Genomic DNA, 72,089 nt, shown 5'->3' with positions numbered 1-72,089 from the left:
GAAGTTGTAGATATGCAAGGGTATGGTCATGAGAAAAATCGTGCCCCCTAAATACCTGTGGGAGGGAATTTCAGACCTAGCTCATGAAGGTCACTTGGGGTGCAGCCCCGGCCAATCCAAAGTGGGGGCTATGAACTGGTTCCCTGGTATGGACAGGTTGGTGGAGGATAAGGTGAAGGAGGGTCTCACATGTTCTATGAGTGATAAAAGTGAACATATCAGGAAAGCACCTTTGTCCCCGGGAAATGCTCCAACTGCACCCTTACACCATGGAACAAGGACATTGGCTGCGAAGCAAAATCGAAGAAGGCAAAGGATAAAGATGTTCATATTGCAGAAAGAAGGGTCAAAGACAAAGTCGACATCCACGGCTGATAAGGACGTAGCCCCTTGTATCCAACGAGGGTGGACGGCTTTTGCATTAGGTACGCTGGCTTTTGTATCCATGGAAAGTATTAGGATTAGCGTTGACAGCCGGGAAAGTGACCCATAAATAAGAGAATTTAAATCAGAACGCTGCGTCCGCTTCAATAACAAAATCACAGTAGTGCCTGCATTAGCATTTCCGTGTTGCATTAAATGCTAAGTTACTGCCTGGGAACAACAGCAACAGCTACAGGTTGAGCCAAAGCAAACTAAAAACAGATTCAACGTGTAGCACAATCAGGGTATAAAAAACCTTTTAATATTGAAGCTTGGAAAACCAACATATCTAGGTGCTGCCTAATAACTGCGGAGGAGAAATCCCAGCACCGTGAACGTCTCTGGGAAAACGTGCTAGGGTATTGTGGACAAGCAAAAGCACTACTCAGGGGTCCCGCAAGTAAGTATCAGACCAAACATTGGTGGCGCCATTTGCAGAGATTCTGCTCTGGAACAGAACTCTGCTTGGAACCATAGAACATCAGTATGTAGGGACCGAGTCACCGACCACCTCAATGTCCATGAGTCCGAGTCCAACCAGCGGTAGTGCCTCACCTGCACTCCTAACCATACCAGAGAAACAAGTGAATTGGCACCCCCAGAACACAACACTCTTGACCCTTTCAAGGATTGCAGTAACAGGACACACCTTTCCGCTCACTCGTGCTCATCCGCAATAAGATAACCAGGAGACACAAAGGCAGTTTCAGATATTTATTTAAACTATCATGCTCTGAAGTGCAGTATACGTGTCACAATTAGAAAACAAATGCATACTAAACTTAATGGTTATTAATCCATATATCATGCAAAGGCTTGTTATTTTATAGGACAGAGTGACCTAAACTCCCCTCTCTTGCTAATGAAGCAAAATGATTATATATCAAAGATAGCTGGGATTACTGGAAGACCCCGTACACAGATGGACGCTCTGCATCTCAGCAGACGCAGTGCTCTTGTCTTAAAACTCTTGTTCCTTGTGACTGTTTTCTGCTCATCTATGTGATAGGACATGTGTGCACATAAACAAAAGCTACGTTCTTGTCTTGTCTAGGTGCTAGTGCCTGAACAAATAACAAGGGACATTATTCTTTGACCATGACTATGGTGTTCAGACTACATCCCAGGAAAAGAAGAGAAAGCAAAAACATGCAGGTTCCGTGTGAAAATAAAATGTGGCACAAAAGCAAAATGTGTTTATATATTAATGTGTGCAAAGGAAAAATTAGGCCTACTGTGAGTACAGTTAGGCTAAGATAGGAAGAACTAGAATGGGCCTTGAAGGAAACACACAACAGTGTTACAGAAGCTGCCTCTGGTCTATCACAGTCATTACTTCTCTCTTATTACAGAAGCTGCCCCTGGCCTGTCACAGCCATTACCGCTCTCTTGTTACAGAAGCTGCCATTGGTCTATCACAGCTAATTCTCCTCTCTTGTTACAGAAGCTGCCTCTAGTCTGTCACAGTCATTACCGCTCTCTTGTTACAGAAGCTGCCCTGGTCTGTCACAGCTATTACTACTCTCTTGTTACAGAAGCTGCCTCTGGTCTGTCACAGTCATTAGTTCTCTCTTGTTACAGAAGCTGCCCTGGTCTGTCACAGCTAATACTCCTCTCTTGTTACAGAAGCTGCCCTGGTCAGTCACAGCTATTACTACTTCTCTTTTTACAGAAGCTGCCCCTGGTCTTTCACAGTCATTACTACTCTCTTGTTACAGAAGCTGCCCTGGTCAGTCACAGCCACTACTTCTCTCTTGTTACAGAAGGTGCCCTGGTCTGTCACAGCTATTACTACTTCTCTTTTTACAGAAGCTACCCCTGGTCTTTCACAGTCATTACTACTCTCTTGTTACAGAAGCTGCCCTGGTCAGTCACAGCCACTACTTCTGTCTTGTTACAGACGGTGCCCTGGTCTGTCACAGCTATTACTACTTCTCTTTTTACAGAAGCTGCCCTGGTCTTTCACAGTCATTACTACTCTCTTGTTACAGAAGCTGCCTCTGGTCTGTCACAGCTATTACTACTCTCTTGTTACAGAAGCTGCCCTGGTCTGTCACAGCTATTACTACTCTCTTGTTACAGAAGCTGCCCTGGCCTGTCACAGCTATTACTACTCTCTTGTTACAGAAGCTGCCTCTGGTCTGTCACAGCTATTACTTATCTCTTGTTACAGTAGCTGCCCCTGGTCTGTCACAGTCATTTCTTCTCTCTTGTTACAGAAGCTGCCCTAGTCTTTCACAGTCATTACTACGCTCTTGTTACAGAAGCTGCCTCTGGTCTGTCACAGCTATTACTACTCTCTTGTTACAGAAGCTGCCCTGGTCTGTCACAGCTATTACTACTCTCTTGTTACAGAAGCTGCCCTGGCCTGTCACAGCTATTACTACTCTCTTGTTACAGAAGCTGCCTCTGGTCAGTCACAGCCACTACTTCTCTCTTGTTACAGAAGCTGCCCTGGTCTGTCACAGCCACTACTCTTTTCTTTACAGAAGCTGCCCTGGTCTTTCACAGTCATTACTACTCTCTTGTTACAGAAGCTGCCCCGGTCGGTCACATCTATTACTTCTCTCTTGTTACAGAAACTGTCCTGGTCAGTCCTCGGAAGCTTGTTTCCAGTCCAGGGAGGACCTGGCTTGGCAGTTCGGGCTGGACTGTTCCCATGAGGCACAGGGTCACACTCATTTGCATATGGCTGGGTTCAAACTGGAATGGCATGGTGAGCAAAAAAATGATGGCTTTAGGCCCAGATCTCTGTACTGGGGTGAATGTTTGACATTGTTCTGCATTCTGTCCATCAACTGTTGTTCTTGCAACTGAATACAAGATGGCGGCTCCTCTTGGTTCAATCCAGTGGTCCATGAAAGAAGCCTCCTGCATTGCTCATCTGCTCTGTCCCTTCTGGGTTTAGTGATGGTCGTCTCCATCCACAGCCCCCGGGGGTCGAGTATCGCCTACCCACTCACCGGCCTTTCTGATGCAATCACCCCCTCCCCCCCTCCTGCATCACTTCCGCTCTTGGGGGTCAGGAGCTGAGCGCAGGCTGCCTTCCATGTCACACACACCTTCTCACACATGGTTACTTGTTTGTGCCACTGTGGGCAATTTACAGACACCACTCGCCATCGACTAGAATCACCCTATGTTGGGGTGACCCTCACAGTCCGTTCGATCACCCCTCAGCGTGACCTCCACGTTGTGTCGCTGGACCCGCACCTGCCGGGCTCTGCCCTCCACGCTGAAGGGGGCGCCATGGGTGTACACAGCAAGCAACCCCTCACGAAAGAATACACGTCATACATTCATTGATAATAAGGAATGTCCCACAGAAGAAGAGTTCATTTCTTTTATTATCAAAAGCTCTTTATTATCTTTTTTATATAAATAAATATACACATAACTTGCCCCATACAATCATTTCAACACATACAATATTCTTTGTAATTCATATCAGATAAGAGAGCCACCATATAATCGAAAGAAAACCCTAATTCCGGTACATGTCTCCACATAGAATCCAAAAAAAGAAAAACTTTCTTTCTTTCTTTCTTTGTGTTCTGTGTGGGGGTTGATTGTTGATTGTTGTATATTCTGTTGTTTTCTTTCCTGGTTCTCCCCTTACTTATTCACTTTACAGGGACCCTCTTATGGATATTGTGGGGGCGCCATGGGTGGCATGTTTCAGAGCCCAGGCTGCCACCCAGGGGTCTGATGGTGCCAGGCTTGGTGCCTACCTGTCCTGCAGGGCACGCTCCTGTTCTGATGCCACCCAGAGGGTCGTGGCCACGAAACTCTGACCTGCACTTTACACCCCTCTTCCCCACCCCCCCACCCACCCTCTCTTCCGGGAAACATCCTTTACAACGCAACTTTTACCACGCAGTGCCTTTACGACGCAACTTTTACAACGCAAACCATTACAACGCATTGCGCTGGGGGGCGCTCTAGGATAGGGAATAGGTTTAATTTACTGTCCAACATCTTCCTTACTATCCACGGGGACTGGAGTTGGAATAGTAAATTAAACTATTCACTATCCAGCGCCCCAAAGCACTATGCGTTGTAACAGCATGCGTTGTAAAAACCGCGTTGTAAAAGCATGCGATGTAAAAGTATGTGTTGTAATGTCATACATCCCTCTCTTCCTGCCCACTGGTCTCATTGCTTCCCAACACAGGCCCCATGTCACAGACTGCAGGAGAGAGGGCACCTGGGGAGCTGAGCATGGATGCAGGACCAGAGGAGCAGAGAGAGGCAGGAACTCTGACCTGCACTTTACACCCCCCTCACTCCTGCTGCACTGGTCTCACTGCCTCTCAGCACAGGCTCCATGTCACAGGCTGCAGGAGAGAAGGCACCTGAGAGGTGGCCATGTCTAGGGCAGAGAGAGAGAGGGGCAGGAACTCTGAAATCAAAGTAGACTAAGAAGAAAGTCATACATGTTCTCTTTTGTACCAAACTTGCTGTCGTTGGCAGCAATAAAACTGCAAACATTGCATTACCGGGCCCATTAAAGGACAGCCCTAGGAACGTTAATTTACATTTGTTTAAAATATAAAAGTGTAATTAATTATACGTTTCATTCTCATTAATTAGACTTACCTTGCTTTGAAGATGGCCACGGGGGAGGCCAGCCCTGCGGGCAGGGAAGAGAGCTGCAGGGGGGAGAGAGAGAGGTGGGGGCCCAGGGAAGAGAAGGGGAGGAGGGAGACAGAGAGCAGAGGGCAGCATCAGATGTGTTGGTGCTAGAGAGGAGAGACAGGTAAGAGAGAGAAGGAAGTGGCAGAGGAGCCCAGGGGGCTGGCAGAGATGAGGGGGCATCGGACAAGAGAGGCCACAGAACTGAAGGGGCAGAGGACCACGGGAGGCTGGCACAGATGAGGGGGCATCGGACAAGAGAGGCCACAGCACTGAAGGGGCAGAGGACCCCAGGAGGCTGGCACAGATGAGGGGGCATCGCGCCAGGGGCATCGGACAAGAGAGGCCACAGCTCTGAAGGGGCAGAGGAACCCAGAGGGCTGGCACAGATGAGGAGGCATCGCGCCAGGGGCATCGGACAAGAGAGGCCACAGCACTGAAGGGGCAGAGGACCCTATGAGGCTGGCAGGGATGAGGGCCACAGGAGGCTGGCACAGATGAGGGCATCGCAAGAGTCGTGGTGCAGAAGAGAGGACAGAGAGCGGGAACATTGATAAAGATCAATTTACAATGGTCAGGCAATTTCAGTAGTTGTTTCCTAAGTTAGATTTGCCCGGCGTAAAAACGCCTCTGATACCATATGAAGTTATTCAATAAAGAGGCAGGCGCTGGAGACTGGAAGACAGGAAACAAGTTTTATTCCGGCAGAGTAGAACACGTCAGATCGGACAACAAGGTATCGTCTCGAGGTGCTCTCTCAACCTCTCTGAGACCTGGTCTTTTATACACTGGCTCAAGACATGTGAACGTCCTTTATTACAACAGGGACATTGTAGAGCATGAGAATGACATCAGAACGATATCCCTGTCACCCCCCAGTTCCAGCCCATTCCAACACATGACAACAGTAGAGACCCTTTCCCCTCATATGATTGGGAGGGGCTATCACGCAGCTGAGTGTTCTGCCGATCTCTCTGGAATGTGTGCGCCTGATCGAATCTCTGGGGGTGGAGGGTCGTGATCAATAGTGTCTTCTTTCAGGAAAGGCGAGTGCATACAGTAATGGGCAATAAACTGTATCCTCAGGCTAGAGGATGACCAGCGGTCCGTGCTGACGTTCAGGCTCAGAGGAAGGGGTCATCAAAGGAGGGGTATTCATGGACGGAGAGGAGGTGTTGGTCAGGCGCGGGGTGCGATTCCCTGGGACAGAGTCATGGGAGGGGAGGGCTCATGACTTGTGCATGAGAGAGCGGGGGTAGTCAGGGTGCATGGGGGACGCTTGCAGGGTCAGGGAAGTGCGCTGATGAGTGATCGTGAACAGGGAGACCATGGTACCTAAAATGGCTGCCGTGTATGCTCGTACGTGGGTCTGCAAGATGGCGTAGATGATGTTCAATACACGAACTAAAATTCCACAGTCCTCCCTTTAACATGTCTCGCCAGCTTGTCAGTTCGGATCAATCCCCATGAGACCACGCACCTCTACCTCGTATAGGGGACTCATGTGCTCAGGTTTAAAGTTCAAAGTCTTTGGGCACATACAGTTGGAAATGAGTGCACATAAAGATGGTAAACATTGAATACCTAAACAACACCCACATAGTATCATGATTGGTATTAGCAAAAACGTGAACAGTCTCCATCCCCAGTTCTTTAAAGTGTCCCAGAACCAGACTCCAAGCGACCATCCTTCCTGTTCCTGGTGAACCTCCGAGGACAGTCTGTGGAGGTGTTTGATTGCTTTGTAGACTGAAGGTGAGTTATCTGGCACGTAGGTGCAACAGCTGGAGCCGATGAGGCGGCATGCACCTCCACGGTCGGCCAGAACCATATCTAGGACAAGACGGTTTTGAAGAGCCACCAGGCGGACTGCCTGAAGCTCAGCCGTGTTGTTGGCGAGGACGCCAGCGGTGATGTTAATAGTTGTTTCTAATGCCTGAGTCAGGTGTCGGATAGCGCGGCTATTTGCCATTGGTCCCCACAGAGGAACAAGTCCCTTTGCTGCATCCAGGAACTGTGCTCCGGTGGAGTCGGCTTGTTCAACATCTCCAGCGCGCTTTTGCCGGTGGTGGTTGGCTGGAGCCACATACGTGGGAGGAAGAATGAAGGCGATGTAGCACGTACCCTTCCAGCCTTTTGGGAGCCACGTGTAAGCTTTGGTGCCACAAACAAAGTACATATTCGGGGAAGCAACAAAGGAGGGGGGGTCAGCTGAGGCCAATGCTTTGGTGATGCGGCAAGAACTGTGACCCACCAGTTGCGTTCCTTGTCCTTCGAGGCATACGAATCCTGTGACATTGATGACAGACAGGGCCGCAGTCAGAGTGGCAGCCGTTTGTTTGCGCAGGTGGGAGAAGGTGGATCTGGCTGGATTGTGGAGCACCTGCATTTCAACCCTTTCTTTGGCAGGGATGTTCGCAAGGAAGGTTGAACCTGAAATTGCGGGACAAAAGGGCTTTCCTGTGTTGTTCGGCCAGAACCCATAGTAGAAGTGCGACACTGTCTGACCAGAAGTGGCGTTGTCCTTGTTGCTTTCTTGCATGAGGATCAACCAGGCGAGGCAAGAGCCGTGAACTGAGAAAGGTGAAGGAATAAAGGGGATGGAGTGTCCAGTAGCATGTGGGAGCAACCCACAGATCCAGCAGTTGGTGGCATTTGCAGCAAGGTTGTGTTGGTGCAACAGTTGTACAAAGGAATTGTTCCAGAATTCCCTACGCCTATCTCGGAGCTGAGGTGAAAGGGTGATCAGGTGGTGCTCTTTCACGGTGGTTGGCTGGACAGTGGTTGGCAACATTTGGTGAGCGGGTGTGCTTTCCTCCAGGATCCAGAAGGAAGTCATGAGGAGGAGGCAAAAGAGGAAGACAATGAAGAAAGCGATTGTCTTTGGTTTGTGCAAATTGTCAGTTTTTGGATTCCTATAGTGGGTATTTCCTGTTGCTTTCGACGTCTTCTTATCTGGCGCTTCCATCATCTTCATCTTCAAGGTGCTCGGTAGTGGGCAGAACCACAGACTTAGTTTAGCTTCTCTCCAGGTAACCCTTGGTTGCTTTGGGTCACCGTGCTGAGATTTTTAACTTAGTCAGTGGCCTACTTAGCCGAAGCTCCCTCCTTTCGACGCAGGAAATACCCTTCTCGAGATGGCACAGTAGGATCAGAGTGTTTTGCAAGTTCAAGTGCCTCGGTATCAGGATGATTCAGAAAAGGGGGGGGGTGGTGATGGTGATGAACAGAGTGTCTGAATTAAGCAGACCACTCTTACCCAGTCCAAAGATCAGGGCTTGATCCATCACCGTTATTTATCTCACTGCCCCATCCCAGCTCAGAACCTGGCTATATGCAAATTAGTCCATCCCTGGCCCAGTGCATCATGGGAACAGGGCAGACCAAACTACCAAGCCAATTCTTCACCAGAAAGGAGACAAGCTACCGGGGACCGGTTTCTGGCATTTCAGCCTCTTCGGCCCGGCTTGCTTGAATCCTGATGGAGCAGTGAGAAAGGGACTCATGTCTGAGTATACCCTGCCACACCTATAGTGGCCAAAAACGATTCAGAAAAGGGGGTTGTTGTAAATAATTTTGTCCACCCTAAGCGTAGAAGGGTATACTCAGATGTGAGTCCCTTGCTCATTGCACCATCAGGATTCAAGCAAGCCGGGCCGAAGACGCCTGAAATGGCAGAAACCGGTCCCCGGAAGCTTGTTTCCTTCCCAGTGTAAGAATTGGCTTTTGTAGTCTGGTCTGCCCTGTTCCCATGATGCACTGGGCCAGGGACAGACTAATTTGCATACAGCCAGGTTCTGAAACTGGGATGGTGCAATGAGCTAAAAAACAGTGTTGGATCGAGCCCTGATCTCTTGACTGGGTGAGAGTACTCTGCTTAATTCAGAGACTCTGTCCATCACCACCCCTTGTTGTAAATAATTTTGTCCACCCTAAGCGTGGAAGGGTATACTCAGATGTGAGTCCCTTGCTCATTGCACCATCAGGATTCAAGCAAGCCGGGCCGAAGACGCCTGAAATGGCAGAAACCGGTCCCCGGAAGCTTGTTTCCTTCCCAGTGTAAGAATTGGCTTTTGTAGTCTGGTCTGCCCTGTTCCCATGATGCACTGGGCCAGGGACAGACTAATTTGCATACAGCCAGGTTCTGAAACTGGGATGGTGCAATGAGCTAAAAAACGGTGTTGGATCTAGCCCTGATCTCTTGACTGGGTGAGAGTACTCTGCTTAATTCAGAGACTCTGTCCATCACCACCCCTTGTTGTAAATAATTTTGTCCACCCTAAGCGTGGAAGGGTATACTCAGATGTGAGTCCCTTGGTCATTGCACCATCAGGATTCAAGCAAGCCGGGCCGAAGACGCCTGAAATGGCAGAAACCGGTCCCCGGAAGCTTGTTTCCTTCCCAGTGTAAGAATTGGCTTTTGTAGTCTGGTCTGCCCTGTTCCCATGATGCACTGGGCCAGGGACAGACTAATTTGCATACAGCCAGGTTCTAAAACTGGGATGGTGCAATGAGCTAAAACACGGTGTTGGATCTAGCCCTGATCTCTTGACTGGGTGAGAGTACTCTGCTTAATTCAGAGACTCTGTCCATCACCACCCCTTGTTGTAAATAATTTTGTCCACCCTAAGCGTGGAAGGGTATACTCAGATGTGAGTCCCTTGCTCATTGCACCATCAGGATTCAAGCAAGCCGGGCCGAAGACGCCTGAAATGGCAGAAACCGGTCCCCGGAAGCTTGTTTCCTTCCCAGTGTAAGAATTGGCTTTTGTAGTCTGGTCTGCCCTGTTCCCATGATGCACTGGGCCAGGGACAGACTAATTTGCATACAGCCAGGTTCTGAAACTGGGATGGTGCAATGAGCTAAAAAACGGTGTTGGATCTAGCCCTGATCTCTTGACTGGGTGAGAGTACTCTGCTTAATTCAGAGACTCTGTCCATCACCACCCCTTGTTGTAAATAATCGGTATCAGGATAGCAGTTCAGTGAAGGTCGGTCTTTGTTCAGGAGCTCTTCTTGGGTGCTGACGTTGTCTGTCGTGGCCAGGGTCGAGGAAATCTTTTTGCAGTGATGGGCGTGCAGCCAGTGCTTCTTCCCCTCCACTCGAAGAGCCGTCCGAGTGGTGATCAGTACTTGGCAGGGGCCCGTCCACCGGGGTTCCAGACTCTTTGCTCGTTGAAAGTTCCGGATCAAAATATAGTCGCCCGGTTGGATATCGTGACCGGGACCCCTGGAAGCATCGGGGATGGCCTGCTGCACCTGTTGATGAATTACAGACAACGTTTTAGTTAACTTGTACAAATAATCTGACAGCAGGACGTCGGGGACGTCATGAATGGAGGTTGGTTTGGGGGCAGTCCAGAGGTTCATAGGCCGCCCAAACACAACTTCGTAGGGGGTCAAGTGGTGCTTAGTGGGGGTGGAGCGCATCGATAGTAATGCCAGTGGAAGGGCACCTGGCCACTTAAGTCCTGTGGTGGCCACTATTTTTGACAGTTTCAGTTTCAGTGTGGCGTTGTGTCGTTCAACCAGGCCAGCGGATTGGGGGTGGAAGACCGCATGGAACCTTTGTTTGACCCCCAACCCCTTCAGGATAAGTTGGATAACTTCAGCTATGAAGTGGGGGCCATTGTCGCTCCATAAAATTCGACAAAGGCCATAGCGAGGGAAAAACTCCTTCAATAGTACTTTGGCAGTAGTCATGGCAGTGTTATCACGGGTCGGATAGGCTTCCACCCATTTGCTGAAGGCACATACAATGACTAATACGTACTTCAAGCCTTGGCACCTCTCTAGTTGGATGTAATCCATCTGGAGGACCTCAAAGGGGTGGTCGGGGATCCCAAACCCTCCCCGGGGTACCACAGTTCCTTTCCCGGGGTTGTGTTGCAAGCAGATAAGGCACTGTTGGACTAGGCGTTTGGCTGAGTCGGGGATCTTGCCGTTATGCCAGACTTTGGAAATGAGTTCGATCATGGGGGCAGAACCTATGTGAGCAGGGGAATGTGCCATTGTCAGTATGGGAATCAAGTATGCATCAGTCAGCAACCATTTGTTTGTGTCCTTTGTTCGCCAGCAGCCTTCATCGTCCCTTAGACCCACCCGTGCCCACTCAGTCAGTTCGTGTGGTGTGCTGGTCGATTGGATATCCCTGATCGTTTCCCTAGCGTTCGTCCATTTTTCTGCTTGTGACCTGGTCACATACATGCGTGACGTGGCCCTATTCTCGGCTGTGGTTCGGGCAGTGATGTCGGATAGTGCATTTCCCTGTCCAACTAAATCTGTCACCTTCTTGTGTGCCTGACATTTGATCACTGCTAATCGTGTGGGGAGAAGGACTGCTTCAATCAGGGCGGAGACTAAATCTCCGTGAAGGATGGGTGTACCATGGGACGTCAGGAATCCCCTTTCCCTCCACAGGATCCCAAAATGATGAACTACCCCGAAGGCGTACTGGCTGTCTGTGTAAATGTTCGCCGTGGTTCCTGCTGCCATGATACATGCTCGTGTGAGGGCAATTAGTTCTGCTGCCTGTGCGGATCGTTGTGTGATGCAAGCTGTTTCAACTACTGTTCGAGCAGTCGTTACCGCATAGGCAGCAGAAGTGGTGCCGTCTGGGAGTTTGATGCAAGAGCCATCTACCCATAGTTCTCCGTCAGGATCTGTGAAAGCAATGTCTCGGAGGTCAATTCTACTCCTAGTCTGCTCGTCCGTGAGGGTCACACAGTCGTGTATAGGGGGCACATCGGGGTCATTTTCGGGCAAGGGTAACAGTGTAGCAGGATTCAATGTCGTGCATCTCTTCAGGGTGATGTGGGGCGCAAGTAAAGTCAATTCGTATCCTGTCAGTCGTGCACTAGTCAGGTGTTGAGTCTTTGTCTGGTTCAAAAGCGTGTCAACTGCATGGGGTACTAATACTGTGAGAGTGTTCGAAAGTACAATTCCCTCACTCTGTCGGATAGAGACAGCAGCAGCAGCTACTGCTCGAAGGCAGGCTGGTAGAGCTCTGGCGACTGGATCAAGAGTGGCAGAGAAGTAGGCACAAGGGCGCTGCTTGGCGCCGATGGGCTGAGTTAGAACAGACAATGCGCATCCCTCCCTTTCGTGAGTGAAGAGGGAGAAGGGCTTGGAGTAATCTGGTGTTCCTAGAACGGGTGCCGAGCAAAGGGCATCTCGCAACTCCTTAAAGGATGCTTGGCATTCGGGGGTCCACGGGAGTGGGAACGGAACATCTTTGGCCAACAGGGAAAGTAGGGGTTTTATAATGAGACTGAAATTTGGTAGCCATTGTCGGCAGAAAGAAGTAAGGCCTACTAATGAACGGACTTGCTTCTGTGTTTTTGGAATAGGGGTGTCTAGGATGGTTTGGATTCTGTCGGGTGTAAGTTTTCTCCCTTCTTTGGACAGGAGATGACCTAGATATGTTACTTGGGACTGACAGAACTGTAGTTTCTTTTTGGAGACTTTGTGGCCATTTTCCGCGAGAAAGTGCAAGAGTTGGATAGTGGCTGTGATTGCAAGTGGAGTGGTGTCGGCAGCCAAAAGGATATCGTCGACATATTGGATCAACACTACTCCATCTGGTAGCTGGACAGCGTCCAGCTGCCTTTTCAGGGCTTGGCTGTAAATGCTGGGACTTTCAGTGTAGCCCTGGGGAGCTCTACAAAATCGGTATGAACGGTTTTTTAAAGTGAAGCCGAAGAGATAACGGCTGTCTGGATGGATGGGGATAGAGAAAAATGCATTTTTAAGATCTATAACGGTGAAGATGGTGGCAGTGGACGGGATGAGGGTCAGAATGGTGGCGATGTCTGAGACTACGGGGTACTGTGGCACCACCACTTTGTTGACTTCTCGTAGGTCGATGATGAAGCGGTACGCTTTCTCATCCCCCTCACCTTGCTTCTTAACAATGGGTAGGATAGGACTATTGCAGACATTACTAACCACTTCCTCTACCACTCCTGCATCTACCAAGGACTGAATAATCGCTACCAATGCCTTCTCGCCTTCGGGCGATATCCGGTACTGTGGGAGTTTCGGGAGTATTGCATCTGGTCGAACAGTTATGTGTACAGGATCGATCATCATTCGTCCTACATCCGAGTCGTTTCTGGCCCATAGGTGCAGGGGTAGCGAATCGAGCAAGGATAGGTCAGCATCGGCTATGGCGTACATATGTCGTGCGGGGTAGGGTCTGGACATGCTCGGGTTGTCGTACAGGATGACTCGGACTCCATCCGGGGAACACCTAATAGTAGCTCGGAAATGTTTCAGTAAATCAATACCCATAATAGCGTCAGGGGAGTTGGAGGAGAGCAGAAACGTTGTGTCAGTGGGATTGTTTCCTAGGTCAAAGGAGATAGGTACAGACAGGGGATTAGTGGAGGGCGTCCCATCGAAACCTATCGAGGTGATGTGTGAGCCAGACAAGGGTGCCCTTGGAATCAGTCGTTTTGATAACACACTACGTGTCGCTCCAGTGTCTACCAAAAATGGAGACTTTGTACCCAGGACCTTAGCAGTGACATAAGGACCTTGCTGGTCAACACAGAGCTCGACTGGATCCCTCCCTTGCCCCTGGCAGTCCTATGCAGAGTCGTGATCATTGTAGCCATCGGACTGTTGGCACTGATTCTGTCGGGGGCGGTCAAATGTGTTTGATCTACCAGATCGGTCATTGGTGGTGTCGTGAGTCTGTCCTCGTCCCTGCCCTCCAGTTTTGGGGCCATTTGTCATGTCCCTTGTCTCTTTATTTTTAATCAGTTCCCGAAGGGCTAGGCATTGAGACTTCCAATGTCCAAATTCTTTACAAAATGCACATTGGTTCTCATCAAGGTCGGTTCGTGGAGCGCCAGGGGTGGGGTTGCGGTCTCTAGGGGCCGAATTCCTAGGGGCATTTGACTGGTAGTTCCCCCTATACCGTTCCCTCCCTGTGGTCACTCCCTGTAGTTGTGCAATCATTACTCGTTCCTTTAGGTCCTTTTTCTTTTTCTCAGTTGCCCTTTCGTTCTCATTCTTTTGGTGTTCGTAATACTGAGCCATCTGAAGGATAGCTGCAGGTTTAGAGGCTCCCCAACTACTTTCGCTAGTCTGTAACTTTTGGGAGACCTCTTGCGATAGCCCCTTTACGTAGTTCTGCACGAATAGGTGTTGTCTGGTTGCGGTGGTCATGTCTTGGCCACTGTAGTCGGAGAACACTGTTTCAAATCGTGAGAAGTATTCTGATACGTCCTCCTGAGGTTTCTGGCGGCAGGCCGTGACTATCGACCAGTCTACCTTCTTTTCTGGGATCAACGTTTTCAGCTTCTGCACTGTTTTGTCAGGGAGTTCCAATATGTCTTTTACAGGTTTCTGTCCGGGCTCTCGCTGCCTATCTAGTTCATCGAGTTTTGTCCAGGTGTGTCCGAACAGATCTGTGTGGTCGGCTCTCCGGATTTGCTTCCACACATCAGCCGGCAGACACAACCCGAAAAACAAATCCATGTCCGCTAGAGTCATTATGGTTGAGCCCAAGGCTGTGCCTAATTCGGTATAGAATGCTGTAGGGTTCTTTCTTAAGTCGGGCAGGGTTTGTCTAAAAGTTAAAATATCTTGCTGATCCCATGGTTGGTAAACCCAGTTGTACACAACCCTCCCTTTGGCATCTGCATGGTTGATATCATCGTTTGTTCCCTGACCTCTTGGGGGAACCCAATAGGGGGCGGCTTCTCTGATAGGCATCATGGTGTTGGCTGCTTCTAGTGAGGGCTCAATCGTCTCAGGGACTGTGAGCTTGACTTCTGGTTTCTGTTCCGCGAGGTGGCGGAAGACCTCAAGCGTTTGCATGAAGAGGTCCGTCACATCGCTTTCAGCCCCATCTCCGACATCGACCCTTCTATATAGAGCCGTCACTTTAGCAGGACCCTTAGTCTGGTACTTATCCTCATACGCGTTCAGGGTGTGGTAGCTGAACCGTAAAATAAAATGCCGTCTGTGACTACCGGCATGTGAGTTGTGCATATTCATCGTATATTCTTCGCTCTCCTTCCGTTCTACCAGGGTTTTTGCTATCTGGTCGATTCCATCCCGCTCATCTTTGCTCAACCTATTTGGTCTGGTTGTTAACTGTTTGCCAGTCTCATGTTCATCTGCTGTTGTTACCAATGCGGCTGGTGCGAAGGCCGTAAGAGCCGGGGCACTAGCGCTAGGGTCACCCTCGCCTGCATTTTGAACTGGTGAGCGTTGTGGTAGAGGCTGGCTGGGAGCATAAGGAGGAGGCATGTAGATAATTGGAGGACCGAGCAGTAACTCGTCATTTGCCCGCTGTTTGGAAGGCATCTCCGGGTAGAGCGTAGAGGGGGTCCTAACAGGGCATTGGCCTGCCAGTCCTGATTCTTGCGTTTGTTTAACTTCCTCTTTTCTTCTTATTTCTTCATCTAGTTCTTTTGCGGCCAGATGGGCTGCTTTTCGTAATTCTTTCACTGTTTTTGCTTCCTCTTTTTTCCTGCGATGCTCTGCTTCTTTGCGCCACATGCCGATACTATCGAGCATAGTGGATGTTACCTTATTTATTTTTACAGCTGCTTCTAGTGTTTTTATATTATTTTCATCAAAAGAACCTATCAGTGGCCACTGGTTTTTAGGATCCCTTTTTGTATATTTATGCCATAACTTACTATAAGCTATAGCGACTAGTCCTTGCTTAGTAAACATGTCCTTATTAGGGGTGCCTTCCAGTGGAGCTGGATGGTCCATCTCTAATAAGCGGTCCGGGTTGACCCAACTATGAGCCAATGGGGAGAAGATAGGCATGACGGATTACAATGGGGGGCAAAAGCCTGCACTACCTATCCTTTCCCTATTTGCAAAGACTGGACAGAATATTCTATTCTACGCTATTTGCAAACAGGGAATGCCTCCAGAAAGAACTAATTCCCAAAACAGTCAATGTTTGGGCAAACAATCAATCAATGAAGGAACGAAATAGGTACGACGTGTTAAAGTTTTGCGTTACCTACCCTTCACTATCGGCAAAGGGAGAGAGAATATTCCTATTCTTCCCGTTTGCAGGCAGAGAAGATTCCTAAGAGAACCAACTTCGAACAATTCAATGCTCGATTCAATCAATCAATCAATGGGGAGGAAAAAAATAGGCACGACGTGTTAAAGTTTTGCGTTGCCTACCCTTCACTATCTGCAAAGACTAAACAGAGTATGGCGATTCTGTGTTTGTTTGCAAATAGAGAATCTCCCAGAAACAATCAATAGGAAATACTAGTATTATCAAACAATCAATCAATCAATCAATTTCGCAATTTGTCGTGTGTCACGACCTTACCCGGACCGCATGGACAGTTTCTCGTCTTCCGCTTCCAGCGCCCGATCGTCCTCTACTCTCTGTTGCTATCGCGGCACTCCTGGTGGTTCCCAGTCAGGACCGTAGATCACTCGGGAGAGGTCTGCTCGGAATCAGTGAAGTTCAGATGATCGGCTGTCAGACGAGGGTCTATTGGACAGGAGCTCTTCCGATCGTTGCAGTCGTTCACTCTGTCGTTGGGACCTCTCCCACTGGATCCACGTGTCGCTGATGGGCCCCACGTGGGGCGCCAATTGATAAAGATCAATTTACAATGGTCAGGCAATTTCAGTAGTTGTTTCCTAAGTTAGATTTGCCCGGCATAAAAACGCCTCTGATACCATATGAAGTTATTCAATAAAGAGGCAGGCGCTGGAGACTGGAAGACAGGAAACAAGTTTTATTCCGGCGGAGTAGAACACGTCAGATCGGACAACAAGGTATCGTCTCGAGGTGCTCTCTCAACCTCTCTGAGACCTGGTCTTTTATACACTGGTTCAAGACATGTGAACGTCCTTTATTACAACAGGGACATTGTAGAGCATGAGAATGACATCAGAACGATATCCCTGTCACCCCCCAGTTCCAGCCCATTCCAACACATGACAACAGTAGAGACCCTTTCCCCTCATATGATTGGGAGGGGCTATCACGCAGCTGAGTGTTCTGCCGATCTCTCTGGAATGTGTGCGCCTGATCGAATCTCTGGGGGTGGAGGGTCGTGATCAATAGTGGCTTCTTTCAGGAAAGGCGAGTGCATACAGTAATGGGCAATAAACTGTATCCTCGGGCTAGAGGATGACCAGCGGTCCGTGCTGACGTTCAGGCTCAGAGGAAGGGGTCATCAAAGGAGGGGTATTCATGGACGGAGAGGAGGTGTTGGTCAGGCGCGGGGTGCGATTCCCTGGGACAGAGTCATGGGAGGGGAGGGCTCATGACTTGTGCATGAGAGAGCGGGGGTAGTCAGGGTGCATGGGGGACGCTTGCAGGGTCAGGGAAGTGCGCTGATGAGTGATCGTGAACAGGGAGACCATGGTACCTAAAATGGCTGCCGTGTATGCTCGTACGTGGGTCTGCAAGATGGCGTAGATGATGTTCAATACACGAACTAAAATTCCACAACTTGCAGACAGGAGATATCATGAAAAGAGCAGAGAGTGTCACAGTACTATGAGAGGCCACAACACTGAAGGGGACCCAGGCAGACGGGGAGTCACAACAAGGACAGGAAGCCCAATGACACCAGGTATCAGTCCCGCCCCTTCGGCTGCAGCGGGTTCACCCAGTGCCAACCACAGGGTCTTGGCCAGGCCTGGAAAAGTCTTCAACAGAACCTTTTATTTACAGAAAACGAGTTTCAAACATGCTCAGGGGGCAGCATTCGGTGTTTTCAGTGGACCCAGAAGAAACAAATCACAGCTTAAATAAAAGCGCCGGGACACTCTTTTTGAGTAGCCGTGCGCTCTACAAAAACCAATTTAACATAACATAACATAACATAACATAACAGCTCTGAGAGACGGTCAGCGCCTTGAGACCTTAGAGCTGTGACTAGCCAACTGCAATTGGTGCCCCGGATGAACCAGCAGCTGGTGTCCCGGATGAACCAGCAGCTGGTGTCCCGGATGAACCAGCAGCTGGTGCCCCGGATGAACCAGCAACTAGTGTCCCAGATGAACCAGCAGCTGGTGTCCCAGATGAACCAGCAGCTAATGTCCCAGATGACCCAGCAGCTAGTGTCCCAGATGAACCAGCAGCTAGTGTCCCAGATGAACCAGCAACTAGTGTCCCAGATGAACCAGGCAACCTGTGTCCCAGATGAACCAGCAACTAGTGTCCCTGATGAACCAGCAACTAGTGTCCCAGATGAACCAGCAACTAGTGTCCCAGATGAACCAGCAACTAGTGTGCCAGATGAACCAGCAACTAGTGTCCCAGATGAACCAGCAGCTAGTGTCCCAGATGAACCAGCAGCTAGTGTCCCAGATGAACCAGCAGCTAGTGTCCCAGATGAACCAGCAGCTAGTGTCCCTGATGAACCAGCAACTTGTGTCCCAGATGAACCAGCAACTAGTGTCCCAGATGAACCAGCAACTAGTGCCCCAGATGAACCAGCAGCTAGTGTCCCAGATGAACCAGCAGCTAGTGTCCCAGATGAACCAGCAACTAGTATCCCAGATGAACCAGCAGCTAGTGTCCCAGATGAACCAGCAACTAGTGTCCCAGATAAACCAGGCAACCTGTGTCCCAGATGAACCAGCAGCTAGTGTCCCAGATGAACCAGTAACTTGTGTCCCTGATGAACCAGCAATTAGAGTCCCAGATGAACCAGCAACTAGTGTCCCAGATGAACCAGCAACTAGTGCCTCAGATGAACCAGCAGCTAGTGTCCCAGATGAACCAGCAGCTAGTGTCCCAGATGAACCAGCAACTAGTGTCCCAGATGAACCAGCAGCTAGTGTCCCAGAAGAACCAGCAACTAGTGTCCCAGATGAACCAGGCAACTGGTGCCCCAGATGAACCAGCATCTGGAGTCCCAGATGAACCAACAGCTGGAGTCCCAGATGAACCAGCAGCTGGTGTCCCAGATGAACCAGCAGCTGGTGTCCCAGATGAACCAGCAATTGGTGCCCCAGATGAACCAGCAACTAGTGTCCCAGATGAACCAGCAGCTGGTGTCCCAGATGAACCAGCAGCTAGTGCCCCAGATGAGCCAGCAGCTGGAGTCCCAGATGAACCAGCAGCTGGGGTCCCAGATGAACTGGCAGCTGGGGTCCCAGATGAACCAGCAGCTGGTGCCCCAAATGAACCAGCAGCTGGTGTCCCAGATGAGCCAGCAGCTGGTGCCCTGGATGAACCAGCAGACGGAGTCCCAGATGAACCAGCAGCTAGTGTCCCAGATGAACCAGCAACTAGTATCCCAGATGAACCAGCAGTTAGTGTCCCAGATGAACCAGCAACTAGTGTCCCAGATGAACCAGGCAACTGGTGCCCCAGATGAACGAGCATCTGGAGTCCCAGATGAACCAGCAGCTGGAGTCCCAGATGAACCAGCAGCTGGTGTCTCAGATGAACCAGCAGCTGGAGTCCCAGATGAACCAGCAACTGGTGTCCCAGACGAACCAGCAGCTAGCGCCCCAGATGAACCAGCAACTAGTGTCCCAGATGAACCAGCAACTAGTGCCCCAGATGAACCAGCAGCTAGTGTCCCAGATGAACCAGCAGCTAGTGTCCCAGATGAACCAGCAACTAGTATCCCAGATGAACCAGCAGCTAGTGTCCCAGATGAACCAGCAACTAGTGTCCCAGATAAACCAGGCAACCTGTGTCCCAGATGAACCAGCAGCTAGTGTCCCAGATGAACCAGTAACTGGTGTCCCTGATGAACCAGCAATTAGAGTCCCAGATGAACCAGCAACTAGTGTCCCAGATGAACCAGCAACTAGTGCCTCAGATGAACCAGCAGCTAGTGTCCCAGATGAACCAGCAGCTAGTGTCCCAGATGAACCAGCAACTAGTGTCCCAGATGAACCAGCAGCTAGTGTCCCAGAAGAACCAGCAACTAGTGTCCCAGATGAACCAGGCAACTGGTGCCCCAGATGAACCAGCATCTGGAGTCCCAGATGAACCAACAGCTGGAGTCCCAGATGAACCAGCAGCTGGTGTCCCAGATGAACCAGCAGCTGGTGTCCCAGATGAACCAGCAATTGGTGCCCCAGATGAACCAGCAACTAGTGTCCCAGATGAACCAGCAGCTGGTGTCCCAGATGAACCAGCAGCTAGTGCCCCAGATGAGCCAGCAGCTGGAGTCCCAGATGAACCAGCAGCTGGGGTCCCAGATGAACTGGCAGCTGGGGTCCCAGATGAACCAGCAGCTGGTGCCCCAAATGAACCAGCAGCTGGTGTCCCAGATGAGCCAGCAGCTGGTGCCCTGGATGAACCAGCAGACGGAGTCCCAGATGAACCAGCAGCTAGTGTCCCAGATGAACCAGCAACTAGTGTCCCAGATGAACCAGCAGTTAGTGTCCCAGATGAACCAGCAACTAGTGTCCCAGATGAACCAGGCAACTGGTGCCCCAGATGAACGAGCATCTGGAGTCCCAGATGAACCAGCAGCTGGAGTCCCAGATGAACCAGCAGCTGGTGTCTCAGATGAACCAGCAGCTGGAGTCCCAGATGAACCAGCAACTGGTGTCCCAGACGAACCAGCAGCTAGCGCCCCAGATGAGCCAGCAGCTGGAGTCCCAGATGAACCAGCAGCTGGGGTCCCAGATGAACCAGCAGCTGGGGTCCCAGATGAACCAGCGGCTGGTGCCCCTGATGAACCAGCAGCTAGTGCCCCAGATTAGCAAGCAGCTGGAGTCCCAGATGAACCAGCAGCTGGGGCCCTAGATGAACCAGCAGCTGGGGTCCCAGATGAACCAGCAGCTGGAGCCCCAGATGAACCAGCAGCTGGTGCCCCAGATGAGCCAGCAGCTGGTGCCCAGGATGAACCAGCAGCTGGATTCCCAGATGAACCAGCAGCTGGTGCCCCAGATGAACCAGCAGCTGGGGTCCCAGATGAACCAGCAGCTGGGGTCCCAGATGAACCAGCATCTGGAGTCCCAGATGAACCAACAGCTGGAGTCCCAGATGAACCAGCAGCTGGTGCCCCAGATGATCAAGCATCTGGAGTCCCAGATGAACCAGCAGCTGGTGTCCCAGATGAACCAGCAACTAGTGTCCCAGATGAACCAGGCAACTGGTGCCCCGGATGAACCAGCAACTAGTGTCCCGAATGAACCAGCAGCTGGTGTCCCAGATGAACCAGCAGCTAGTGCCCCAGATGAGCCAGCAGCTGGTGCCCAGGATGATCCAGCAGCTGGTGTCCCAGATGCACCAGCAGCTGGTGTCCCAGATGAGCCAGCAGCTGGTGCCCCAGATGAGCCAGCAGCTGGTGCCCAGGATGAACCAGCAGCTGGTGTCCCAGATGAACCAGCAGCTGGGGTCCCAGATGAACCAGCAGCTAGTGCCCCAGATGAGCCAGCAGCTGGTGCCCAGGATGAACCAGCAGCTGGTGTCCCAGATGAACCAGCAGCTGGTGTCCCAGATGAGCCAGCAGCTGGTGCCCCAGATGAGCCAGCAGCTAGAGTCCCAGATGAACCAGCAACTAGTGTCCCGGATGAACCAGCAACTAGTGTCCCAGATGAGCCAGCAGCTAGTGTCCCAGATGAACCAGCAGCTAGTGTCCCAGATGAACCAGCAACTAGTGTCCCAGATGAGCCAGCAGCTGGTGTCCCAGATGAACCAGCAGCTGGAGTCCCAGATGAACCAGCAGCTGGGGTCCCAGATGAACCAGCAGCTGGTGCCCCCGATGAACCAGGCAACCTGTGTCCCAGATGAACGAGCAGCTAGTGTCCCAGATGAACCAGCAACTAGTGTCCCTGATGAACCAGCAACTAGTGTCCCAGATGAACCAGCAACTACAGCTAGTGTCCCTGATGAACCAGCAACTAGTGTCCCAGATGAACCAGCAACTAGTGTCCCAGATGAATCAGCAACTAGCGCCCCAGATGAACCAACAGCTAGTGTCCCAGATGAACCAGCAGCTAGTGTCCCAGATGAACCAGCAACTAGTGGCCCAGATGAACCAGCAGCTAGTGTCCCAGATGAACCAGCAACTGGTGTCCCAGATGAACCAGGCAACTGGTGCCCCAGATGAACGAGCAGCTAGTGTCCCAGATGAACTAGCAGCTAGTGCCCCAGATGAACCAGCAGCTAGTGTCCCAGATGAACCAGCAACTAGTGTCCCTGATGAACCAGCAACTAGTGTCCCAGATGAACCAGCAACTAGTGTCCCAGAGGAACCAGCAGCTAGTGTCCCAGATGAACCAGCAGCTAGTGTCCCAGATGAACCAGCAACTAGTGTCCCTGGTGAACCAGCAACTAGTGTCCCTGATGAACCAGCAACTAGAGTCCCAGATGAAACAGCAGCTAGTGCCCCAGATAAACCAGCAGCTAGTGCCCCAGATGAAACAGGACACCAGCAGCTAGTGTCCCAGATGAACCAACAGCTAGTGTCCCAGATGAAGCAGCAACTAGTGTCCCAGATGAACCAGGCAACCTGTGTCCCAGATGAACCAGCAGCTAGTGTCCCAGATGAACCAGCAACTAGTGTCCCTGATGAACCAGCAACTAGTGTCCCAGATGAACCAGCAACTAGTGTCCCAGATGAACCAGCAACTAGTGTCCCAGATGAACCAGCAGCTAGTGTCCCAGATGAACCAGCAGCTAGTGTCCCAGATGAACCAGCAACTAGTGTCCCAGATGAACCAGCAGCTAGTGTCCCAGATGAACCAGCAACTAGTGCCCCAGATGAACCAGCAGCTAGTGTCCCAGGAGAACCAGCAACTAGTGTCCCAGATGAACCAGCAGCTGGTGTCCCAGATGAACCAGCAACTGGTGTCCCAGATGAACCAGGCAACTGGTGCCCCAGATGAACCAGCAGCTAGTGTCCCAGATGAACCAGCAGCTAGTGTCCCAGATGAACCAGCAGCTAGTGTCCCAGATGAACCAGCAACTAGTGTCCCAGATGAACCAGCAGCTAGTGTCCCAGATGAACCAGCAGCTAGTGTCCCAGATGAACCAGCAGCTAGTGTCCCAGATGAACCAGCAGCTAGTGTCCCAGATGAACCAGCAGCTAGTGTCCCAGATGAACCAGCAACTAGTGTCCCTGATGAACCAGCAACTAGTGGCCCAGATGAACCAGCAGCTAGTGTCCCAGATGAACCAGCAACTGGTGTCCCAGATGAACCAGGCAACTGGTGCCCCAGATGAACCAGCAGCTAGTGTCCCAGATGAACTAGCAGCTAGTGCCCCAGATGAACCAGCAGCTAGTGTCCCAGATGAACCAGCAACTAGTGTCCCTGATGAACCAGCAACTAGTGTCCCAGATGAACCAGCAACTAGTGTCCCAGATGAACCAGCAGCTAGTGTCCCAGATGAACCAGCAGCTAGTGTCCCAGATGAACCAGCAACTAGTGTCCCTGGTGAACCAGCAACTAGTGTCCCTGATGAACCAGCAACTAGTGTCCCAGATGCAACAGCAGCTAGTGCCCCAGATAAACCAGCAGCTAGTGCCCCAGATGAACCAGGCAACTGGTGCCCCAGATGAACCAGCATCTGGAGTCCCAGATGAACCAGCAGCTGGAGTCCCAGATGAACCAGCAGCTGGTGTCTCAGATGAACCAGCAGCTGGAGTCCCAGATGAACCAGCAACTGGTGTCCCAGACGAACCAGCAGCTAGCGCCCCAGATGAGCCAGCAGCTGGAGTCCCAGATGAACCAGCAGCTGGGGTCCCAGATGAACCAGCAGCTGGGGTCCCAGATGAACCAGCGGCTGGTGCCCCTGATGAACCAGCAGCTAGTGCCCCAGATTAGCAAGCAGCTGGAGTCCCAGATGAACCAGCAGCTGGGGTCCTAGATGAACCAGCAGCTGGGGTCCCAGATGAACCAGCAGCTGGAGCCCCAGATGAACCAGCAGCTGGTGCCCCAGATGAGCCAGCAGCTGGTGCCCAGGATGAACCAGCAGCTGGAGTCCCAGATGAACCAGCAGCTGGTGCCCCAGATGAACCAGCAGCTGGGGTCCCAGATGAACCAGCAGCTGGGGTCCCAGATGAACCAGCATCTGGAGTCCCAGATGAACCAACAGCTGGAGTCCCAGATGAACCAGCAGCTGGTGCCCCAGATGATCAAGCATCTGGAGTCCCAGATGAACCAGCAGCTGGTGTCCCAGATGAACCAGCAACTAGTGTCCCAGATGAACCAGGCAACTGGTGCCCCAGATGAACCAGCAACTGGTGTCCCAAACGAACCAGCAGCTGGTGTCCCAGATGAACCAGCAGCTAGTGCCCCAGATGAGCCAGCAGCTGGTGCCCAGGATGAACCAGCAGCTGGTGTCCCAGATGCACCAGCAGCTGGTGTCCCAGATGAGCCAGCAGCTGGTGCCCCAGATGAGCCAGCAGCTGGTGCCCAGGATGAACCAGCAGCTGGTGTCCCAGATGAACCAGCAGCTGGGGTCCCAGATGAACCAGCAGCTAGTGCCCCAGATGAGCCAGCAGCTGGTGCCCAGGATGAACCAGCAGCTGGTGTCCCAGATGAACCAGCAGCTGGTGTCCCAGATGAGCCAGCAGCTGGTGCCCCAGATGAGCCAGCAGCTAGTGTCCCAGATGAACCAGCAACTAGTGTCCCGTATGAACCAGCAACTAGTGTCCCAGATGAACCAGCAGCTAGTGTCCCAGATGAACCAGCAGCTAGTGTCCCAGATGAACCAGCAACTAGTGTCCCAGATGAGCCAGCAGCTGGTGTCCCAGATGAACCAGCAGCTGGAGTCCCAGATGAACCAGCAGCTGGGGTCCCAGATGAACCAGCAGCTGGTGCCCCCGATGAACCAGGCAACCTGTGTCCCAGATGAACGAGCAGCTAGTGTCCCAGATGAACCAGCAACCAGTGTCCCTGATGAACCAGCAACTAGTGTCCCAGATGAACCAGCAACTACAGCTAGTGTCCCAGATGAACCAGCAACTAGTGTCCCTGATGAACCAGCAACTAGTGTCCCAGATGAACCAGCAACTAGTGTCCCAGATGAACAAGCAACTAGTGCCCCAGATGAACCAACAGCTAGTGTCCCAGATGAACCAGCAGCTAGTGTCCCAGATGAACCAGCAACTAGTGGCCCAGATGAACCAGCAGCTAGTGTCCCAGATGAACCAGCAACTGGTGTCCCAGATGAACCAGGCAACTGGTGCCCCAGATGAACGAGCAGCTAGTGTCCCATATGAACCAGCAACTAGTGTCCCTGGTGAACCAGCAACTAGTGTCCCTGATGAACCAGCAACTAGAGTCCCAGATGAAACAGCAGCCAGTGCCCCAGATAAACCAGCAGCTAGTGCCCCAGATGAAACAGGACACCAGCAGCTAGTGTCCCAGATGAACCAACAGCTAGTGTCCCAGATGAAGCAGCAACTAGTGTCCCAGATGAACCAGGCAACCTGTGTCCCAGATGAACCAGCAGCTAGTGTCCCAGATGAACCAGCAACTAGTGTCCCTGATGAACCAGCAACTAGTGTCCCAGATGAACCAGCAACTAGTGTCCCAGATGAACCAGCAACTAGTGTCCCAGATGAACCAGCAGCTAGTGTCCCAGATGAACCAGCAGCTAGTGTCCCAGATGAACCAGCAACTAGTGTCCCAGATGAACCAGCAGCTAGTGCCCAGATGAACCAGCAACTAGTGCCCCAGATGAACCAGCAGCTAGTGTCCCAGATGAACCAGCAACTAGTGTCCCAGATGAACCAGCAGCTGGTGTCCCAGATGAACCAGCAACTGGTGTCCCAGATGAACCAGGCAACTGGTGCCCCAGATGAACCAGCAGCTAGTGTCCCAGATGAACCAGCAGCTAGTGTCCCAGATGAACCAGCAGCTAGTGTCCCAGATGAATCAGCAACTAGTGTCCCAGATGAACCAGCAGCTAGTGTCCCAGATGAACCAGCAGCTAGTGTCCCAGATGAACCAGCAGCTAGTGTCCCAGATGAACCAGCAGCTAGTGTCCCAGATGAACCAGCAGCTAGTGTCCCAGATGAACCAGCAACTAGTGTCCCTGATGAACCAGCAACTAGTGTCCCAGATGAACCAGCAACTAGTGTCCCAGATGAACCAGCAGCTAGTGTCCCAGATGAACCAGCAACTAGTGTCCCTGGTGAACCAGCAACTAGTGTCCCTGATGAACCAGCAACTAGTGTCCCAGATGAAACAGCAGCTAGTGCCCCAGATAAACCAGCAGCTAGTGCCCCAGATGAAACAGGACACCAGCAGCTAGTGTCCCAGATGAACCAACAGCTAGTGTCCCAGATGAAGCAGCAACTAGTGTCCCAGATGAACCGGGCAACCTGTGTCCCAGATGAACCAGCAGCTAGTGTCCCAGATGAACCAGCAACTAGTGTCCCTGATGAACCAGCAACTAGTGTCCCAGATGAACCAGCAACTAGTGTCCCAGATGAACCAGCAACTAGTGTCCCAGATGAACCAGCAGCTAGTGTCCCAGATGAACCAGCAGCTAGTGTCCCAGATGAACCAGCAACTAGTGTCCCAGATGAACCAGCAGCTAGTGTCCCAGATGAACCAGCAACTAGTGCCCCAGATGAACCAGCAGCTAGTGTCCCAGATGAACCAGCAATTAGTGTCCCAGATGAACCAGCAGCTGGTGTCCCAGATGAACCAGCAACTGGTGTCCCAGATGAACCAGGCAACTGGTGCCCCAGATGAACCAGCAGCTAGTGTCCCAGATGAACCAGCAGCTAGTGTCCCAGATGAACCAGCAGCTAGTGTCCCAGATGAACCAGCAACTTGTGTCCCAGATGAACCAGCAGCTAGTGTCCCAGATGAACCAGCAGCTAGCGTCCCAGATGAACCAGCAGCTAGTGTCCCAGATGAACCAGCAGCTAGTGTCCCAGATGAACCAGCAGCTAGTGTCCCAGATGAACCAGCAACTAGTGTCCCAGATGAACCAGCAACTAGTGTCCCAGATGAACCAGCAACTAGTCTCCCAGATGAACCAGCAACTAGTGTGCCAGATGAACCAGCAGCTAGTGTCCCAGATGAACCAGCAGCTAGTGTCCCAGATGAACCAGCAGCTAGTGTCCCAGATGAACCAGCAGCTAGTGTCCCAGATGAACCAGCAACTAGTGTCCCAGATGAACCAGCAACTAGTGTCCCAGATAAACCAGGCAACCTGTGTCCCAGATGAACCAGCAGCTAGAGTCCCAGATGAACCAGCAACTAGTGTCCCAGATGAACCAGCAACTAGTGCCTCAGATGAACCAGCAGCTAGTGTCCCAGATGAACCAGCAGCTAGTGTCCCAGATGAACCAGCAAGTAGTGTCCCAGATGAACCAGCAGCTAGTGTCCCAGATGAACCAGCAACTAGTGTCCCAGATGAACCAGGCAACTGGTGCCCCAGATGAACCAGCATCTGGAGTCTCAGATGAACCAACAGCTGGAGTCCCAGATGAACCAGCAGCTCGTGTCCCAGATGAACCAGCAGCTGGTGTCCCAGATGAACCAGCAATTGGTGCCCCAGATGAACCAGCAACTAGTGTCTCAGATGAACCAGCAGCTGGTGTCCCAGATGAACCAGCAGCTAGTGCCCCAGATGAGCCAGCAGCTGGAGTCCCAGATGAACCAGCAGCTGGGGTCCCAGATGAACTAGCAGCTGGGGTCCCAGATGAACCAGCAGCTGGTGCCCCAAATGAACCAGCAGCTGGTGTCCCAGATGAGCCAGCAGCTAGTGTCCCAGATGAACCAGCAGAGAGTCCCAGATGAACCAGCAGCTAGTGTCCCAGATGAACCAACAACTAGTGTCCCAGATGAACCAGCAGTTAGTGTCCCAGATGAACCAGCAACTAGTGTCCCAGATGAACCAGGCAACTGGTGCCCCAGATGAACCAGCATCTGGAGTCCCAGATGAACCAGCAGCTGGAGTCCCAGATGAACCAGCAGCTGGTGTCTCAGATGAACCAGCAGCTGGAGTCCCAGATGAATCAGCAACTGGAGTTCCAGATGAACCAGCAGCTAGTGCCCCAGATGAGCCAGCAGCTGGAGTCCCAGATGAACCAGCAGCTGGGGTCCCAGACGAACCAGCAGCGGGGGTCCCAGATGAACTAGCAGCTGGTGCCCCAGAGGAACCAGCAGCTAGTGCCCCAGATGAGCAAGCAGCTGGAGTCCCAGATGAACCAGTAGCTGGGGTCCTAGATGAACCAGCAGCTGGGGTCCCAGATGAACCAGCAGCTGGAGCCCCAGATGAACCAGCAGCTGGTGCCCCAGATGAGCCAGCAGCTGGTTCCCAGGATGAACCAGCAGCTGGAGTCCCAGATGAACCAGCAGCTGGTGCCCCAGATAAACCAGCAGCTGGGGTCCCAGATGAACCAGCAGCTGGGGTCCCAGATGAACCAGCATCTGGAGTCCCAGATGAACCAACAGCTGGAGTCCCAGATGAACCAGCAGCTGGTGCCCCAGATGATCAAGCATCTGGAGTCCCAGATGAACCAGCAGCTAGTGTCCCAGATGAACCAGCAACTAGTGCCTCAGATGAACCAGCAGCTAGTGTTCTAGATGAACCAGCAGCTAGTGTCCCAGATGAACCAGCAAGTAGTGTCCCAGATGAACCAGCAGCTAGTGTCCCAGATGAACCAGCAACTAGTGTCCCAGATGAACCAGCAGCTAGTGTCCCAGATGAACCAGCAACTAGTGTCCCAGATGAACCAGCAGCTAGTGTCCCAGATGAACCAGCAGCTAGTGTCCCAGATGAACCAGCAACTAGTGTCCCTGGTGAACCAGCAACTAGTGTCCCTGATGAACCAGCAACTAGTGTCCCAGATGAAACAGCAGCTAGTGCCCCAGATAAACCAGCAGCTAGTGCCCCAGATGAAACAGGACACCAGCAGCTAGTGTCCCAGATGAACCAACAGCTAGTGTCCCAGATGAAGCAGCAACTAGTGTCCCAGATGAACCAGGCAACCTGTGTCTCAGATGAACCAGCAGCTAGTGTCCCAGATGAACCAGCAACTAGTGTCCCTGATGAACCAGCAACTAGTGTCCCAGATGAACCAGCAACTAGTGTCCCAGATGCCCCAGCAACTAGTGTCCCAGATGAACCAGCAGCTAGTGTCCCAGATGAACCAGCAGCTAGTGTCCCAGATGAACCAGCAACTAGTGTCCCAGATGAACCAGCAGCTAGTGTCCCAGATGAACCAGCAACTAGTGCCCCAGATGAACCAGCAGCTAGTGTCCCAGATGAACCAGCAACTAGTGTCCCAGATGAACCAGCAGCTGGTGTCCCAGATGAACCAGCAACTGGTGTCCCAGATGAACCAGGCAACTGGTGCCCCAGATGAACCAGCAGCTAGTGTCCCAGATGAACCAGCAGCTAGTGTCCCAGATGAACCAGCAGCTAGTGTCCCAGATGAACCAGCAACTAGTGTCCCAGATGAACCAGCAGCTAGTGTCCCAGATGAACCAGCAGCTAGTGTCCCAGATGAACCAGCAGCTAGTGTCCCAGATGAACCAGCAGCTAGTGTCCCAGATGAACCAGCAGCTAGTGTCCCAGATGAACCAGCAACTAGTGTCCCAGATGAACCAGCAACTAGTGTCCCAGATGAACCAGCAACTAGTGTCCCAGATGAACCAGCAACTAGTGTGCCAGATGAACCAGCAGCTAGTGTCCCAGATGAACCAGCAGCTAGTGTCCCAGATGAACCAGCAGCTAGTGTCCCAGATGAACCAGCAGCTAGTGTCCCAGATGAACCAGCAACTAGTGTCCCAGATGAACCAGCAACTAGTGTCCCAGATAAACCAGGCAACCTGTGTCCCAGATGAACCAGCAGCTAGAGTCCCAGATGAACCAGCAACTAGTGTCCCAGATGAACCAGCAACTAGTGCCTCAGATGAACCAGCAGCTAGTGTCCCAGATGAACCAGCAGCTAGTGTCCCAGATGAACCAGCAAGTAGTGTCCCAGATGAACCAGCAGCTAGTGTCCCAGATGAACCAGCAACTAGTGTCCCAGATGAACCAGGCAACTGGTGCCCCAGATGAACCAGCATCTGGAGTCTCAGATGAACCAACAGCTGGAGTCCCAGATGAACCAGCAGCTGGTGTCCCAGATGAACCAGCAGCTGGTGTCCCAGATGAACCAGCAATTGGTGCCCCAGATGAACCAGCAACTAGTGTCTCAGATGAACCAGCAGCTGGTGTCCCAGATGAACCAGCAGCTAGTGCCCCAGATGAGCCAGCAGCTGGAGTCCCAGATGAACCAGCAGCTGGGGTCCCAGATGAACTAGCAGCTGGGGTCCCAGATGAACCAGCAGCTGGTGCCCCAAATGAACCAGCAGCTGGTGTCCCAGATGAGCCAGCAGCTAGTGTCCCAGATGAACCAGCAGAGGGAGTCCCAGATGAACCAGCAGTTAGTGTCCCAGATGAACCAACAACTAGTGTCCCAGATGAACCAGCAGTTAGTGTCCCAGATGAACCAGCAACTAGTGTCCCAGATGAACCAGGCAACTGGTGCCCCAGATGAACCAGCATCTGGAGTCCCAGATGAACCAGCAGCTGGAGTCCCAGATGAACTAGCAGCTGGTGTCTCAGATGAACCAGCAGCTGGAGTCCCAGATGAATCAGCAACTGGTGTCCCAGATGAACCAGCAGCTAGTGCCCCAGATGAGCCAGCAGCTGGAGTCCCAGATGAACCAGCAGCTGGGGTCCCAGATGAACCAGCAGCTGGGGTCCCAGATGAACCAGCAGCTGGTGCCCCAGAGGAACCAGCAGCTAGTGCCCCAGATGAGCAAGCAGCTGGAGTCCCAGATGAACCAGCAGCTGGGGTCCTAGATGAACCAGCAGCTGGGGTCCCAGATGAACCAGCAGCTGGAGCCCCAGATGAACCAGCAGCTGGTGCCCCAGATGAGCCAGCAGCTGGTGCCCAGGATGAACCAGCAGCTGGAGTCCCAGATGAATCAGCAGCTGGTGCCCCAGATAAACCAGCAGCTGGGGTCCCAGATGAACCAGCAGCTGGGGTCCCAGATGAACCAGCATCTGGAGTCCCAGATGAACCAACAGCTGGAGTCCCAGATGAACCAGCAGCTGGTGCCCCAGATGATCAAGCATCTGGAGTCCCAGATGAACCAGCAGCTGGAGTCCCAGATGAACCAGCAGCTGGTGTCCCAGATGAACCAGCAACTAGTGTCCCAGATGAACCAGGCAACTGGTGCCCCAGATGAACCAGCAACTAGTGCCCCAGATGAACCAGCAGCTGGTGTCCCAGATGAACCAGCAGCTAGTGCCCCAGATGAGCCAGCAGTTGGTGCCCAGGATGAACCAGCAGCTGGTGTCCCAGATGCACCAGCAGCTGGTGTCCCAGATGAGCCAGCAGCTGGTGCCCCAGATGAGCCAGCAACTGGTGCCCAGGAGGAACCAGCAGCTGGTGTCCCAGATGAACCAGCAGCTGGGGTCCAAGATGAACCAGCAGCTAGTGCCCCAGATGAGCCAGCAGCTGGTGCCCAGGATGAACCAGCAGCTGGTGTCCCAGATGAACCAGCAGCTGGTGTCCCAGATGAGCCAGCAGCTGGTGCCCCAGATGAGCCAGCAGCTAGTGTTCCAGATGAACCAGCAGCCAGTGTCCCGGATGAACCAGCGGCTAGTGTCCCAGATGAACCAGCAGCTAGTGTCCCAGATGAACCAGCAACTAGTGTCCCTGATGAACCAGCAACTAGTGTCCCAGATGAACCAGCGTCTAGTGTCCCAGATGAACCAGCAACTAGTGTCCCATATGAACCAGCAGCTAGTGTCCCAGATGAACAAGCAGCTGGTGCCCCAGATGAACCCGGCAACCTGTGTCCCAGATGAACCAGCAGCTAGTGTCCCAGATGAACCAGCAGCTAGTGTCCCAGATGAACCAGAAACTAGTGTCCCAGATGAACCAGCAACTACTGTCCCAGATTAACCAGCAGCTAGTGTCCCAGATGAACCAGCAGCTAGTTTCCCAGATGAACCAGCAGCTAGTGTCCCAGATGAACCAGCAACTAGTGTCCCGGATGAACCAGCAACTAGTGTCCAGATGAACCAGCAACTAGTGTCCCAGATGAGCCAGCAGCTGGTGTCACAGATGAACCAGCAGCTGGAGTCCCAGATGAACCAGCAGCTGGGGTCCCAGATGAACCAGCAGCTAGTGCCCCAGATGAGCCAGCAGCTGGTGCCCAGGATGAAGCAGCAGCTGGTGTCCCAGATGAACCAGCAACTATTGTCCCAGATATGCCAGCAGCTGGAGTCCCAGATGAACCAGCAGCTGGGGTCCCAGATGAACCAGCAGCTGGTGCCCCAGATGAACCAGCAGCTGGTGCCCCAAATGAACCAGCAGCTGGTGTCCCAGATGAACCAGCAACTGGTGCCCCGGATGAACCAGCAGCTGGTGCCCCGGGTGAACCAGCAACTAGTGTCCCAGATGAACCAGCAACTAGTGTCCCTGATGAACCAGCAACTAGTGTCCCAGATGAACCAGCAACTAGTGTCCCAGATGAACCAGCAACTAGTGCCCCAGATGAACCAGCAGCTAGTGTCCCAGATGAACCAGCAACTGGTGTCCCAGATGAACCAGGCAACTGGTGCCCCAGATGAACCAGCAGCTAGTGTCCCAGATGAACCAGCAGCTAGTGTCCCAGATGAACCAGCAGCTAGTGTCCCAGATGAACCAGCAACTAGTGTCCCAGATGAACCAGCAGCTAGTGTCCCAGATGAACCAGCAGCTAGTGTCCCAGATGAACCAGCAGCTAGTGTCCCAGATGAACCAGCAGCTAGTGTCCCAGATGAACCAGCAGCTAGTGTCCCAGATGAACCAGCAACTAGTGTCCCAGATGAACCAGCAACTAGTGTCCCAGATGAACCAGCAACTAGTGTCCCAGATGAACCAGCAACTAGTGTGCCAGATGAACCAGCAGCTAGTGTCCCAGATGAACCAGCAGCTAGTGTCCCAGATGAACCAGCAGCTAGTGTCCCAGATGAACCAGCAGCTAGTGTCCCAGATGAACCAGCAACTAGTGTCCCAGATGAACCAGCAACTAGTGTCCCAGATAAACCAGGCAACCTGTGTCCCAGATGAACCAGCAGCTAGAGTCCCAGATGAACCAGCAACTAGTGTCCCAGATGAACCAGCAACTAGTGCCTCAGATGAACCAGCAGCTAGTGTCCCAGATGAACCAGCAGCTAGTGTCCCAGATGAACCAGCAAGTAGTGTCCCAGATGAACCAGCAGCTAGTGTCCCAGATGAACCAGCAACTAGTGTCCCAGATGAACCAGGCAACTGGTGCCCCAGATGAACCAGCATCTGGAGTCTCAGATGAACCAACAGCTGGAGTCCCAGATGAACCAGCAGCTGGTGTCCCAGATGAACCAGCAGCTGGTGTCCCAGATGAACCAGCAATTGGTGCCCCAGATGAACCAGCAACTAGTGTCTCAGATGAACCAGCAGCTGGTGTCCCAGATGAACCAGCAGCTAGTGCCCCAGATGAGCCAGCAGCTGGAGTCCCAGATGAACCAGCAGCTGGGGTCCCAGATGAACTAGCAGCTGGGGTCCCAGATGAACCAGCAGCTGGTGCCCCAAATGAACCAGCAGCTGGTGTCCCAGATGAGCCAGCAGCTAGTGTCCCAGATGAACCAGCAGAGGGAGTCCCAGATGAACCAGCAGTTAGTGTCCCAGATGAACCAACAACTAGTGTCCCAGATGAACCAGCAGTTAGTGTCCCAGATGAACCAGCAACTAGTGTCCCAGATGAACCAGGCAACTGGTGCCCCAGATGAACCAGCATCTGGAGTCCCAGATGAACCAGCAGCTGGAGTCCCAGATGAACTAGCAGCTGGTGTCTCAGATGAACCAGCAGCTGGAGTCCCAGATGAATCAGCAACTGGTGTCCCAGATGAACCAGCAGCTAGTGCCCCAGATGAGCCAGCAGCTGGAGTCCCAGATGAACCAGCAGCTGGGGTCCCAGATGAACCAGCAGCTGGGGTCCCAGATGAACCAGCAGCTGGTGCCCCAGAGGAACCAGCAGCTAGTGCCCCAGATGAGCAAGCAGCTGGAGTCCCAGATGAACCAGCAGCTGGGGTCCTAGATGAACCAGCAGCTGGGGTCCCAGATGAACCAGCAGCTGGAGCCCCAGATGAACCAGCAGCTGGTGCCCCAGATGAGCCAGCAGCTGGTGCCCAGGATGAACCAGCAGCTGGAGTCCCAGATGAATCAGCAGCTGGTGCCCCAGATAAACCAGCAGCTGGGGTCCCAGATGAACCAGCAGCTGGGGTCCCAGATGAACCAGCATCTGGAGTCCCAGATGAACCAACAGCTGGAGTCCCAGATGAACCAGCAGCTGGTGCCCCAGATGATCAAGCATCTGGAGTCCCAGATGAACCAGCAGCTGGAGTCCCAGATGAACCAGCAGCTGGTGTCCCAGATGAACCAGCAACTAGTGTCCCAGATGAACCAGGCAACTGGTGCCCCAGATGAACCAGCAACTAGTGCCCCAGATGAACCAGCAGCTGGTGTCCCAGATGAACCAGCAGCTAGTGCCCCAGATGAGCCAGCAGTTGGTGCCCAGGATGAACCAGCAGCTGGTGTCCCAGATGCACCAGCAGCTGGTGTCCCAGATGAGCCAGCAGCTGGTGCCCCAGATGAGCCAGCAACTGGTGCCCAGGAGGAACCAGCAGCTGGTGTCCCAGATGAACCAGCAGCTGGGGTCCAAGATGAACCAGCAGCTAGTGCCCCAGATGAGCCAGCAGCTGGTGCCCAGGATGAACCAGCAGCTGGTGTCCCAGATGAACCAGCAGCTGGTGTCCCAGATGAGCCAGCAGCTGGTGCCCCAGATGAGCCAGCAGCTAGTGTTCCAGATGAACCAGCAGCCAGTGTCCCGGATGAACCAGCGGCTAGTGTCCCAGATGAACCAGCAGCTAGTGTCCCAGATGAACCAGCAACTAGTGTCCCTGATGAACCAGCAACTAGTGTCCCAGATGAACCAGCGTCTAGTGTCCCAGATGAACCAGCAACTAGTGTCCCATATGAACCAGCAGCTAGTGTCCCAGATGAACAAGCAGCTGGTGCCCCAGATGAACCCGGCAACCTGTGTCCCAGATGAACCAGCAGCTAGTGTCCCAGATGAACCAGCAGCTAGTGTCCCAGATGAACCAGAAACTAGTGTCCCAGATGAACCAGCAACTACTGTCCCAGATTAACCAGCAGCTAGTGTCCCAGATGAACCAGCAGCTAGTTTCCCAGATGAACCAGCAGCTAGTGTCCCAGATGAACCAGCAACTAGTGTCCCGGATGAACCAGCAACTAGTGTCCAGATGAACCAGCAACTAGTGTCCCAGATGAGCCAGCAGCTGGTGTCACAGATGAACCAGCAGCTGGAGTCCCAGATGAACCAGCAGCTGGGGTCCCAGATGAACCAGCAGCTAGTGCCCCAGATGAGCCAGCAGCTGGTGCCCAGGATGAAGCAGCAGCTGGTGTCCCAGATGAACCAGCAACTATTGTCCCAGATATGCCAGCAGCTGGAGTCCCAGATGAACCAGCAGCTGGGGTCCCAGATGAACCAGCAGCTGGTGCCCCAGATGAACCAGCAGCTGGTGCCCCAAATGAACCAGCAGCTGGTGTCCCAGATGAACCAGCAACTGGTGCCCCGGATGAACCAGCAGCTGGTGCCCCGGGTGAACCAGCAACTAGTGTCCCAGATGAACCAGCAACTAGTGTCCCTGATGAACCAGCAACTAGTGTCCCAGATGAACCAGCAACTAGTGTCCCAGATGAACCAGCAACTAGTGCCCCAGATGAACCAGCAGCTAGTGTCCCAGATGAACCAGCAACTGGTGTCCCAGATGAACCAGGCAACTGGTGCCCCAGATGAACCAGCAGCTAGTGTCCCAGATGAACTAGCAGCTAGTGCCCCAGATGAACGAGCAGCTAGTGTCCCAGATGAACCAGCAACTAGTGTCCCTGATGAACCAGCAACTAGTGTCCCAGATGAACCAGCAACTAGTGTCCCAGATGAACCAGCAACTAGTGTCCCTGGTGAACCAGCAACTAGTGTCCCTGATGAACCAGCAACTAGTGTCCCAGATAAAACAGGACACCAGCAGCTAGTGTCCCAGATGAACCAGCAGCTAGTGTCCCAGATGAACCAGCAACTAGTGTCCCAGATGAACCAGGCAACCTGTGTCCCAGATGAACCAGCAGCTAGTGTCCCAGATGAACCAGCAGCTAGTGTCCCTGATGAACCAGCAACTAGTGTCCCAGATGAACCAGCAACTAGTGTCCCAGAGGAACCAGCAACTAGTGTCCCAGATGAACCAGCAGCTAGTGTCCCTGATGAACCAGCAACTAGTGTCCCAGATGAACCAGCAACTAGTGTCCCAGATGAACCAGCAGCTAGTGTCCCAGATGAACCAGCAGCTAGTGTCCCAGATGAACCAGCAGCTAGTGTCCCAGATGAACCAGCAACTAGTGTCCCAGATGAACCAGCAGCTAGTGTCCCAGATGAACCAGCAACTAGTGCCCCAGATGAACCAGCAGCTAGTGTCCCAGATGAACCAGCAGCTAGTGTCCCAGATGAACCAGCAACTAGTGTCCCAGATGAACCAGCAACCTGTGTCCCAGATGAACCAGCAGCTAGTGTTCCAGATGAACCAGCAACTAGTGTCCCTGATGAACCAGAAACTAGTGTCCCAGATGAACCAGCAACTAGTGTCCCAGATGAACCAGCAACTAGTGCCTCAGATGAACCAGCAGCTAGCGTCCCAGATGAACCAGCAGCTAGTGTCCCAGATGAACCAGCAACTAGTGTCCCAGATGAACCAGCAGCTAGTGTCCCAGATGAACCAGCAACTAGTGTCCCAGATGAACCAGGCAACTGGTGCACCAGATGAACCAGCATCTGGAGTCCTAGATGAACCAGCAGCTGGGGTCCCAGATGAACCAGCAGCTGGTGTCCCAGATGAACCAGCAACTAGTGTCCCAGATGAACCAGCAGCTAGTGTCCCAGATGAACCAGCAACTGGTGTCCCAGATGAACCAGGCAACTGGTGCCCCAGATGAACCAGCAGCTAGTGTCCCAGATGAACTAGCAGCTAGTGCCCCAGATGAACGAGCAGCTAGTGTCCCAGATGAACCAGCAACTAGTGTCCCTGATGAACCAGCAACTAGTGTCCCAGATGAACCAGCAACTAGTGTCCCAGATGAACCAGCAACTAGTGTCCCTGGTGAACCAGCAACTAGTGTCCCTGATGAACCAGCAACTAGTGTCCCAGATAAAACAGGACACCAGCAGCTAGTGTCCCAGATGAACCAGCAGCTAGGGTCCCAGATGAACCAGCAACTAGTGTCCCAGATGAACCAGGCAACCTGTGTCCCAGATGAACCAGCAGCTAGTGTCCCAGATGAACCAGCAGCTAGTGTCCCTGATGAACCAGCAACTAGTGTCCCAGATGAACCAGCAACTAGTGTCCCAGAGTAACCAGCAACTAGTGTCCCAGATGAACCAGCAGCTAGTGTCCCTGATGAACCAGCAACTAGTGTCCCAGATGAACCAGCAACTAGTGTCCCAGAGGAACCAGCAACTAGTGTCCCAGATGAACCAGCAGCTAGTGTCCCAGATGAACCAGCAGCTAGTGTCCCAGATGAACCAGCAACTAGTGTCACAGATGAACCAGCAACTAGTGTCCCAGATGAACCAGCAGCTAGTGTCCCAGATGAACCAGCAACTAGTGCCCCAGATGAACCAGCAGCTAGTGTCCCAGATGAACCAGCAGCTAGTGTCCCAGATGAACCAGCAACTAGTGTCCCAGATTAACCAGCAACCTGTGTCCCAGATGAACCAGCAGCTAGTGTTCCAGATGAACCAGCAACTAGTGTCCCTGATGAACCAGAAACTAGTGTCCCAGATGAACCAGCAACTAGTGTCCCAGATGAACCAGCAACTAGTGCCTCAGATGAACCAGCAGCTAGCGTCCCAGATGAACCAGCAGCTAGTGTCCCAGATGAACCAGCAACTAGTGTCCCAGATGAACCAGCAGCTAGTGTCCCAGATGAACCAGCAACTAGTGTCCCAGATGAACCAGGCAACTGGTGCACCAGATGAACCAGCATCTGGAGTCCTAGATGAACCAGCAGCTGGAGTCCCAGATGAACCAGCAGCTGGTGTCCCAGATGAACTAGCAGCTGGTGTCCCAGATGAACCAGCAGCTGGTGCCCCCGATGAACCAGGCAAACTGTGTCCCAGATGAACCAGCAGCTAGTGTCCCAGATGAACCAGCAACTAGTGTCCCTGATGAACCAGCAACTAGTGTCCCAGATGAACCAGCAACTAGTGTCCCAGATGAACCCGCATCTAGTGCCCCAGATGAACCAGCAGCTAGTGTCCCAGATGAACCAGCAGCTAGTGTCCCAGATGAACCAGCAACTAGTGTCCCAGATGAACCAGCAGCTAGTGTCCCAGATGAACCAGCAACTAGTGTCCCAGATGAACCAGGCAACTGGTGCCCCAGATGAACCAGCAGCTAGTGTCCCAGATGAACTAGCAGCTACTGCCCCAGATGAACGAGCAGCTAGTGTCCCAGATGAACCAGCAACTAGTGTCCCTGATGAACCAGCAACTAGTGTCCCAGATGAACCAGCAACTAGTGTCCCAGATGAACCAGCAACTAGTGTCCCAGGTGAACCAGCAACTAGTGTCCCTGATGAACCAGCAACTAGTGTCCCAGATGAAACAGGACACCAGCAGCTAGTGTCCCAGATGAACCAGCAGCTAGTGTCCCAGATGAACCAGCAACTAGTGTCCCAGATGAACCAGGCAACATGTGTCCCAGATGAACCAGCAGCTAGTGTCCCAGATGAACCAGCAACTAGTGTCCCAGATGAACCAGCAACTAGTGTCCCAGAGGAACCAGCAACCAGTGTCCCAGATGAACCAGCAGCTAGTGTCCCAGATGAACCAGCAGCTAGTGTCCCAGATGAACCAGCAACTAGTGTCCCAGATGAACCAGCAGCTAGTGTCCCAGATGAACCAGCAACTAGTGTCCCAGATGAACCAGCAACTAGTGTGCCAGATGAACCAGCAGCTAGTGTCCCAGATGAACCAGCAGCTATTGTCCCAGATGAACCAGCAGCTAGTGTCCCAGATGAACCAGCAACTAGTGTCCCAGATGAACCAGCAACTAGTGTCCCAGATAAACCAGGCAACCTGTGTCCCAGATGAATCAGCAGCTAGAGTCCCAGATGAACCAGCAACTAGTGTCCCAGATGAATCAGCAGCTAGAGTCCCAGATGAACCAGCAACTAGTGTCCCAGATGAACCAGCAGCTAGTGTCCCAGATGAACCAGCAAGTAGTGTCCCAGATGAACCAGCAGCTAGTGTCCCAGATGAACCAGCAACTAGTGTCCCAGATGAACCAGGCAACTGGTGCCCCAGATGAACCAGCATCTGGAGTCTCAGATGAACCAACAGCTGGAGTCCCAGATGAACCAGCAGCTGGTGTCCCAGATGAACCAGCAGCTGGTGTCCCAGATGAACCAGCAATTGGTGCCCCAGATGAACCAGCAACTAGTGTCCCAGATGAACCAGCAGCTGGTGTCCCAGATGAACCAGCAGCTAGTGCCCCAGATGAGCCAGCAGCTGGAGTCCCAGATGAACCAGCAGCTGGGGTCCCAGATGAACTAGCAGCTGCGGTCCCAGATGAACCAGCAGCTGGTGCCCCAAATGAACCAGCAGCTGGTGTCCCAGATGAGCCAGCAACTAGTGCCCCAGATGAACCAGCAACTAGTGCCTCAGATGAAACGGGACACCAGCAGCTAGTGTCCCAGATGAACCAGCAGCTAGTGTCCCAGATGAACCAGCAACTAGTGTCCCAGATGAACCAGGCAACATGTGTCCCAGATGAACCAGCAGCTAGTGTCCCAGATGAACCAGCAACTAGTGTCCCAGATGAACCAGCAATTAGTGTCCCAGAGGAACCAGCAACTAGTGTCCCAGATGAACCAGCAGCTAGTGTCCCAGATGAACCAGCAGCTAGTGTCCCAGATGAACCAGCAACTAGTGTCCCAGATGAACCAGCAACTAGTGTCCCAGATGAACCAGCAGCTAGTGTCCCAGATGAACCAGCAACTAGTGCCCCAGATACACCAGCAGCTAGTGTCCCAGATGAACCAGCAGCTAGTGTTCCAGATGAACCAGCAACTAGTGTCCCAGATGAACCAGCAGCTAGTGTCCCAGATGAACCAGCAACTAGTGTCCCAGATGAACCAGCAACCTGTGTCCCAGATGAACCAGCAGCTAGTGTTCCAGATGAACCAGCAACTAGTGTCCCTGATGAACCAGAAACTAGTGTCCCAGATGAACCAGCAACTAGTGTCCCAGATGAACCAGCAACTAGTGCCTCAGATGAACCAGCAGCTAGCATCCCAGATGAACCAGCAGCTAGTGTCCCAGATGAACCAGCAACTAGTGTCCCAGATGAACCAGCAGCTAGTGTCCCAGATGAACCAGCAACCAGTGTCCCAGATGAACCAGGCAACTGGTGCCCCAGATAAACCAGCATCTGGAGTCCTAGATGAACCAGCAGCTGGAGTCCCAGATGAACCAGCAGCTGGTGTCCCAGATGAACCAGCAACTAGTGCCTCAGATGAACCAGCAGCTAGCATCCCAGATGAACCAGCAGCTAGTGTCCCAGATGAACCAGCAACTAGTGTCCCAGATGAACCAGCAGCTAGTGTCCCAGATGAACCAGCAACTAGTGTCCCAGATGAACCAGGCAACTGGTGCCCCAGATGAACCAGCATCTGGAGTCCTAGATGAACCAGCAGCTGGAGTCCCAGATGAACCAGCAGCTGGTGTCCCAGATGAACCAGCAGCTGGTGTCCCTGATGAACCAGCAACTGGTGCCCCAGATGAACCAGCAACTGGTGCCCCAGATGAACCAGCAACTAGTGTCCCAGATGAACCAGCAGCTGGTGTCCCAGATGAACCAGCAGCTGGTGTTCCAGATGAACCAGCAACTGGTGTCTCAGATGAACCAGCAGCTAGTGTCCCAGATGAACCAGCAACTAGTGTCCCTGATGAACCAGCAACTAGTGTCCCAGATGAACCAGCAACTAGTGTCCCAGATGAACCAGCAACTAGTGCCCCAGATGAACCAGCAGCTAGTGTCCCAGATGAACCAGCAGCTAGTGTCCCAGATGAACCAGCAACTAGTGTCCCAGATGAACCAGCAGCTAGTGTCCCAGATGAACCAGCAACATGTGTCCCAGATGAACCAGGCAACTGGTGCCCCAGATGAACCAGCAGCTAGTGTCCCAGATGAACTAGCAGCTAGTGCCCCAGATGAACGAGCAGCTAGTGTCCCAGATGAACCAGCAACTAGTGTCCCTGATGAACCAGCAACTAGTGTCCCAGATGAACCAGCAACTAGTGTCCCAGATGAACCAGCAACTAGTGTCCCTGGTGAACCAGCAACTAGTGTCCCTGATGAACCAGCACCTAGTGTCCCAGATGAAACAGGACACCAGCAGCTAGTGTCCCAGATGAACCAGCAGCTAGTGTCCCAGATGAACCAGCAACTAGTGTCCCAGATGAACCAGGCAACCTGTGTCCCAGATGAACCAGCAGCTAGTGTCCCAGATGAACCAGCAGCTAGTGTCCCTGATGAACCAGCAACTAGTGTCCCAGATGAACCAGCAACTAGTGTCCCAGTGGAACCAGAAACTAGTGTCCCAGATGAACCAGCAACTAGTGCCCCAGATGAACCAGCAGCTAGTGTCCCAGATGAACCAGCAGCTAGTGTCCCAGATGAACCAGCAACTAGTGTCCCAGATGAACCAGCAGCTAGTGTCCCAGATGAACCAGCAACATGTGTCCCAGATGAACCAGGCAACTGGTGCCCCAGATGAACCAGCAGCTAGTGTCCCAGATGAACTAGCAGCTAGTGCCCCAGATGAACGAGCAGCTAGTGTCCCAGATGAACCAGCAGCTAGTGTCCCAGATGAACCAGCAACTAGTGTCCCAGATGAACCAGCAGCTAGTGTCCCAGATGAACCAGCAACTAGTGTCCCAGATGAACCAGCAACTAGTGTCCCAGTGGAACCAGCAACTAGTGTCCCAGATGAACCAGCAGCTAGTGTCCCAGATAAGCCAGCAGCTGGAGTCCCAGATGAACCAGCAGCTGGGGTCCCAGATGAACCAGCAGCTGGTGCCCCAGATGAACCAGCAGCTGGTGCCCCAAATGAACCAGCAGCTGGTGTCCCAGATGAACCAGCAACTGGTGCCCCGGATGAACCAGCAGCTGGTGCCCCGGATGAACCAGCAACTAGTGTCCCAGATGAACCAGCAGCTGGTGCCCCCGATGAACCAGGCAACCTGTGTCACAGATGAACCAACAGCTAGTGTCCCAGATGAACCAGCAACTAGTGTCCCAGATGAACCAGCAACTAGTGTCCCAGATGAACCAGCAACTAGTGTCCCTGATGAACAAGCAACTAGTGTCCCAGATGAACCAGCAACTAGTGTCCCAGATGAACCAGCAACTAGTGCCCCAGATGAACCAGCATCTAGTGTCCCAGATGAACCAGCAGCTAGTGTCCCAGATGAACCAGCAACTAGTGTCCCAGATGAACCAGCAGCTAGTGTCCCAGATGAACCAGCAACTGGTGTCCCAGATGAACCAGGCAACTGGTGCCCCAGATGAACCAGCAGCTAGTGTCCCTGATGAACCAGCAGCTAGTGTCCCAGATGAACCATCAGCTAGTGTCCCAGATGAACCAGCAACTAGTGTCACAGATGAACCAGCAGCTGGTGTCCCAGATGAACCAGCAGCTAGTGTCCCAGATGAACCAGCAGCTGGTGTCCCAGATGAACCAGCAGCTAGTGCCCCAGATGAGCCAGCAGCTGGAGTCCCAGATGAACCAGCAGCTGGGGTCCCAGATGAACTAGCAGCTGGGGTCCCAGATGAACCAGCAGCTGGTGCCCCAAATGAACCAGCAGCTGGTGTCCCAGATGAGCCAGCAACTAGTGCCCCAGATAAGCCAGCAGACGGAGTCCCAGATGAACCAGCAGCTAGTGTCCCAGATGAACCAGCAACTAGTGTCCCAGATGAACCAGCAGCTGGTGTCCCAGATGAACCAGCAGCTAGTGCCCCAGATGAGCCAGCAGCTGGAGTCCCAGATGAACCAGCAACTAGCGTCCCTGATGAACCAGAAACTAGTGTCCCAGATGAACCAGCAACTGGTGCCCCAGATGAACCAGCAACTGGTGCCCCAGATGAACCAGGCAACTGGTGCCCCAGATGAACCAGCAGACGGAGTCCCAGATGAACCAGCAGCTAGTGTCCCAGATGAACCAGCAACTAGTGTCCCAGATGAACCAGCAGCTGGTGTCCCAGATGAACCAGCAGCTAGTGCCCCAGATGAGCCAGCAGCTGGAGTCCCAGATGAACCAGCAACTAGTGTCCCTGATGAACCAGAAACTAGTGTCCCAGATGAACCAGCAACTAGTGTCCCAGATAAACCAGCAACTAGTGCCTCAGATGAAACGGGACACCAGCAGCTAGTGTCCCAGATGAACCAGCAGCTAGTGTCCCAGATGAACCAGCAACTAGTGTCCCAGATGAACCAGGCAACATGTGTCCCAGATGAACCAGCAGCTAGTGTCCCAGATGAACCAGCAACTAGTGTCCCAGATGAACCAGCAACTAGTGTCCCAGAGGAACCAGCAACTAGTGTCCCAGATGAACCAGCAGCTAGTGTCCCAGATGAACCAGCAGCTAGTGTCCCAGATGAACCAGCAACTAGTGTCCCTGGTGAACCAGCAACTAGTGTCCCTGATGAACCAGCAACTAGTGTCCCAGATGAAACAGCAGCTAGTGCCCCAGATGAACCAGCAGCTAGTGCCCCACATGAAACAGGACACCAGTAGCTAGTGTCCCAGATGAACCAGCAGCTAGTGTCCCAGATGAACCAGCAACTAGTGTCCCAGATCAACCAGGCAACCTGTGTCCCAGATGAACCAGCAGCTAGAGTCCCAGATGAACCAGCAACTAGTGTCCCTGATGAACCAGCAACTAGTGTCCCAGATGAACCAGCAACTAGTGTCCCAGATGAACCAGCAACTAGTGTCCAAGATGAACCAGCAGCTAGTGTCCCAGATGAACCAGCAGCTAGTGTCCCAGATGAACCAGCAACTAGTGTCCCAGATGAACCAGCAACTAGTGTCCCAGGTGAACCAGCAGCTAGTGTCCAAGATGAACCAGCAACTAGTGCCCCAGATGAACCAGCACCTAGTGTCCCAGATGAACCAGCAGCTAGTGTCCCAGATGAACCAGCAACTAGTGTCCCAGATGAACCCGCAGCTAGTGTCCCAGATTAACCAGCAACTAGTGTCCCAGATGAACCAGCAACCTGTGTCCCAGATGAACCAGCAGCTAGTGTCCCAGATGAACCAGCAACTAGTGTCCCTGATGAACAAGAAACTAGTGTCCCAGATGAACCAGCAACTAGTGTCCCAGATGAACCAGCAACTAGTGCCTCAGATGGACCAGCAGGTACTGTCCCAGATGAACCAGCAGCTAGTGTCCCAGATGAACCAGCAACTAGTGTCCCAGATGAACCAGCAGCTAGTGTCCCAGATGAACCAGCAACTAGTGCCCCAGATGAACCAGCATCTGGAGTCCTAGATGAACCAGCAGCTGGAGTCCCAGATGAACCAGCAGTTGGTGTCCCAGATGAACCAGCAACTGGTGCCCCAGATGAACCAGCAACTGGTGCCCCAGATGAACCAGCAACTAGTGTCCCAGATGAACCAGCAGCTGGTGTCCCAGATGAACCAGCAGCTGGTGCCCCAGATGAACCAGCAGCTGGTGTCCCAGATGAGCCAGCAGCTGGAGCACAGGAGGAACCAGCAGCTGGAGTCCCAGATGAACAAGCAGCTTGTGTCCCAGATAAACCAGCAACTAGTGTCCCAGATGAACCAGCAGCTAGTGTCCCAGATGATCCAGCAACTAGTGTCCCAGATGAACCAGGCAACTGGTGCCTCAGATGAACCAGCATCTGGAGTCCCAGATGAACCAGCAGCTGGAGTCCCAGATGAACCAGCAGCTGGTGTCCCAGATGAACCAGCAGCTGGTGTCCCAGATGAACCAGCAACTGGTGTCCCAGATGAACCAGCAGCTAGTACCCCAGATGAGCCAGCAGCTGGAGTCCCAGATGAACCAGCAGCTGGCGTCCCAGATGAACCAGCAGCTGGGGTCCCAGATGAACCAGCAGCTGGTGCCCCAGATGAACCAGCAGCTGGTGCCCCAGATGAACCAGCATCTAGTGCCCCAGATGAGCCAGAAGCTGGAGTCCCAGATGAACCAGCAGCTGAGGTCCCAGATGATCCAGCAGCTGGGGTCCCAGATGAACCATCAGCTGGTGCCCCAGATGAACCAGCAGCTGGTGCCCCAGATGAGCTAGCAGCTGGTGCCCAGTATGAACCAGCAGCTGGAGTCCCAGATGAACCAGCAGCTGGTGCCCCAGATGAACCAGCAGCTGGGGTCCCAGATGAACCAGCAGCTAGTGTCCCAGATGAACCAGCAACTAGTGTCCCTGATGAACCAGCAACTAGTGTCCCAGATGAACCAGCAACTAGTGTCCCAGATGAACCAGCAGCTAGAGTCCCAGATGAACCAGCAACTAGTGTCCCTGATGAACCAGCAACTAGTGTTCCAGATGAACCAGCAACTAGTGTCCCAGATGAACCAGCAGCTAGTGTCCCAGATGAACCAGCAGCTAGTGTCCCAGATGAACCAGCAACTAGTGTCCCAGATGAACCAGCAACTAGTGTCCCAAATGAACCAGCAACTAGTGCCCCAGATGAACCAGCAGCTAGTGTCCCAGATGAACCAGCAGCTAGTGTCCCAGATGAACCAGCAACTAGTGTCCCAGATGAACCAGCAGCTGGGGTCCCAGATGAACTAGCAGCTGCGGTCCCAGATGAACCAGCAGCTGGTGCCCCAAATGAACCAGCAGCTGGTGTCCCAGATGAACCAGCAGCTGGTGTCCCAGATGAACCAGCAGCTGGTGTCCCAGATGAACCAGCAATTGGTGCCCCAGATGAACCAGCAACTAGTGTCCCAGATGAACCAGCAGCTAGTGCTCCAGATGAACCAGCAACTAGTGTCCCTGATGAACCAGAAACTAGTGTCCCAGATGAACCAGCAACTAGTGTCCCAGATGAACCAGCAACTAGTGCCTCAGATGAACCAGCAGCTAGCGTCCCAGATGAACCAGCAGCTAGTGTCCTAGATGAACCAGCAACTAGTGTCCCAGATGAACCAGCAGCTAGTGTCCCAGATGAACCAGCAACTAGTGTCCCAGATGAACCAGGCAACTGGTGCCCCAGATGAACCAGCATCTGGAGTCCTAGATGAACCAGCAGCTGGAGTCCCAGATGAACCAGCAGCTGGTGTCCCAGATGAACCAGCAGCTGGTGTCCCAGATGAACCAGCAGCTGGTGCCCCCGATGAACCAGGCAAACTGTGTCCCAGATGAACCAGCAGCTAGTGTCCCAGATGAACCAGCAACTAGTGTCCCTGATGAACCAGCAACTAGTGTCCCAGATGAACCAGCAACTAGTGTCCCAGATGAACCCGCAACTAGTGCCCCAGATGAACCAGCAGCTAGTGTCCCAGATGAACCAGCAGCTAGTGTCCCAGATGAACCAGCAACTAGTGTCCCAGATGAACCAGCAGCTAGTGTCCCAGATGAACCAGCAACTGGTGTCCCAGATGAACCAGGCAACTGGTGCCCCAGATGAACCAGCAGCTAGTGTCCCAGATGAACTAGCAGCTAGTGCCCCAGATGAACGAGCAGCTAGTGTCCCAGATGAACCAGCAACTAGTGTCCCTGATGAACCAGCAACTAGTGTCCCAGATGAACCAGCAACTAGTGTCCCAGATGAACCAGCAACTAGTGTCCCTGGTGAACCAGCAACTAGTGTCCCTGATGAACCAGCAACTAGTGTCCCAGATGAAACAGGACTCCAGCAGCTAGTGTCCCAGATGAACCAGCAGCTAGTGTCCCAGATGAACCAGCAACTAGTGTCCCAGATGAACCAGGTAACATGTGTCCCAGATGAACCAGCAGCTAGTGTCCCAGATGAACCAGCAACTAATGTCCCAGATGAACCAGCAACTAGTGTCCCAGAGGAACCAGCAACTAGTGTCCCAGATGAACCAGCAGCTAGTGTCCCAGATGAACCAGCAGTTAGTGTCCCAGATGAACCAGCAACTAGTGTCCCAGATGAACCAGGCAACATGTGTCCCAGATGAACCAGCAGCTAGAGTCCCAGATGAACCAGCAACTAATGTGCCAGATGAACCAGCAGCTAGTGTCCCAGATGAACCAGCAGCTAGTGTCCCAGATGAACCAGCAGCTAGTGTCCCAGATGAACCAGCAACTAGTGTCCCAGATGAACCAGCAACTAGTGTCCCAGATAAACCAGGCAACCTGTGTCCCAGATGAACCAGCAGCTAGAGTCCCAGATGAACCAGCAACTAGTGTCCCAGATGAACCAGCAACTAGTGCCTCAGATGAACCAGCAGCTAGTGTCCCAGATGAACCAGCAGCTAGTGTCCCAGATGAACCAGCAAGTAGTGTCCCAGATGAACCAGCAGCTAGTGTCCCAGATGAACCAGCAACTAGTGTCCCAGATGAACCAGGCAACTGGTGCCCCAGATGAACCAGCATCTGGAGTCTCAGATGAACCAACAGCTGGAGTCCCAGATGAACCAGCAGCTGGTGTCCCAGATGAACCAGCAGCTGGTGTCCCAGATGAACCAGCAATTGGTGCCCCAGATGAACCAGCAACTAGTGTCCCAGATGAACCAGCAGCTGGTGTCCCAGATGAACCAGCAGCTAGTGCCCCAGATGAGCCAGCAGCTGGAGTCCCAGATGAACCAGCAGCTGGGGTCCCAGATGAACTAGCAGCTGGGGTCCCAGATGAACCAGCAGCTGGTGCCCCAAATGAACCAGCAGCTGGTGTCCCAGGTGAGCCAGCAACTAGTGCCCCAGATGAACCAGCAGACGGAGTCCCAGATGAACCAGCAGCTAGTGTCCCAGATGAACCAGCAACTAGTGACCCAGATGAACCAGCAGCTGGTGTCCCAGATGAACCAGCAGCTAGTGCCCCAGATGAGCCAGCAGCTGGAGTCTCAGATGAACCAGCAACTAGCGTCCCTGATGAACCAGAAACTAGTGTCCCAGATGAACCAGCAACTGGTGCCCCAGATGAACCAGCAACTGGTGCCCCAGATGAACCAGGCAACTGGTGCCCCAGATGAACCAGCAGACGGAGTCCCAGAGGAACCAGCAGCTAGTGTCCCAGATGAACCAGCAACTAGTGTCCCAGATGAACCAGCAGCTGGTGTCCCAGATGAACCAGCAGCTAGTGCCCCAGATGAGCCAGCAGCTGGAGTCCCAGATGAACCAGCAACTAGCGTCCCTGATGAACCAGAAACTAGTGTCCCAGATGAACCAGCAACTAGTGTCCCAGATGAACCAGCAACTAGTGCCTCAGATGAAACAGGACACCAGCAGCTAGTGTCCCAGATGAACCAGCAGCTAGTGTCCCAGATGAACCAGCAACTAGTGTCCCAGATGAACCAGGCAACATGTGTCCCAGATGAAACAGCAGCTAGTGTCCCAGATGAACCAGCAACTAGTGTCCCAGATGAACCAGCAACTAGTGTCCCAGAGGAACCAGCAACTAGTGTCCCAGATGAACCAGCAGCTAGTGTCCCAGATGAACCAGCAGCTAGTGTCCCAGATGAACCAGCAACTAGTGTCCCAGATGAACCAGCAACTAGTGTCCCAGATGAACCAGCAGCTAGTGTCCCAGATGAACCAGCAACTAGTGCCCCAGATGAACCAGCAGCTAGTGTCCCAGATGAACCAGCAGCTAGTGTCCCAGATGAACCAGCAACTAGTGTCCCAGATGAACCAGCAGCTAGTGTCCCAGATGAACCAGCAACTAGTGTCCCAGATGAACCAGCAACCTGTGTCCCAGATGAACCAGCAGCTAGTGTTCCAGATGAACCAGCAACTAGTGTCCCTGATGAACCAGAAACTAGTGTCCCAGATGAACCAGCAACTAGTGTCCCAGATGAACCAGCAACTAGTGCCTCAGATGAACCAGCAGCTAGCATCCCAGATGAACCAGCAGCTAGTGTCCCAGATGAACCAGCAACTAGTGTCCCAGATGAACCAGCAGCTAGTGTCCCAGATGAACCAGCAACTAGTGTCCCAGATGAACCAGGCAACTGGTGCCCCAGATGAACCAGCATCTGGAGTCCTAGATGAACCAGCAGCTAGTGTCCCAGATGAACCAGCAACTAGTGTCCCAGATAAACCAGGCAACCTGTGTCCCAGATGAACCAGCATCTAGTGTCCCAGATGAACCAGTAACTGGTGTCCCTGATGAACCAGCAATTAGAGTCCCAGATGAACCAGCAACTAGTGTCCCAGATGAACCAGCAACTAGTGCCTCAGATGAACCAGCAGCTAGTGTCCCAGATGAACCAGCAACTAGTGTCCCAGATGAACCAGCAGCTAGTGTCCCAGATGAACCAGCAACTAGTGTCCCAGATGAACCGGACAACTGGTGCCCCAAATGAACCAGCATCTGGAGTCCTAGATGAACCAGCAGCTGGAGTCCCAGATGAACCAGCAGCTGGTGTCCCAGATGAACCAGCAGCTGGTGTCCCAGATGAACCAGCAACTGGTGCCCCAGATGAACCAGCAACTGGTGCCCCAGATGAACCAGCAACTAGTGTCCCAGATGAACCAGCAGCTGGTGTCCCAGATGAACCAGCAGCTGGTGTTCCAGATGAACCAGCAACTGGTGTCCCAGATGAACCAGCAGCTAGTGTCCCAGATGAACCAGCAACTAGTGTCCCTGATGAACCAGCAACTAGTGTCCCAGATGAACCAGCAACTAGTGTCCCAGATGAACCAGCAACTAGTGCCCCAGATGAACCAGCAGCTAGTGTCCCAGATGAACCAGCAGCTAGTGTCCCAGATGAACCAGCAACTAGTGTCCCAGATGAAACAGCAGCTAGTGTCCCCGATGAACCAGCAACATGTGTCCCAGATGAACCAGGCAACTGGTGCGCCAGATGAACCAGCAGCTAGTGTCCCATATGAACTAGCAGCTAGTGCCCCAGATGAACAAGCAGCTAGTGTCCCAGATGAACCAGCAACTAGTGTCCCTGATGAACCAGCAACTAGTGTCCCAGATGAACCAGGAACTAGTGTCCCAGATGAACCAGCAACTAGTGTCCCCGGTGAACCAGCAACTAGTGTCCCTGATGAACCAGCAACTAGTGTCCCAGATGAAACAGGACACCAGCAGCTAGTGTCCCAGATGAACCAGCAGCTAGTGTCCCAGATGAACCAGCAACTAGTGTCCCAGATGAACCAGGCAACCTGTGTCCCAGATGAACCAGCAGCTAGTGTCCCAGATGAACCAGCAGCTAGTGTCCCTGATGAACCAGCAACTAGTGTCCCAGATGAACCAGCAACTAGTGTCCCAGAGGAACCAGCAACTAGTGTCCCAGATGAACCAGCAGCTAGTGTCCCAGATGAACCAGCAGCTAGTGTCCCAGATGAACCAGCAACTAGTGTCCCAGATGAACCAGCAACTAGTGTCCCAGATGAACCAGCAGCTAGTGTCCCAGATGAACCAGCAACTAGTGCCCCAGATGAACCAGCAGCTAGTGTCCCAGATGAACCAGCAGCTAGTGTCCCAGATGAACCAGCAACTAGTGTCCCAGATGAACCAGGCAACATGTGTCCCAGATGAACCAGCAGCTAGTGTCCCAGATGAACCAGCAACTAGTGTCCCAGATGAACCAGCAACTAGTGTCCCAGAGGAACCAGCAACTAGTGTCCCAGATGAACCAGCAGCTAGTGTCCCAGATGAACCAGCAGCTAGTGTCCCAGATGAACCAGCAACTAGTGTCCCAGATGAACCAGCAACTAGTGTCCCAGATGAACCAGCAGCTAGTGTCCCAGATGAACCAGCAACTAGTGCCCCAGATGAACCAGCAGCTAGTGTCCCAGATGAACCAGCAGCTAGTTTACCAGATGAACCAGCAGCTAGTGTCCCAGATGAACCAGCAACTAGTGTCCCAGATGAACCAGCAACTAGTGTCCCAGATGAACCAGCAGCTAGTGTCCCAGATGAACCAGCAACTGGTGTCCCAGATGAACCAGGCAACTGGTGCCCCAGATGAACCAGCAGCTAGTGTCCCAGATGAACTAGCAGCTAGTGCCCCAGATGAACGAGCAGCTAGTGTCCCAGATGAACCAGCAACTAGTGTCCCTGATGAACCAGCAACTAGTGTCCCAGATGAACCAGCAACTAGTGTCCCAGATGAACCAGCAACTAGTGTCCCTGGTGAACCAGCAACTAGTGTCCCTGATGAACCAGCAACTAGTGTCCCAGATGAAACAGGACTCCAGCAGCTAGTGTCCCAGATGAACCAGCAGCTAGTGTCCCAGATGAACCAGCAACTAGTGTCCCAGATGAACCAGGTAACATGTGTCCCAGATGAACCAGCAGCTAGTGTCCCAGATGAACCAGCAACTAATGTCCCAGATGAACCAGCAACTAGTGTCCCAGAGGAACCAGCAACTAGTGTCCCAGATGAACCAGCAGCTAGTGTCCCAGATGAACCAGCAGTTAGTGTCCCAGATGAACCAGCAACTAGTGTCCCAGATGAACCAGGCAACATGTGTCCCAGATGAACCAGCAGCTAGAGTCCCAGATGAACCAGCAACTAATGTGCCAGATGAACCAGCAGCTAGTGTCCCAGATGAACCAGCAGCTAGTGTCCCAGATGAACCAGCAGCTAGTGTCCCAGATGAACCAGCAACTAGTGTCCCAGATGAACCAGCAACTAGTGTCCCAGATAAACCAGGCAACCTGTGTCCCAGATGAACCAGCAGCTAGAGTCCCAGATGAACCAGCAACTAAGTGTCCCAGATGAACCAGCAACTAGTGCCTCAGATGAACCAGCAGCTAGTGTCCCAGATGAACCAGCAGCTAGTGTCCCAGATGAACCAGCAAGTAGTGTCCCAGATGAACCAGCAGCTAGTGTCCCAGATGAACCAGCAACTAGTGTCCCAGATGAACCAGGCAACTGGTGCCCCAGATGAACCAGCATCTGGAGTCTCAGATGAACCAACAGCTGGAGTCCCAGATGAACCAGCAGCTGGTGTCCCAGATGAACCAGCAGCTGGTGTCCCAGATGAACCAGCAATTGGTGCCCCAGATGAACCAGCAACTAGTGTCCCAGATGAACCAGCAGCTGGTGTCCCAGATGAACCAGCAGCTAGTGCCCCAGATGAGCCAGCAGCTGGAGTCCCAGATGAACCAGCAGCTGGGGTCCCAGATGAACTAGCAGCTGGGGTCCCAGATGAACCAGCAGCTGGTGCCCCAAATGAACCAGCAGCTGGTGTCCCAGGTGAGCCAGCAACTAGTGCCCCAGATGAACCAGCAGACGGAGTCCCAGATGAACCAGCAGCTAGTGTCCCAGATGAACCAGCAACTAGTGACCCAGATGAACCAGCAGCTGGTGTCCCAGATGAACCAGCAGCTAGTGCCCCAGATGAGCCAGCAGCTGGAGTCTCAGATGAACCAGCAACTAGCGTCCCTGATGAACCAGAAACTAGTGTCCCAGATGAACCAGCAACTGGTGCCCCAGATGAACCAGCAACTGGTGCCCCAGATGAACCAGGCAACTGGTGCCCCAGATGAACCAGCAGACGGAGTCCCAGATGAACCAGCAGCTAGTGTCCCAGATGAACCAGCAACTAGTGTCCCAGATGAACCAGCAGCTGGTGTCCCAGATGAACCAGCAGCTAGTGCCCCAGATGAGCCAGCAGCTGGAGTCCCAGATGAACCAGCAACTAGCGTCCCTGATGAACCAGAAACTAGTGTCCCAGATGAACCAGCAACTAGTGTCCCAGATGAACCAGCAACTAGTGCCTCAGATGAAACAGGACACCAGCAGCTAGTGTCCCAGATGAACCAGCAACTAGTGTCCCAGATCAACCAGGCAACATGTGTCCCAGATGAAACAGCAGCTAGTGTCCCAGATGAACCAGCAACTAGTGTCCCAGATGAACCAGCAACTAGTGTCCCAGAGGAACCAGCAACTAGTGTCCCAGATGAACCAGCAGCTAGTGTCCCAGATGAACCAGCAGCTAGTGTCCCAGATGAACCAGCAACTAGTGTCCCAGATGAACCAGCAACTAGTGTCCCAGATGAACCAGCAGCTAGTGTCCCAGATGAACCAGCAACTAGTGCCCCAGATGAACCAGCAGCTAGTGTCCCAGATGAACCAGCAGCTAGTGTCCCAGATGAACCAGCAGCTAGTGTCCCAGATGAACCAGCAACTAGTGTCCCAGATGAACCAGCAGCTAGTGTCCCAGATGAACCAGCAACTAGTGTCCCAGATGAACCAGCAACCTGTGTCCCAGATGAACCAGCAGCTAGTGTTCCAGATGAACCAGCAACTAGTGTCCCTGATGAACCAGAAACTAGTGTCCCAGATGAACCAGCAACTAGTGTCCCAGATGAACCAGCAACTAGTGCCTCAGATGAACCAGCAGCTAGCATCCCAGATGAACCAGCAGCTAGTGTCCCAGATGAACCAGCAACTAGTGTCCCAGATGAACCAGCAGCTAGTGTCCCAGATGAACCAGCAACTAGTGTCCCAGATGAACCAGGCAACTGGTGCCCCAGATGAACCAGCATCTGGAGTCCTAGATGAACCAGCAGCTAGTGTCCCAGATGAACCAGCAACTAGTGTCCCAGATAAACCAGGCAACCTGTGTCCCAGATGAACCAGCATCTAGTGTCCCAGATGAACCAGTAACTGGTGTCCCTGATGAACCAGCAATTAGAGTCCCAGATGAACCAGCAACTAGTGTCCCAGATGAACCAGCAACTAGTGCCTCAGATGAACCAGCAGCTAGTGTCCCAGATGAACCAGCAACTAGTGTCCCAGATGAACCAGCAGCTAGTGTCCCAGATGAACCAGCAACTAGTGTCCCAGATGAACCAGACAACTGGTGCCCCAAATGAACCAGCATCTGGAGTCCTAGATGAACCAGCAGCTGGAGTCCCAGATGAACCAGCAGCTGGTGTCCCAGATGAACCAGCAGCTGGTGTCCCAGATGAACCAGCAACTGGTGCCCCAGATGAACCAGCAACTGGTGCCCCAGATGAACCAGCAACTAGTGTCCCAGATGAACCAGCAGCTGGTGTCCCAGATGAACCAGCAGCTGGTGTTCCAGATGAACCAGCAACTGGTGTCCCAGATGAACCAGCAGCTAGTGTCCCAGATGAACCAGCAACTAGTGTCCCTGATGAACCAGCAACTAGTGTCCCAGATGAACCAGCAACTAGTGTCCCAGATGAACCAGCAACTAGTGCCCCAGATGAACCAGCAGCTAGTGTCCCAGATGAACCAGCAGCTAGTGTCCCAGATGAACCAGCAACTAGTGTCCCAGATGAAACAGCAGCTAGTGTCCCCGATGAACCAGCAACATGTGTCCCAGATGAACCAGGCAACTGGTGCGCCAGATGAACCAGCAGCTAGTGTCCCATATGAACTAGCAGCTAGTGCCCCAGATGAACAAGCAGCTAGTGTCCCAGATGAACCAGCAACTAGTGTCCCTGATGAACCAGCAACTAGTGTCCCAGATGAACCAGGAACTAGTGTCCCAGATGAACCAGCAACTAGTGTCCCAGATGAACCAGCAACTAGTGTCCCTGATGAACCAGCAACTAGTGTCCCAGATGAAACAGGACACCAGCAGCTAGTGTCCCAGATGAACCAGCAGCTAGTGTCCCAGATGAACCAGCAACTAGTGTCCCAGATGAACCAGGCAACCTGTGTCCCAGATGAACCAGCAGCTAGTGTCCCAGATGAACCAGCAGCTAGTGTCCCTGATGAACCAGCAACTAGTGTCCCAGATGAACCAGCAACTAGTGTCCCAGAGGAACCAGCAACTAGTGTCCCAGATGAACCAGCAGCTAGTGTCCCAGATGAACCAGCAGCTAGTGTCCCAGATGAACCAGCAACTAGTGTCCCAGATGAACCAGCAACTAGTGTCCCAGATGAACCAGCAGCTAGTGTCCCAGATGAACCAGCAACTAGTGCCCCAGATGAACCAGCAGCTAGTGTCCCAGATGAACCAGCAGCTAGTGTCCCAGATGAACCAGCAACTAGTGTCCCAGATGAACCAGGCAACATGTGTCCCAGATGAACCAGCAGCTAGTGTCCCAGATGAACCAGCAACTAGTGTCCCAGATGAACCAGCAACTAGTGTCCCAGAGGAACCAGCAACTAGTGTCCCAGATGAACCAGCAGCTAGTGTCCCAGATGAACCAGCAGCTAGTGTCCCAGATGAACCAGCAACTAGTGTCCCAGATGAACCAGCAACTAGTGTCCCAGATGAACCAGCAGCTAGTGTCCCAGATGAACCAGCAACTAGTGCCCCAGATGAACCAGCAGCTAGTGTCCCAGATGAACCAGCAGCTAGTTTACCAGATGAACCAGCAGCTAGTGTCCCAGATGAACCAGCAACTAGTGTCCCAGATGAACCAGCAACCTGTGTCCCAGATGATCCAGCAGCTAGTGTTCCAGATGAACCAGCAACTAGTGTCCCTGGTGAACCAGAAACTAGTGTCCCAGATGATCCAGCAACTAGTGTCCCAGATGAACCAGCAACTAGTGCCTCAGATGAACCAGCAGCTAGCATCCCAGATGAACCAGCAGCTAGTGTCCCAGATGAACCAGCAACTAGTGTCCCAGATGAACCAGCAGCTAGTGTCCCAGATGAACCAGCAACTAGTGTCCCAGATGAACCAGGCAACTGGTGCCCCAGATGAACCAGCATCTGGAGTCCTAGATGAACCAGCAGCTGGAGTCCCAGATGAACCAGCAGCTGGTGTCCCAGATGAACCTGCAGCTGGTGTCCCAGATGAACCAGCAACTGGTGCCCCAGATGAACCAGCAACTGGTGCCCCAGATGAACCAGCAACTAGTGTCCCAGATGAACCAGCAGCTGGTGTCCCAGATGAACCAGCAGCTGGTGTTCCAGATGAACCAGCAACTGGTGTCCCAGATGAACCAGCAGCTAGTGCCCCAGATGAGCCAGCAGCTGGAGTCCCAGATGAACCAGCAGCTGGGGTTCCAGATGAACCAGTAGCTGGGGTCCCAGATGAACCAGCAGCTGGTGCCCCAGATGAACCAGCAGCTGGTGCCCCAGATGAACCAGCATCTAGTGCCCCAGATGAGCCAGCAGCTGGAGTCACAGATGAACAAGCATCTGGGGTCCCAGATGAACCAGCAGCTGGGGTACCAGATGAACCAGCAGCTGGTGCCCCAGATGAGTCATTAGCTGGTACCCAGGATGAACCAGCAGCTGGAGTACCAGATGAACCAGCAGCTGGTGCCCCAGATGAACCAGCAGCTGGGCTCCCAGATGAACCAGCAGCTGGTGTCCCAGATGAACCAGCAGCTGATGTCCCAGATGAACCAGCAGCTAGTGTCCCAGATGAACCAGCAGCTGGTGTCCCAGATGAACCAGCAACTAGTGTCCCAGATAAGCCAGCAGCTGGAGTCCCAGATGAACCAGCAGCTGGGGTCCCAGATGAACCAGCAGCTGGTGCCCCAGATGAACCAGCAGCTGGTGCCCCAAATGAACCAGCAGCTGGTGTCCCAGATGAACCAGCAACTGGTGCCCCGGATGAACCAGCAGCTGGTGCCCCGGATGAACCAGCAACTAGTGTCCCAGATGAACCAGCAGCTGGTGCCCCCGATGAACCTGGCAACCTGTGTCACAGATGAACCTGCAGCTAGTGTCCCAGATGAACCAGCAACTAGTGTCCCAGATGAACCAGCAACTAGTGTCCCAGATGAACCAGCAACTAGTGTCCCTGATGAACTAGCAACTAGTGTCCCAGATGAACCAGCAACTAGTGTCCCAGATGAAACAGCAACTAGTGCCCCAGATGAACCAGCAGCTAGTGTCCCAGATGAACCAGCAGCTAGTGTCCCAGATGAACCAGCAACTAGTGTCACAGATGAACCAGCAGCTAGTGTCCCAGATGAACCAGCAACTGGTGTCCCAGATGAACCAGGCAACTGGTGCCCCAGATGAACCAGCAGCTAGTGTCCCAGATGAACCAGCAGCTAGTGCCCCAGATGAACCAGCAGCTAGTGTCCCAGATGAACCAGCAACTAGTGTCCCTGATGAACCAGCAACTGGTGTCCCAGATGAACCAGCAACTAGTGTCCCAGATGAACCAGCAGCTAGTGTCCCAGATGAACCAGCAACTAGTGTCCCTGGTGAACCAGCAACTAGTGTCCCTGATGAACCAGCAACTAGTGTCCCAGATGAAACAGCAGCTAGTGCCCCAGATGAACCAGCAGCTAGTGCCCCACATGAAACAGGACACCAGTAGCTAGTGTCCTAGATGAACCAGCAGCTAGTGTCCCAGATGAACCAGCAACTAGTGTCCCAGATGAACCAGGCAACCTGTGTTCCAGATGAACCAGCAGCTAGAGTCCCAGATGAACCAGCAACTAGTGTCCCTGATGAAACAGCAACTAGTGTCCCAGATGAACCAGCAACTAGAGTCCCTGATGAACCAGAAACTAGTGTCCCAGATGAACCAGCAACTAGTGTCCCAGATGAACTAGCAGCTAGTGCCCCAGATGAACGAGCAGCTAGTGTCCCAGATGAACCAGCAACTAGTGTCCCTGATGAACCAGCAACTAGTGTCCCAGATGAACCAGCAACTAGTGTCCCAGATGAACCAGCAACTAGTGTCCCTGATGAACCAGCAACTAGTGTCCCAGATAAAACAGGACACCAGCAGCTAGTGTCCCAGATGAACCAGCAGCTAGTGTCCCAGATGAACCAGCAACTAGTGTCCCAGATGAACCAGGCAACCTGTGTCCCAGATGAACCAGCAGCTAGTGTCCCAGATGAACCAGCAGCTAGTGTCCCTGATGAACCAGCAACTAGTGTCCCAGATGAACCAGCAACTAGTGTCCCAGAGGAACCAGCAACTAGTGTCCCAGATGAACCAGCAGCTAGTGTCCCAGATGAACCAGCAGCTAGTGTCCCAGATGAACCAGCAACTAGTGTCCCAGATGAACCAGCAACTAGTGTCCCAGATGAACCAGCAGCTAGTGTCCCAGATGAACCAGCAACTAGTGCCCCAGATGAACCAGCAGCTAGTGTCCCAGATGAACCAGCAGCTAGTGTCCCAGATGAACCAGCAACTAGTGTCCCAGATGAACCAGCAGCTAGTGTCCCAGATGAACCAGCAACTAGTGTCCCAGATGAACCAGGCAACTGGTGCCCCAGATGAACCAGCAGCTAGTGTCCCAGATGAACTAGCAGCTAGTGCCCCAGATGAACGAGCAGCTACTGTCCCAGATGAACCAGCAACTAGTGTCCCTGATGAACCAGCAACTAGTGTCCCAGATGAACCAGCAACTAGTGTCCCAGATGAACCAGCAACTAGTGTCCCTGGTGAACCAGCAACTAGTGTCCCTGATGAACCAGCAACTAGTGTCCCAGATGAAACAGGACACCAGCAGCTAGTGTCCCAGATGAACCAGCAGCTAGTGTCCCAGATGAACCAGCAACTAGTGTCCCAGATGAACCAGGCAACATGTGTCCCAGATGAACCAGCAGCTAGTGTCCCAGATGAACCAGCAACTAATGTCCCAGATGAACCAGCAACTAGTGTCCCAGAGGAACCAGCAACTAGTGTCCCAGATGAACCAGCAGCTAGTGTCCCAGATGAACCAGCAGCTAGTGTCCCAGATGAACCAGCAACTAGTGTCCCAGATGAACCAGGCAACATGTGTCCCAGATGAACCAGCAGCTAGAGTCCCAGATGAACCAGCAACTAATGTGCCAGATGAACCAGCAGCTAGTGTCCCAGATGAACCAGCAGCTAGTGTCCCAGATGAACCAGCAGCTAGTGTCCCAGATGAACCAGCAACTAGTGTCCCAGATGAACCAGCAACTAGTGTCCCAGATAAACCAGGCAATCTGTGTCCCAGATGAACCAGCAGCTAGAGTCCCAGATGAACCAGCAACTAGTGTCCCAGATGAACCAGCAACTAGTGCCTCAGATGAACCAACAGCTGGAGTCCCAGATGAACCAGCAGCTGGTGTCGCAGATGAACCAGCAGCTGGTGTCCCAGATGAACCAGTAATTGGTGCCCCAGATGAACCAGCAACTAGTGTCCCAGATGAACCAGCAGCTGGTGTCCCAGATGAACCAGCAGCTAGTGCCCCAGATGAGCAAGCAGCTGGAGTCCTAGATGAACCAGCAGCTGGGGTCCCAGATGAACTAGCAGCTGGGGTCCCAGATGAACCAGCAGCTGGTGCCCCAAATGAACCAGCAGCTGGTGTCCCAGATGAGCCAGCAACTAGTGCCCCAGATGAACCAGCAGACGGAGTCCCAGATGAACCAGCAGCTAGTGTCCCAGATGAACCAGCAACTAGTGTCCCAGATGAACCAGCAGCTGGTGTCCCAGATGAACCAGCAGCTAGTGCCCCAGATGAGCCAGCAGCTGGAGTCTCAGATGAACCAGCAACTAGCGTCCCTGATGAACCAGAAACTAGTGTCCCAGATGAACCAGCAACTGGTGCCCCAGATGAACCAGCAACTGGTGCCCCAGATGAACCAGGCAACTGGTGCCCCAGATGAACCAGCAGACGGAGTCCCAGATGAACCAGCAGCTAGTGTCCCAGATGAACCAGCAACTAGTGTCCCAGATGAACCAGCAGCTGGTGTCCCAGATGAACCAGCAGCTAGTGCCCCAGATGAGCCAGCAGCTGGAGTCCCAGATGAACCAGCAACTAGCGTCCCCGATGAACCAGAAACTAGTGTCCCAGATGAACCAGCAACTAGTGTCCCAGATGAACCAGCAGCTAGTGTCCCAGATGAACCAGCAACTAGTGTCCCAGATGAACCAGCAACTAGCGTCCCTGATGAACCAGAAACTAGTGTCCCAGATGAACCAGCAGCTAGTGTCGCAGATGAACCAGCAGCTAGTGTCCCAGATGAACCAGCAACTAGTGTCCCAGATGAACCAGCAACCTGTGTCCCAGATGAACCAGCAGCTAGTGTCCCAGATGAACCAGCAACTAGTGTCCCAGATGAACCAGCAGCTAGTGTCCCAGATGAACCAGCAACTGGTGTCCCAGATGAACCAGGCAACTGGTGCCCCAGATGAACCAGCAGCTAGTGTCCCAGATGAACCAGCAGCTAGTGCCCCAGATGAACCAGCAGCTAGTGTCCCAGATGAACCAGCAGCTAGTGTCCCTGATGAACCAGCAACTGGTGTCCCAGATGAACCAGCAACTAGTGTCCCAGATGAACCAGCAGCTAGTGTCCCAGATGAACCAGCAGCTAGTGTCCCAGATGAACCAGCAACAAGTGTCCCTGGTGAACCAGCAACTAGTGTCCCTGATGAACCAGCAACTAGTGTCCCAGATGAAACAGCAGCTAGTGCCCCAGATGAACCAGCAGCTAGTGCCCCACATGAAACAGGACACCAGTAGCTAGTGTCCCAGATGAACCAGCAGCTAGTGTCCCAGATGAACCAGCAACTAGTGTCCCAGATGAACCAGGCAACCTGTGTTCCAGATGAACCAGCAGCTAGAGTCCCAGATGAACCAGCAACTAGTGTCCCTGATGAACCAGCAACTAGTGTCCCAGATGAACCAGCAACTAGTGTCCCAGATGAACCAGCAACTAGTGTCCCAGATGAACCAGCAGCTAGTGTCCCAGATGAACCAGCAGCTAGTGTCCCAGATGAACCAGCAACTAGTGTCCCAGATGAACCAGCAACCTGTGTCCCAGATGAACCAGCAGCTAGTGTCCCAGATGAACCAGCAACTAGTGTCCCTGATGAACCAGAAACTAGTGTCCCAGATGAACCAGCAACTAGTGTCCCAGATGAACCAGCAGGTAGTGTCCCAGATGAACCAGCAGCTAGTGTCCCAGATGAACCAGCAACTAGTGTCCCAGATGAACCAGCAGCTAGTGTCCCAGATGAACCAGCAACTAGTGCCCCAGATGAACCAGGCAACTGGTGCCCCAGATGAACCAGCATCTGGAGTCCTAGATGAACCAGCAGCTGGAGTCCCAGATGAACCAGTAGCTGGTGTCCCAGATGAACCAGCACCTGGTGCCCCAGATGAACCAGCAACTGGTGCCCCAGATGAACCAGCAACTAGTGTCCCAGATGAACCAGCAGCTGGTGTCCCAGATGAACCAGCAGCTGGTGCCCCAGATGAACCAGCAGCTGGTGTCCCAGATGAGCCAGCAGCTGGAGCCCAGGAGGAACCAGCAGCTGGAGTCCCAGATGAACAAGCAGCTTGTGTCCCAGATGAACCAGCAACTAGTGTCCCAGATGAACCAGCAGCTAGTGTCCCAGATGATCCAGCAACTAGTGTCCCAGATGAACCAGGCAACTGGTGCCCCAGATGAACCAGCATCTGGAGTCCCAGATGAACCAGCAGCTGGAGTCCCAGATGAACCAGCAACTAGTGTCCCAGATGAACCAGCAACTAGTGTCCCTGGTGAACCAGCAACTAGTGTCCCTGATGAACCAGCAACTAGTGTCCCAGATGAAACAGGACACCAGCAGCTAGTGTCCCAGATGAACCAGCAGCTAGTGTCCCAGATGAACCAGCAACTAGTGTCCCAGATGAACCAGGCAACATGTGTCCCAGATGAACCAGCAGCTAGTGTCCCAGATGAACCAGCAACTAGTGTCCCAGATGAACCAGCAACTAGTGTCCCAGAGGAACCAGCAACTAGTGTCCCAGATGAACCAGCAGCTAGTGTCCCAGATGAACCAGCAGCTAGTGTCCCAGATGAACCAGCAACTAGTGTCCCAGATGAACCAGGCAACATGTGTCCCAGATGAACCAGCAGCTAGTGTCCCAGATGAACCAGCAACTAGTGTGCCAGATGAACCAGCAGCTAGTGTCCCAGATGAACCAGCAGCTAGTGTCCCAGATGAACCAGCAGCTAGTGTCCCAGATGAACCAGCAACTAGTGTCCCAGATGAACCAGCAACTAGTGTCCCAGATAAACCAGGCAACCTGTGTCCCAGATGAACCAGCAGCTAGAGTCCCAGATGAACCAGCAACTAGTGTCCCAGATGAACCAGCAACTAGTGCCTCAGATGAACCAGCAGCTAGTGTCCCAGATGAACCAGCAGCTAGTGTCCCAGATGAACCAGCAAGTAGTGTCCCAGATGAAACAGCAGCTAGTGTCCCAGATGAACCAGCAACTAGTGTCCCAGATGAACCAGGCAACTGGTGCCCCAGATGAACCAGCATCTGGAGTCTCAGATGAACCAACAGCTGGAGTCCCAGATGAACCAGCAGCTGGTGTCCCAGATGAACCAGCAGCTGGTGTCCCAGATGAATCAGCAATTGGTGCCCCAGATGAACCAGCAACTAGTGTGCCAGATGAACCAGCAGCTGGTGTCCCAGATGAACCAGCAGCTAGTGCCCCAGATGAGCCAGCATCTGGAGTCCCAGATGAACCAGCAGCTGGGGTCCCAGATGAACTAGCAGCTGGGGTCCCAGATGAACCAGCAGCTGGTGCCCCAAATGAACCAGCAGCTGGTGTCCCAGATGAGCCAGCAACTAGTGCCCCAGATGAACCAGCAGACGGAGTCCCAGATGAACCAGCAGCTAGTGTCCCAGATGAACCAGCAACTAGTGTCCCAGATGAACCAGCAGCTGGTGTCCCAGATGAACCAGCAGCTAGTGCCCCAGATGAGCCAGCAGCTGGAGTCCCAGATGAACCAGCAACTAGCGTCCCTGATGAACCAGAAACTAGTGTCCCAGATGAACCAGCAACTGGTGCCCCAGATGAACCAGCAACTGGTGCCCCAGATGAACCAGGCAACTGGTGCCCCAGATGAACCAGCAGACGGAGTCCCAGATGAACCAGCAGCTAGTGTCCCAGATGAACCAGCAACTAGTGTCCCAGATGAACCAGCAGCTGGTGTCCCAGATGAACCAGCAGCTAGTGCCCCAGATGAGCCAGCAGCTGGAGTCCCAGATGAACCAGCAACTAGTGTCCCTGATGAACCAGAAACTAGTGTCCCAGATGAACCAGCAACTAGTGTCCCAGATGAACCAGCAACTAGTGCCTCAGATGAAACAGGACACCAGCAGCTAGTGTCCCAGATGAACCAGCAGCTAGTGTCCCAGATGAACCAGCAACTAGTGTCCCAGATGAACCAGGCAACATGTGTCCCCGATGAACCAGCAGCTAGTGTCCCAGATGAACCAGCAACTAGTGTCCAAGATGAACCAGCAACTAGTGTCCCAGAGGAACCAGCAACTAGTGTCCCAGATGAACCAGCAGCTAGTGTCCCAGATGAACCAGCAGCTAGTGTCCCAGATGAACCAGCAACTAGTGTCCCAGATGAACCAGCAACTAGTGTCCCAGATGAACCAGCAGCTAGTGTCCCAGATGAACCATCAACTAGTGCCCCAGATGAACCAGCAGCTAGTGTCCCAGATGAACCAGCAGCTAGTGTCCCAGATGAACCAGCAACTAGTGTCCCAGATGAACCAGCAGCTAGTGTCCCAGATGAACCAGCAACTAGTGTCCCAGATGAACCAGCAACCTGTGTCCCAGATGAACCAGCAGCTAGTGTTCCAGATGAACCAGCAACTAGTGTCCCTGATGAACCAGAAACTAGTGTCCCAGATGAACCAGCAACTAGTGTCCCAGATGAACCAGCAACTAGTGCCTCAGATGAACCAGCAGCTAGCATCCCAGATGAACCAGCAGCTAGTGTCCCAGATGAACCAGCAACTAGTGTCCCAGATGAACCAGCAGCTAGTGTCCCAGATGAACCAGCAACTAGTGTCCCAGATGAACCAGGCAACTGGTGCCCCAGATGAACCAGCATCTGGAGTCCTAGATGAACCAGCAGCTGGAGTCCCAGATGAACCAGCAGCTGGTGTCCCAGATGAACCAGCAACTAGTGCCTCAGATGAACCAGCAGCTAGCATCCCAGATGAACCAGCAACTAGTGTCCCAGATGAACCAGGCAACTGGTGCCCCAGATGAACCAGCATCTGGAGTCCTAGATGAACCAGCAGCTGGAGTCCCAGATGAACCAGCAGCTGGTGTCCCAGATGAACCAGCAGCTGGTGTCCCAGATGAACCAGCAACTGGTGCCCCAGATGAACCAGCAACTGGTGCCCCAGATGAACCAGCAACTAGTGTCCCAGATGAACCAGCAGCTGGTGTCCCAGATGAACCTGCAGCTGGTGTTCCAGATGAACCAGCAACTGGTGTCCCAGATGAACCAGCAGCTAGTGTCCCAGATGAACCAGCAACTAGTGTCCCTGATGAACCAGCAACTAGTGTCCCAGATGAACCAGCAACTAGTGTCCCGGATGAACCAGCAACCAGTGCCCCAGATGAACCAGCAGCTAGTGTCCCAGATGAACCAGCAGCTAGTGTCCCAGATGAACCAGCAACTAGTGTCCCAGATGAACCAGCAGCTAGTGTCCCAGATGAACCAGCAACATGTGTCCCAGATGAACCAGGCAACTGGTGCCCCAGATGAAACCAGCAGCTAGTGTCCCAGATGAACTAGCAGCTAGTACCCCAGATGAACGAGCAGCTAGTGTCCCAGATGAACCAGCAACTAGTGTCCCTGATGAACCAGCAACTAGTGTCCCAGATGAACCAGCAACTAGTGTCCCAGATGAACCAGCAACTAGTGTCCCTGGTGAACCAGCAACTAGTGTCCCTGATGAACCAGCAACTAGTGTCCCAGATGAAACAGGACACCAGCAGCTAGTGTCCCAGATGAACCAGCAGCTAGTGTCCCAGATGAACCAGCAACTAGTGTCCCAGATGAACCAGGCAACCTGTGTCCCAGATGAACCAGCAGCTAGTGTCCCAGATGAACCAGCAGCTAGTGTCCCTGATGAACCAGCAACTAGTGTCCCAGATGAACCAGCAACTAGTGTCCCAGAGGAACCAGCAACTAGTGTCCCAGATGAACCAGCAGCTAGTGTCCCAGATGAACCAGCAGCTAGTGTCCCAGATGAACCAGCAACTAGTGTCCCAGATGAACCAGCAACTAGTGTCCCAGATGAACCAGCAGCTAGTGTCCCAGATGAACCAGCAACTAGTGCCCCAGATGAACCAGCAGCTAGTGTCCCAGATGAACCAGCAGCTAGTGTCCCAGATGAACCAGCAACTAGTGTCCCAGATGAACCAGCAGCTAGTGTCCCAGATGAACCAGCAACTAGTGTCCCAGATGAACCAGCAGCTAGTGTTCCAGATGAACCAGCAACTAGTGTCCCTGATGAACCAGAAACTAGTGTCCCAGATGAACCAGCAACTAGTGCCTCAGATGAACCAGCAGCTAGCATCCCAGATGAACCAGCAGCTAGTGTCCCAGATGAACCAGCAACTAGTGTCCCAGATGAACCAGCAGCTAGCATCCCAGATGAACCAGCAGCTAGTGTCCCAGATGAACCAGCAACTAGTGTCCCAGATGAACCAGCAGCTAGTGTCCCAGATGAACCAGCAACTAGTGTCCCAGATGAACCAGCAACCTGTGTCCCAGATGAACCAGCAGCTAGTGTTCCAGATGAACCAGCAACTAGTGTCCCTGATGAACCAGAAACTAGTGTCCCAGATGAACCAGCAACTAGTGTCCCAGATGAACCAGCAACTAGTGCCTCAGATGAACCAGCAGCTAGCATCCCAGATGAACCAGCAGCTAGTGTCCCAGATGAACCAGCAACTAGTGTCCCAGATGAACCAGCAGCTAGTGTCCCAGATGAACCAGCAACTAGTGTCCCAGATGAACCAGGCAACTGGTGCCCCAGATGAACCAGCATCTGGAGTCCTAGATGAACCAGCAGCTGGAGTCCCAGATGAACCAGCAGCTGGTGTCCCAGATGAACCAGCAACTAGTGCCTCAGATGAACCAGCAGCTAGCATCCCAGATGAACCAGCAGCTAGTGTCCCAGATGAACCAGCAACTAGTGTCCCAGATGAACCAGCAGCTAGTGTCCCAGATGAACCAGCAACTAGTGTCCCAGATGAACCAGGCAACTGGTGCCCCAGATGAACCAGCATCTGGAGTCCTAGATGAACCAGCAGCTGGAGTCCCAGATGAACCAGCAGCTGGTGTCCCAGATGAACCAGCAGCTGGTGTCCCAGATGAACCAGCAACTGGTGCCCCAGATGAACCAGCAACTGGTGCCCCAGATGAACCAGCAACTAGTGTCCCAGATGAACCAGCAGCTGGTGTCCCAGATGAACCTGCAGCTGGTGTTCCAGATGAACCAGCAACTGGTGTCCCAGATGAACCAGCAGCTAGTGTCCCAGATGAACCAGCAACTAGTGTCCCTGATGAACCAGCAACTAGTGTCCCAGATGAACCAGCAACTAGTGTCCCGGATGAACCAGCAACTAGTGCCCCAGATGAACCAGCAGCTAGTGTCCCAGATGAACCAGCAGCTAGTGTCCCAGATGAACCAGCAACTAGTGTCCCAGATGAACCAGCAGCTAGTGTCCCAGATGAACCAGCAACATGTGTCCCAGATGAACCAGGCAACTGGTGCCCCAGATGAAACCAGCAGCTAGTGTCCCAGATGAACTAGCAGCTAGTACCCCAGATGAACGAGCAGCTAGTGTCCCAGATGAACCAGCAACTAGTGTCCCTGATGAACCAGCAACTAGTGTCCCAGATGAACCAGCAACTAGTGTCCCAGATGAACCAGCAACTAGTGTCCCTGGTGAACCAGCAACTAGTGTCCCTGATGAACCAGCAACTAGTGTCCCAGATGAAACAGGACACCAGCAGCTAGTGTCCCAGATGAACCAGCAGCTAGTGTCCCAGATGAACCAGCAACTAGTGTCCCAGATGAACCAGGCAACCTGTGTCCCAGATGAACCAGCAGCTAGTGTCCCAGATGAACCAGCAGCTAGTGTCCCTGATGAACCAGCAACTAGTGTCCCAGATGAACCAGCAACTAGTGTCCCAGAGGAACCAGCAACTAGTGTCCCAGATGAACCAGCAGCTAGTGTCCCAGATGAACCAGCAGCTAGTGTCCCAGATGAACCAGCAACTAGTGTCCCAGATGAACCAGCAACTAGTGTCCCAGATGAACCAGCAGCTAGTGTCCCAGATGAACCAGCAACTAGTGCCCCAGATGAACCAGCAGCTAGTGTCCCAGATGAACCAGCAGCTAGTGTCCCAGATGAACCAGCAACTAGTGTCCCAGATGAACCAGCAGCTAGTGTCCCAGATGAACCAGCAACTAGTGTCCCAGATGAACCAGCAGCTAGTGTTCCAGATGAACCAGCAACTAGTGTCCCAGATGAACTAGCAGCTGGGGTCCCAGATGAACCAGCAGCTGGTGCCCCAAATGAACCAGCAGCTGGTGTCCCAGATGAACCAGCAACTAGTGCCCCAGATGAACCAGCAGCTAGTGTCCCAGATGAACCAGCAACTAGTGTCCCAGATGAACCAGCAGTTAGTGTCCCAGATGAACCAGCAACTAGTGTCCCAGATGAACCAGGCAATTGGTGCCCCAGATGAACCAGCATCTGGAGTCCTAGATGAACCAGCAGCTGGAGTCCCAGATGAACCAGCAGCTGGTGTCCCAGATGAACCAGCAGCTGGTGTCCCAGATGAACCAGCAACTGGTGCCCCAGATGAACCAGCAACTGGTGCCCCAGATGAACCAGCAACTAGTGTCCCAGATGAACCAGCAGCTGGTGTCCCAGATGAACCAGCAGCTGGTGTTCCAGATGAACCAGCAACTGGTGTCCCAGATGAACCAGTAGCTAGTGCCCCAGATGAGCCAGCAGCTGGAGTCCCAGGTGAACCAGCAGCTGGTGTCCCAGATGAACCAGCAACTAGTGCCTCAGATGAACCAGCAGCTAGCATCCCAGATGAACCAGCAACTAGTGTCCCAGATGAACCAGCAACTAGTGTCCCAGATGAACCAGGCAACTGGTGCCCCAGATGAACCAGCATCTGGAGTCTCAGATGAACCAACAGCTGGAGTCCCAGATGAACCAGCAGCTAGTGTCCCAGATGAACCAGCAACTAGTGTCCAAGATGAACCAGCAACTAGTGTCCCAGAGGAACCAGCAACTAGTGTCCCAGATGAACCAGCAGCTAGTGTCCCAGATGAACCAGCAGCTAGTGTCCCAGATGAACCAGCAACTAGTGTCCCAGATGAACCAGCAACTAGTGTCCCAGATGAACCAGCAGCTAGTGTCCCAGATGAACCATCAACTAGTGCCCCAGATGAACCAGCAGCTAGTGTCCCAGATGAACCAGCAGCTAGTGTCCCAGATGAACCAGCAACTAGTGTCCCAGATGAACCAGCAGCTAGTGTCCCAGATGAACCAGCAACTAGTGTCCCAGATGAACCAGCAACTAGTGTCCCAGATGAACCAGCAACTAGTGTCCCTGATGAACCAGCAACTAGTGTCCCAGATGAACCAGCAACTGGTGTCCCAGATGAACCAGGCAACTGGTGCCCCAGATGAACCAGCAGCTAGTGTCCCAGATGAACCAGCAGCTAGTGCCCCAGATGAACCAGCAGCTAGTGTCCCAGAAGAACCAGCAACTAGTGTCCCTGATGAACCAGCAACTGGTGTCCCAGATGAACCAGCAACTAGTGTCCCAGATGAACCAGCAGCTAGTGTCCCAGATGAACCAGCAGCTAGTGTCCCAGATGAACCAGCAACTAGTGTCCCTGGTGAACCAGCAACTAGTGTCCCTGATGAACCAGCAACTAGTGTCCCAGATGAAACAGCAGCTAGTGCCCCAGATGAACCAGCAGCTAGTGCCCCACATGAAACAGGACACCAGTAGCTAGTGTCCCAGATGAACCAGCAGCTAGTGTCCCAGATGAACCAGCAACTAGTGTCCCAGATGAACCAGGCAACATGTGTCCCAGATGAACCAGCAGCTAGAGTCCCAGATGAACCAGCAACTAGTGTCCCTGATGAACCAGCAACTAGTGTCCCAGATGAACCAGCAACTAGTGTCCCAGATGAACCAGCAGCTAGTGTCCCAGATGAACCAGCAGCTAGTGTCCCAGATGAACCAGCAACTAGTGTCCCAGATGAACCAGCAACTAGTGTCCCAGATGAACCAGCAGCTAGTGTCCCAGATGAACCAGCAACTAGTGCCCCAGATGAACCAGCAGCTAGTGTCCCAGATGAACCAGCAGCTAGTGTCCCAGATGAACCAGCAACTAGTGTCCCAGATGAACCCGCAGCTAGTGTCCCAGATTAACCAGCAACTAGTGTCCCAGATGAACCAGCAACCTGTGTCCCAGATGAACCAGCAGCTAGTGTCCCAGATGAACCAGCAACTAGTGTCCCTGATGAACCAGAAACTAGTGTCCCAGATGAACCAGCAACTAGTGTCCCAGATGAACCAGCAACTAGTGCCTCAGATGGACCAGCAGGTAGTGTCCCAGATGAACCAGCAGCTAGTGTCCCTGATGAACCAGAAACTAGTGTCCCAGATGAACCAGCAGCTAGTGTCCCAGATGAACCAGCAACTAGTGCCCCAGATGAACCAGGCAACTGGTGCCCCAGATGAACCAGCATCTGGAGTCCTAGATGAACCAGCAGCTGGAGTCCCAGATGAACCAGCAGCTGGTGTCCCAGATGAACCAGCAACTGGTGCCCCAGATGAACCAGCAACTGGTGCCCCAGATGAACCAGCAACTAGTGTCCCAGATGAACCAGCAGCTGGTGTCCCAGATGAACCAGCAGCTGGTGCCCCAGATGAACCAGCAGCTGGTGTCCCAGATGAGCCAGCAGCTGGAGCCCAGGAGGAACCAGCAGCTGGAGTCCCAGATGAACAAGCAGCTTGTGTCCCTGATGAACCAGCAACTAGTGTGTAAAAACAGTTTCAATCGGGTCGGGGACAATCGATATTTGCCCGGCGGTATTGCCTCTGTGACCCTCTAGTTATTTAAATCAATGAAGAGGCAGGCGCTGGAGACTGGAAAGCAGGAAACAAGGTTTTTTATTCTCTCCGGAGGAGAACACAACGAAACGGACAGAAGGTATCGTTCTGAGGTGCTCTAACTGTATTTCTGAGGCCTGGCCTCTTATATCCACATTTATGACTTTATTGCAGATTACACATACATGTTTAAAGCTTTGATGTGCGGAAAAGACATTCTCGGAACTCCCCTTTGGGCCCGTTCCCATACACATTTACAGTTAAAGTCCCCACCCTAGTCACAACAGGTGATGAGCATCGCGCAGCTGGATAATCCGCCGATTCACGGAATGAGGGGAGTCTGATCGGATCTCATGGGGTGGGGGGGGCTTTGATCAACCCGGGGATTCTTTGATGGGGGAAGCTTTCTATTGTACGGGGAGGGGCAAGGATGGTATCGGCAGGGCTGGGTGTCGGCTTGGGAACGGGGAGGACAAAACGGGCTCACGGGGAAAAAGGGGTTTGCATCTAAGGGCCGGAGATCATGAAAGGAAAGCAGGGAGGTGTCGCGCTGGGAACAGGATGAGGGCCGGGGGCAGAGCAGCGCCGAAGAGGGGTTTATGACTCAAGGCAGGTGCAAGCAGGGGGGGGGTGGTCAGCGTGCAGGCTTGGTGAAGGCAAAGGGCTATGTCAGAGGCCAGCGGCATGCAAAAGGGTTTGTTCTGATCGGGACATCTTAAAATGGCGGGCGCGCACGACAAAAGTGTGGCATCAGGGGAAGAGGCAAGATGGCGCAGATAATGTTCACCAAAACGCACTAATTTTCCACAGTCCTCCCTTTAACATATTCAAGACATCTTGCTGGTTCATTTTCTACTCGGGTCTATTGTGGTGGGCATGAGAAAGAAACCGGTAGGAACCCTCGAAAAAAGAGTTGTAAACAATACATTTTGAGGTTCCTAGTTTTTAGGAGGTGCACCTATTTGATAAACTTTGATAAATTTGTTCAGCAGGAAAGTCATAGGAATGAAATACAAAAAAACGGCGAGCAGCAAGTACATATCATAACGTGAACTGGCAGGTTAATACATATTTCAGATTCGGTTTGGAGCAGGCTCAATACAATGGCGGCTGGGAGAGAAATGAGGCAAAAAACGGTGATTGAGGATGTCAAATGTTCGAAGTTTACGAGTTCTCATTGTTCTTTGTGGTCTTTCGTTGGCGCTGTTGAGCACCGGCGGTGGAGCTACAAGTCCGGCTCTGTTCTAAGTTCTGCGTTGCAGGGCACGACCCTTTCCTCGCGTTTCTGGTCGGAAAGGTCCTTTTCGCCCTGTGTCCTTTGAGGTGATTGTCAGAAAGTTCCGATGGAAGAAGAGCGTTCAAAACGGTCCATAGGGTAGGTCAGAGGAAAAAAAGGGGGATGGAGCAAGGCCAAATTAGGGACAAACTAGGGGAACGAGAGACTTCAAATAGGCGGGCGTGTGACGGAATTCAGAGAGCGGGGACTGGTCGACAGGCACTGGACGTCGAGCAGGGGCATCAGGTCGACCCTTTCTTTTCATGCTGTCGAAAACAGTGCCTCGTCCTGCAGCTCTTTTCAGTCGTGGTCTCGCCTTGGCTAATGTCGCAGGTGTCCCTTAGTCTGCAGTCGGGCCTCGTGCTCCCACATCCGGTCCTTCTCTCCTCCAACAGCAGTACCCTTAAACAAGTTTGAAAAGACAGTCTTTTAGAAAATTTTCGGATGAAGATAATCAAAAAAGTCTATTTCTCTCCCAGCTCCAGGCAAAGAATGAAAATGTCCGTCATTTTTAACGTTCACAACTGGCATATGAATGACCGGTGGCGGACCTGCTGGATTTACTATGACTTTCCTTCATAATCATTTATTACAGGCATGACAGTTCATCTGATGGTAACCCACCTTCGGGAGACAAATCTGGCAAAGATATGCCGTTCTCTAGAGTTTCACATTTACAAAAGGGTACAGTGAGTCGTCAACATGGTACTACACAGGT

Source organism: Lissotriton helveticus, chromosome 3_2, assembly GCF_964261635.1.
Source record: "Lissotriton helveticus chromosome 3_2, aLisHel1.1, whole genome shotgun sequence".
Lineage (NCBI taxonomy): Eukaryota > Metazoa > Chordata > Amphibia > Caudata > Salamandridae > Lissotriton > Lissotriton helveticus.
Note: the sequence above shows the minus strand (reverse complement) of the source record.